Source organism: Camellia sinensis, chromosome 11, assembly GCF_055761805.1.
Source record: "Camellia sinensis isolate YWXY chromosome 11, ASM5576180v1, whole genome shotgun sequence".
In the NCBI taxonomy this organism is placed as follows: Eukaryota; Viridiplantae; Streptophyta; class Magnoliopsida; order Ericales; family Theaceae; genus Camellia; species Camellia sinensis.
In genome coordinates this window covers 8,849,175-8,921,263 of record NC_138971.1, presented here as the reverse complement: position 1 = coordinate 8,921,263, position 72,089 = coordinate 8,849,175, and the positions used below count along the sequence as shown (strand labels likewise).

Genomic DNA, 72,089 nt, shown 5'->3' with positions numbered 1-72,089 from the left:
GCTCTCTACCATTCTCAGTGTGTAAATAGAGGAAGAGAGAACTGAGGAAAATTGAGAGATAGAGCAAACCAAAGAGAGTGAGAGATATGAGGCGAAGAGACCGTCTCTCTCGGTGTGAGCGAGGGAGACGGATGAGTGGGTGAGTGAGGAGAGTGTGAGCTCCTCCTCTGTTGTAATCTTTCTGTAATCTCTCCATTGTTATAGTGATAACTGGCTATTCTCCCGTGGACGTAGCAATTAAGGCCAAACCACGTTAAATATGGTGTTTCCTTGAGTGTGGGTGTGTTTTTCTGCTTGGTATAATTTCTACAAGGTCTTGGGCGGGATCCCCGATCCCAACATGAAGCCACTTCCAACTTACGAATTGCACCATCCATCAAAACACCATTCCAGTCTGGCAACAACACGGCGATGGTCGCCTTACTAGATCCAGGGGTCATAATAACATCACAATTAGCTTTAAAACACCTTGGAGGAGGAGTCCAAGCTGCAATAGAAGAAACAGTTAGAGAAGATGGTCTATTCATCAACAACATGTTGGCAGCAATACCTTCAAACTCCTCTCTCTCTTTCCTGGCCTTAAACATGGTTGACATAGCCTAGGATCTACCGGAATGTGATTAAAAATCAAATTATTCTTAGATTTCCATATGTGCCAGGCAGTCCACAAAACTTGGCTAAAGAAGTCCACCCGATCTGAGCGCTTAGCAAAGATTTGGAACTGATCATAGGTCCACTTTATAATAACAGAAGGAACTTCATTATGTTCGAATTTAAGACCAAGAGCTCCAAACCACACAGCCTTTGTCGACCTGCATCTAAAGAGCAAGTGTTCGACCATCTCAAATTCAATTTGGCAAACATGACACACTTCCTCGCTAGCACATCTGCGCTGGACCGAATTTTGTGAAAAAGCCAAATAGTTGTTGCAAACCCGCCACCAGAACTGACGGATTTTGGGAGGAATAGGTAGATGCCAAATCAATTTCCACACCTCCTTAGGAACCCACAGCAACCAGCCTGAAACCCCATCCCTCCAACCTCCTTTGGAAGAGTCATTTTGTTCCAAGCAGCACAATGTATCCCTCCGCCATCCGGTTCTCTTTTCCACCAGAAATTGCTCACCAAAGAGTTCAACTTGTCACAAAATTTTTGAGGAAACAAAAAACAAGCCATGGCATAAGAGGGGATGTCTTTAACCACTGATTTAATTAGCATATTTCATAGCTATTAGAACACCTACAAAACATTATGTAAGCCATCTTATGTGGTTCAAATTCGGTGAGTACACATAAACATCTCGAGACAATGAGTATAAATATTGTTATCTGACTTAACATATATAATTATAAACGTGTTAAAAATATTTAATTAATGTATTAAGTTAGCAAATGCATAAAATTACTAAAGGTATACGTAAGATTAACTAGTAAAAAGATAAAATGAAATAACTGTAATATCAATTGAAAAAAAAAATGTTTGACTTGAATACAAAATTTTAAAACATAAAATGTTTAAAGTTTTATTTATTTATTTAATTTTTTTTTTTACTTTATTTATATATTTTTAACTTTTTGTCTTAAAATAGGGTTAAGTTGCCGTAGATCATAAAAAATAAACAACTTTAATAGTGTGAGTGGACCTCCAATTTCTTAAATAGAAAGAATTGAACACTTGGTAGCCACAATCAAACTCCCCTCCTGTCACCCTTAAGTCTTAGAAATAAAAAGTTTAAATCATTATATATATATATATTATATCAAATTAATTTTAATTTTAATTTTTTTAAGTTTACAAGAACCTGTTATGTTGTTGTAATTTTGAGTTTATGTAAAGTAATCTATGCTATACAGTATGGAAAAAAAATACATTTATCTGTTTCAGATTATTGTCAAATATGCCAAAAGACAAGTAAATGTATTGCGGTTCATTGGACATTCTAGTAGTGTTTTCAATTGAAACACCCCCAAATAAATGACATAATGAAGTATAATTAATTCATTCAATCATACTAATCAAGTGGTCAAATCCCTATATTTGTATTCCATTCATGTGAGAGATTTACAAAAGAAATCTACGTACAATACATATTCAAGCTTCTTAAAGAGTGAATTCATAACATGTGCGAGGATTAAAAGCAAAAGAAATAACTCAAAATGAATGTCCCAAATGCTACAAGTTCCTAGGCTTAAGCCTGGTTACACAAAAGATGGTTATTCAACAAATAAAGCCTTGGCTTGTCAAAATATACAACAAAAATAAAAGAGTCTCATGCTCTCAAAACACATTCCTCGCATTTAGTTAGGCAGAATCACCGCATCATTTTCTACACAAATCCACTAGGGGTGAGTAAAAACCTTGTAGGAAGATCTTAACAAAGTATGGCCTTGTTTGGGAAATTGGCTATTTTAGTATGCTATTTTAGTTTTTGGCTATTTTAGTAGGCTAAATTTTTTGTGTTTTGGGAAAATGATTGGATTTTTTGTAATTGGATATGTGATATTTGTGAGAGAAAAAATGAAATGATTATAAGTTTGATGTGACATTTTGTCTTATTGACTATTTTAGCCTATTTTATCTTTGTGGATTTTAACCTAAAAAGTCAAATTTTAACCTTTGCCAAACAAGGCCTATATTTGTTTAAGCAGTCTCACAATATGCATGTTATGCAATGTAATTGTTAATGTATATATGGTATTCCTAGATCTATTAGGTATTGATTTCTTAGATATATTTGGAAATAGCTATAGTTAGGTTTCTTGTAGGATATTTTTTTCTCATAATTAGGTTTATAGTAGAATACTCTTTCTCAACCTATATATATATATATATATATAGGCCTTCTATTGTATAGGTTAAATTGATTAAATACAATACATATTATTTATTGTCTCTTTCTACTATTCTAACATGGTATCAGAGCTATAGTTTAAGCTCTTAATGTTCTTCGCCTTACCGGTAGGCGGCAGCTTGCCTTGGCTACCTGTCGGACCTCAATTTATTCCGTTGTCATATTTTTCAGTCAGTATCGCTTCGTGGTGATCCCTTCCTTTGTTCACTAATTTATTCCTATCCCAAATATCTCTATCAATTTTTTTTTTTACTCGCAATCCATTTTTTTGTGTGTTTTTACTCTACTTTGTCTTTCTCTCTGCTTCAACCTCAAATAGGTTTCTATCTTCAAACCTATTTAAGTTTGAGGGGTGAGTATTATACCTATATCATGGTGAGCATGGTGATATACCATGTGAACCACCTAAGCCCCAAATCGCCTCATTTGGCGCACAACTTAAGCCGCTCCTTGCGCACTATCCAAGCCATCCCTAATGCACTCAGTCTTTTGTTGCTATCATCGTTCAGTACCATGTCATAAGTTATGTGTGTGCCACGCTTGCTGGTTCAACATCCAGTTCTCTACATCGATCCAGCATGACCTCTTTAAACTGTCTCGACATTGATTCCGGTTAGCCAATCTCTACAACGGTCTGACATGACCCCTTTAAACTGTCCCGACATCTTGTTCTTTACATTGGTCAGGCATGACCCCTTTAAACTGTCCGGACATTGATTTCGGTTAGCCTCTAACATCGGTCTGGCACGACCTTAAACTGTCCCGACATTAGTTTCAGTCAGTTCCTACAACGGTCCGGCATGACCAGAAACTATCTCCCGACATTAGCTTTGACTTCTGATATATCTCAAGCACCCTTGCGCTTTCATTCAGACTTTGTAATTTATTTGCCTTTTTATTTTATTTAGTTTTACTTCATGTTTTAGTTTCTCTCTCCAAACTCAAGATGTTTATCCTCCTTGAATTTGAAAGGGGATGTTAATGTATGGTATTCCTAGATATATTAGGTATTGATTTCCTAGATATATTTGGAAGTAGCCATAGTTAGGTTTCTTATAGGATACTCTTTCTCATAGTTAGGTTTCTAGTTATAGCGATCTGGGCTTAGACCCGATCCATTTATTGTTCTTGAATCCGGGAAACCATATTCGTGATGGCCATTCTTTTCTCTTCATATTTGGTTTTGGCGTTGGAGGTCGACACCGCCCTTGTTGGGGTCGACACTGCCCTCTTATTTTTGTTTTGTTAAGCTCCAAGGGTCGACACCAGTGTTGGAAGGGTCGACACCATCTTGTTTCTGGGTTCTTGGAATAGCTGGTGAAATGTAGTGTCGACACCAGCCTTGGAGGTGTCGACACTTGTTTTTTATTGTTGGCCTCAAAGGTCGACACCAGCCTTGTCACGACCCAAACCCGCCCCTATAAGTTTAGCGTCGTAATCGGCCAATAATTCTAGAATTACCAAAGGCCTCTGGCCTCAATATCATAATAATAAAGGGGTTGCAGAAGCAAATATAGAAACATACATAGTCCATAGAGCTGTCAATACAACAAATCGCACCTTTGGCGACCATTTTTGGCTATTAATCAAATTTTAGTCGCCGAAAGTACATTCTTTGGCGACTAAAATTTATATTTGTCGGCGTTGGTTCAAGATATTGCCACTAAAATATTTTAGTCAATAAATATTGCTTATTGGCGACTAAATTTGAATTTAGTCAGTAAAAACTCAAGTTTCAGCGACTAAAAATTTGATTGGTCACTATTAGTCCAAATTTTAGGCCCAAAAAAATTAAATTAATCAGTAATATTGGTTTTTCCTGACTAAAATTAAAATTAGTCGCCAAATAGTACTTTTGGCGACAAATATTTGCATCCCTGTTAAGTAAACCTTTGGCGACAAAAAATTTGGTCGGCAAATATAAAGTTTCTACTTTTAGCGACTAACATTTTAGTCGATGTTAGAGTTGGTTTGGCTACTAAATAATTTAGTCGTTATTACTTCAATTTTTGCTGACAAAATTTTACATTAGTCGCCAAAGGTGCCAAAATTGTGGTGGGAAAATAAAAAGCTATTTGTTGCCCGCCCAGGTATTCTCCTCTATTTAGGAATACAAAACACTTCTCTCTCTTCCACACATTAGTCACCACCACACCTCACCTTACTGCCAGCGCTCACCACCGGGAAGCATTCGATGTCGCACATCGCCACCGGCACCGGCACCACCGCAATACCAGGTTATCTCTCGCTCTCCCTATCGGTCTCGCGCTCTCTCTCACTCTCCTGCTTGTTGTATCCCCAAATTGACGCTTGTTGTATCCCCAAATCGACGAACAACGACGCGATGACGAACAATTCATTGCTGATCTGCTCTGGTTCTCCCTCAATCTCTCCACCGTAGGGTTTTGACTTTATTGCGATCTGATCTGCTCTGGTTTTATTTTAATTTTAATTTGAGCAGGTGGGTATGACAAAGAAGAGAAAGCACTAGGGCTTATGATATGGCTGCACTGAAGCACTGGGGAACATCTACCACTACAAACTTCCCTGTATGCTTTTGTGGTGCACTGAAGATTTTGAGAAAAATCAAATAATAGTTCTAATGTTTTTTACTGTCACATATTAAAATGAATTAATACATTTGAAATTGCAGATCAGTAATTACAAAAAGGAACTTGAGGAGATGAAACACATGACCAGGCAAGAATTTGTAGCCTCAATTAGAAGGTAACTATGAATCATATATAGCTAGTTGTATTTATCCCCCCCCTCTGTACTTGAAGAAGAGTGAGTGAGTGCCATGTATCTTATAATCAATTTTTCTTACCATTTTATTTCACCACATCCATCACAAGCTATGACTATTATTTTATTTTATTATTTTGGTTAAATAATTTCTTCTAAATACGAATCAATCTTCAACAAGATAGATATAAACAAAAAATAGGTGATGAGAATTCAGTGACATAATATTTTTGTTAGCTTTTGCACTAAAAATCTTTACTGTGATACTTTTTATTGGTCAAGCATGGTACTTTGTCAGTGCAGCCATATCGAACTATTTAGTTGACTATACATATCTATATCTACAAATTGTCAAAAAAATTGGTTTATGTATCTTTCAAATTTGAGGTGCTATTGTAAAGAAGTTAGGATATGCATAAGATTAAGTGTTGTATAAGATTAAGGAGTAGTGTTTGAAAATAATCTATTTAAGCATCTTCTTTCCAATTTTTCAGAACTCAAGTAATTAGCATTCTTTTCCTTATCTTGCTGTCCATTTGTTACTCTTGGTGGTGGTTCACATTTTTTATTCCAAGTTTATGTTCATCTTTGTGTCACTAGATTCCTTCTTAATCTTAACATAAGCTTCTTGTTAGTAGCATAATAATTGACTGTGTGAATGAATATTCAGTAATGCTCTTCATTCGTTATGCTTTGAGCCTTTTGGTACATGTTTGGAACATTTATGTTACAAATGGAGACACACATCAATTGGAGTTTTATACTTGTCAATAAGTTTGAAAATTAGGTGGCCAAATACCAAATTTTATACACGCAGATTTGTAGATTCACTAGTAGAATGGTTCTCACGTAAGGAAAATAAGTGTTGTCATGGATGGTTCTCACAAAAGACTTTAGAAAGACTGTACAATGAATGATAATTGATTCATCATGGAAGGTTGCTTCTCACTTATTTTTATTTGTCACTTATTCCCAAATTCATTCATGAAGTTGGGTATTTTTTGGTCCAATTCTAATGTTTTTTTTTGTTTTTGTAGATGACTTTGTTGCGCAGACTTGCAAAGATATTTTGGTGTGTGGAGAAGAAATTGTATTTTTGTATAGAGTAATATAATACTTTTGTCGTCTCCAGCTTTTATGCAGTTAACTATTACTAATACAGAAAACTTTTGGCAGCGAACAGCTAATTCTTGGCATGGTAGATAGATCACCTTTTGACACCATACAGTTATATGATTTTTTGTCGTGATACATAGATGTATTTTTGGCTTGGTACATACATCACCTTTTGTCGTGGTACAGATTACGATGGTAATTTGTACCACGCTAAATGGTCATTTCACATGGTATAGTAAATGTAATTTTTGTATATGGAGGGCTTTACTTTTTGTATGATTCTATATGTTGTATGGAATTATTATTTTAGTTTGGACAATAGTTGGTTTGTATGTACTTGGACAGTTAAACTAATTTATTTTTTGTATACAGATGCAGATTGTGGAATGATTGATAGTTTATGTATCATTTTATGTATATACGTATTACAGGTTGCATGGAATACAGACAGGTTACGAACACATTATAATATTCGCAATAAATGATAATATCATGTTTTTTCCAAATAAACGTTTTGTAGCCAATAAAAAGGAAAAAAAAAACAACAACAACAAACATTTAGCTACTAAAAGTTTTGTAGCCAAAAGAAAATCAAACATTTAGCTACTAAATTTTTTGTAGGCAAAAGAAAAACAACCATTTGGCTACTAAATGTTTAGTAGCCAAAAGAAAATCAAACCTTTGGCTACTAAAAGTTTTGTAGCCAAAAGAAAATCAAACATTTGATGACTAAAATATTTTGTAGCTAAAAACAAAAGTGGAAAAATAAAAACACTTTTGGCGACTAAAAATTTAGTAGCCAAAAATGTGGAAGTTTTGGTGACTAAATTTTTAGTAGCCAAAAGAAATAGTATTTGCCGACTAAAATTTTAGTAGCCAAAACACTAGTATTTCCTTTCGGCGACTAAAAAATTTAGTAGCTAAAAATTTTTCCGCGATTAAATAATTGGCTTTTAGCGACAAAAAAATTGGTTGGCAAAAATGTATTATTTAATTAATTTTCCAACCTATTGGCGACTAAATATTTAGTCGGCAAATGAATACATTTGGCGACTAAATTAAGTTTAGTCTCCAATTAGCTTTCCCGACTACTCTTCGACTACTAATTTTCCGACCAAAAAATTTAGTCGCTAAAGACTATAGGTGACTAAAAAATGACTTTTGGCAACTAAAAATTTAGTCGACAAAAGTGAAAATTCTTGTAGTGTGTGCAGATATACATGGAACAGAAATTCCAAAACTGAAATATATATAGACATAATGACGTCAACCTTCCTTAAGTCTTACACCACTATACAAGTAGTATCATAAGGGACTTAGCCCAACGTACAGATAGACAAGAGCAAAATAACAAAATATCCTTGACATGGATCACAAAATTTGACTTTTTAAATAGGAACCTCCCCGGGAGGCACGGTGGCTAGCTAATCTAAAACTCTCCAAGCAGCAACTTAGGCCTGATCACACGCCTGCTCACCTATATACATAAATAATACAATGTGCTGGAGCCTAATGAATAATAACAGAGTAAAGAGTTTTAATAAATGATGTCCATCACAGAGTCAGAAATCAGAGTTTATGTCGGAAACAGATTCTTATTAGAAACAGAGTCTGATGCATATTTAGGTTACAAATTAGAAACAGATTCATATACATATTCATATTTATATTCATATTCAGATTTTGCATATGATCATACATGGTACATCCATTAGCACTAACAAATCCGATGACCCATAAAGGGACGACCATAAAGGCATTCCGATGACTCATGTGCACTGAGATGTTTTTGTTGGCCCATAAAGGCATTCCGATGACCCATAAAAGGACACATATCATATGATGCTATGGATGCCACGAATATATTTTAGAAACTTGGACAATCATTCATTCATATAAAACATAGCGCTTCAAAAAACTGATCATTTCATATCATCAGAAAATAATTAAAGTCAAACATAACTTTACAGAGTTATTACTCACAGATGGCTCTGGTAGCAAAAGAGAGAAAGCAGGCGATTCAGATAGTCTATGGCGCGTGACCTACACAAACACATAGTAAATACACATTGAAACACACACTCAGAATATATTTAACTCATTATGTTTCGTTCTTAGTGTATTTTTAAGTCTTCTCCTCATTATTATGTCTTAATTAAGGCTTAAGAATGCCTAAGATGCAATGAGGAGGCCAAAATGTGTTTCAAAACACTTAGTCAAATTTGTTGAAAATAGGGTCCTCGCTCGAGTGTAGCTTCCTTCACTCGAGCGGAGGCCTAAAATAAACGTAGTCGCTCGAGCGCAACTTCGGTCGCTTGAGTGGTCTGTAAACTCTGCAAAAGTATTGGTTGTGTGAATTCTCCGCTCGACGACCGCTCGATTGTCATTTCAACGTAAGACTGAGGTCCTCGCTTGGGCGCAACTATTGTTGCTCGAGCGGTCTACAAAAATGGTAAACTTCTGGGAGCATGTATTTTACGCTCGAGCCAACTCTATGTCGCTCGAGCGGAAGTGGAAAATACAGAGTGATCACTCAAGCGCAGGATTTGTTGCTTGAGTAGTGAGGCTAAACTCTGGAATTTCCATGTTGATGTTCTAAGTCCTAAACTCAAATTCAAAGCTGTTAAACACCTCTTTTGGGCCCAAAACTGGAGAAAACATATATAAAACCATAGAACTTTATGAATTAAAAGTTGTTTTGCAAAAATCAAGGCCTAAAGAGCAAGTCAATTGTTGAAATCCAACTTGAAACTCAATGTATAACACATGCATGATAAAACATGATTTCTTCCCTCCCGAACATGATCAATTAAGGTTGAAGGATGTAGAATTTGATGAATTCCCCAAACAAGGTTTGAACAATGGCGTACATGAGAGAATTTCTTAGAAATCAAACTTAACATATGAGAAATGAGCATGAATGCATGATTTAGCCTCTAATTCACCCCTTAAAGGTTAATTCTTGTTCTAATTCCTCTTGAATTCATGTGTTATGTCTCAATTACACAAGTAAAGGCTCAAATCCTTACCTAACTCTTGAATTAGGCTCTAGCTTGCTATATATTTAAGTTTCCAAGACAATTCCCTTCTATTCTCTGGCAAACTCCTTCCAATGCCATGTTTGATCTAAAACCCTCTTGGTCTCTTTTTCCTCTCTCTCACGTTTTTAGCAAGCTCAAATAAGGAAAAGGAGATGATTCAAAAGGATATATAAGCCTTATATAGGCTTGGTTAGGAAAATTAATTAATTGGAGTCAAAGATAACTAAGTGGGTTCATTTTATTCTAATTTATTCGTTCCGAATCGAATTTCAAATGAACTTACCATAGTTCCCCAAAAATTCCAAATAACACATATATCAAGTCAAATTCATGATTGGATGCCGATAAGGCGTTCAATTTGCAGAACAAAACAGAAACACAAACTGATCTTTCTACAATAGATAGATAGAAACACAAATAATGTAACACACATGCAATTAATTCAAAATTTCATCTTAATCACTCATTAGGCATAATTAATCATGGTTTATCGGCTAATCATAGGTCGGGGTTGTTACAATCTTCCCCCCTTAAAGAGTTTGGTCCTCCAAACTCGAATTACCTTCATTTTGGAAGAACATCGGGTCCAAAGGAAACAAAAACAGGGTATTTTTTCATCATATCTTCCTCCATCTCCCAAGTTACATAGGTCCCTCCGTGATTTTACCAATCAATTTTTACTAATGGTATTTCTTTGTCCCTCAATCTTTTGATTCGGCAGTTCACAATCTGAATTAACCTCTCTTCGTATGTATAGTTATCTTTCAAGAGCACATGAATTGGTTCAATCATGTGGAACGGATCTTTCAAATATTTTCACAGCATTGAGACATAAAAAACATTACACGTATGTTCCATGACCGGCGATAAGGCTACCCGATATGTCACCGTGTTAATTTTCTCTAAAATCTCATATGGCCCAACATATCTCGGTAAGGCTACTCCTCCTTAGTTCATCTATTTCTTCATTTTGATCACTATCACTAGGATCATTTTCAAGTTCTTTCTCAGAACCTTGATCCTCTCCTCGGATTCGACAGGGAAACACGTCATCAAAGAAAGAAGGATTCCTTGACTTCATTATAGTATTCTTGTGTATATCTAAAATATTATACTTGTGCACAAGAAACCTATATGCACTATTATTCTATGCATAAACAATGAATACACAATTTATGGTTTCGGACCTATCTTAACCCGCTTGGGTATAGGTACCACTACTTTTGCAAGACACCCCACATTCGTAGAAAATTATAGGAAGGCTTGCTTCCTTTCCATAATGCATATGGAGTCTTGTCCACTTTCTTCTGAGATATTCTATTTATAATGTAATTCGTGGAGAGAATTGCTTCTCTCCACAAGTTTTGTGGCAACCCAGAAATTATTAACATTGCGTTTATCATTTCTTTCAACGTCTTATTTTTCCGCTCAGCAACACCATTTGACTGAGGGCAATAAAGCACTGTAATTTGGTGGAAAATTCCTAACTGAGCATAAATCTCAATAAACTACAATTCATGTTCTCCACCACGTTCACTTCTCAAAGCCTTGATCTTTCAGCTTAGTTGATTTTCAATTTCATTCTTAAAAAGAATAAATATATCAATCGCCTCATCTTTGTTTTTAAGCAAATACAAATTGCAGAATTTAGTGTAATCATCAACAAAGTGATGAAATACTTGTTTCCACCACATGATTGTACGATTTTCAAGTCACACGCATCACTATGCACTAAATCTGAAGGCTCGGTACTTCTTTCAACAAAATGAAATGAAGTTCTTGCCAATTTTGCTTCTACACAAGTTTCACACTTGTGATTTGGATTAATCTTGAAAAATGACATGTGATCTAGCTTGATTAATCTAAGCAAAGAGTCAAAATTCATATGACCAACTTTACTATGCCATAATTCAGGGGACTCAAGCACATGAGCAGAAGAAGAAGCTTTCTTATTCATTTTTGGGATAATAGTCATTACATTAAGCTTAAACATACCGCCCGGCTTGTACCCTTTACCTACATAGACTCCGCTTTTGGTCAACATGACCTTATCGGACTCAAATACCATGCGGAAGCCATGCTTGCTTAAGAGAGACCCTGAGACAAGATTCTTACGAATGTCCAGCACATATAGGACATCGTTTAGAGTTAACTCTTTTCCTGAAGTCATTTTTAGGACAACCTTGCCTTTTCCCTTAACAAATGAGGTCGCAGAATTCTCCATGAACAACTTCTTACCAATTGAAACTGATTCAAAAGTTGTGAACAACTTCTTCTCAGCACAGATATGGCGAGTAACCCCAGTGTCTACTCACCATTCATTCGGGTTGGACCCCACCGTGTTCACTTTAGAGATGACAATTGAAAGGTGCATGTCATCAACATCTTGTGACACATCATCCATTTAAGCCATGTGGGCCCGACTTTTATTCTATGGAGGGTTATTCTTGTAAGACTTTTTCTTCTTGCCGCAGTCAATTGTCCTATGTCCATCAATTCCACAGTTGAAGCATTTTTCATTAAATCTATAAGTAGGTTCCTGTGGCTTATAGACTGTTCTTTTGAAGTCACCACCTCTATCCTTCAATTTCAAGCTTTTGCTGGTTGGTGGCTTCTTCTTTACCCCTGAAGACTGGCCATGCTCAACCATGTTTTGCTTTCACAGTGGAGGTACTCCCCTCTCTCTTCCTATTGTCTTCTTCAATTCAGAGCCTGACAATGAGCTCTTTGACTATCATCTCCTTTCGCTTGTACTTCAAATAGTTCTTGAAGTCTTTCTAGCCGTTAAACAGCTTTTTAATCAAAGCAGCTGCCTGGAATGATTCACTTAGTAACACTTCCTCTACATAAATCTCGTGCAGAATTAGTTGGTAATCTTGAACTTGGCTAATGACGGTTTTTTAGTCCACCATTTTGAAATCCAAAAACCGGCCAACGACAAATTTCTTTGACCTAGCATCCTCGATTTTGTACTTCTTGTCCAAAGCATCCAATAGCTCTTTTGCCAACTTCTTGGCATAAAACACATTGAATAGTGTATCTATTAAGCCGTTCAAAACATAGTTCCAACAAAGGAAGTCTGTCTGTCTCTAAGTATCTAAAGCCATGAGTTTTCACTTGTCTTGCTTATTCTCTTCCGCGACTAGGAGATCATCACTCAAAAACCTCGCAAGGCTGAGAGTAGTCAGGTAGAACATCTTTTGTTGCCACCTCTTGAAATTCACTCTAGTGAACTTCTCCGGGCACTCATGATGGTTGAGCTATCCACTTGGAACAGCAGGAGTAGTGACATGATTGACCATAGAGGTCACAGTAACAGGATTGACCATAGAGGTCACAGTAGGAGTTGGCAAGCCAGTTGACCCAGGGTTTAGATCCTCACCAACATTTGCAGCAACAGCAATATCAGTTACAGTTGCCATTTCTAAAAAATACAACATAATTTTATTATTATGTTTTTCCAGAAACTAAATTTAACACTAGAAAACCCCAAAGTATGAAATTTAATTCAAACCTGATCTCACCACTTATTCTATAATCGAACATGGTTAGGAGAGTTTTCAAGAAGACTAGAGGGGTCACATCGGTCTCACTTAAGACCCAGCTTACCTTAGACAAAACTTTCAAGAGCATGTTGACTTCTAGTTTATGGGAAACAAGTTTAGAATTAAATTTTACAAGGGATAAATTAGGTTAAAACAAACCAAATTTATATAACTTTACAAGCAATCAAAAATTGCTACAACAATTTACAAGCAAATAAAATGCCTCCATGAGTATACAAGCAAACAAACTTGCTTCAAACAAAATTAGGTAATTTAAACCACAACTAGAACACAAGCAAAAATTGCTTCAAATTATAAGAAATGAAACCAATCAAAATAAGGATTCTTATGGTTCAAAAAATTCCTTTCCATGCTTAAGTATTTTTGTTCAACAAAAAATGTTAATAGTCCAAATTTTTGGTTTTCCAGTCCCAAATTCTATTCATTTGGTTTTGCATTTTTATTTTTTCATTTCCTTTCGCATAGGTATTCTTGTAAATAAAGTTAGTAGAAAAACATAACAAAATACAAAACAAATAATTTTAAAAAAAAAACTATAAAATTTGGACATAATAATTTCTAATCATTATGTTAATTATTACACACATCATTCGCAAAAACATCCCTTAGCTTTTCTTTGCTTTTGGCAAAGTAGTGATTGAAGGAGGACAAAAATTTATCCCCTCAGCTTTTCTTTGTTTTTGGCAGAGTAGTAATTGAAAAGAGATGAAAAAGAAGCGCCTTCTAGAAATCTAATTAATAGTGAAAATAAATAAAGAATAAAATGCTAGCTAGGCAAGTTACAAAAACTTAAAACTGCAAAAATTAAATCAAAATTAATAAGCAATGGTTACATATTCTAGAGCAATTACCATGTAAAAGATTCTAGCAATTAACATGCAAATAATTCAAGAAATTAGAAAGCAATTAGCATGCAAATTACACTACAAATCTAGAAAATAATATGCATGTAACATAAACTAAAAACTAGAAAATTCAGAACATGCAAATTATTCTACAAATCTATGATCTAATAAAGATGTGAATTAAATTAGGATCTACAAAATAATGAACATGTATTATACTAAAAAACGTAGAAAATAACTAGCATATCAATTATAACAAACCCTCATGAGTATGCAACTTATATTATAAAACTATAAAATAAAAAAACATATAAAATACAAAGACATGCAAATAATAGTAGGAAATTAGGAATCATACTCACAAAATTATAACCTTATACTGGAACCAAACAGCATGCAAAATATATTAATATGTAGATACATGTGAATTCCTAATCATGAATTTCATGTGTGAAATATATTGATATGTACACATGCATCTTTTTCCAATAAATAAATCTTATTACCATGTACTATTAACAGTGGCCATTCAATTCCCCGAAACATGGCGGTTAGAAAACTTATTTTATTGTTCTAATCCAAACTAGTATGTGGGCTTTCATATATGCTATAGGTGGTTGGATAAGCAAAACAGTATTTAATTTTTTACTAAAATTGGAACCAAATAATGAGTATACAGTTTATGTAAGTAAATCAGAATTGCTTTCATGTACTAGGAAATAATAAACATGTAAACAGTGACATACAGATTATGTCAAAATGATTTAACAGTGCATACATATTGTTGGGAAAAACTACTCACATTACATAATTTCACATTGCATATCGCAAAATTATGAGATGAACAAAACAAACCTTCAATCCCAGGAAAAATAACATGCTGAATAAAATACAGATAAAACATAAAATGGTTAAAGGAAGCAAATCGAAGCCTGTGTGATACCACAGTCTCCTTAAAATAGATTCGCCGCCTCACCGTTGGGTGCTGGAGGTACGCCGGCGTCTACTTCCCAGGATACAACGGTTTTTACCAACTACAACAGAAGCACCTTCTGATTAGCTTAGCGAACGGACAACGGCAGCACTCTCTCTCAGGAAGAAATTATAGGAGAAGTAGACTGACAGTGTATGGATGTCAAGGAAAAATTCTATTTTTTTTTTCAAGGAATAGGGCCTCCTTTTATACACTATGGGGGAGAGGGGAGGAGCCTCTAGCCATCAAGGCTGGCAACTAATGCTAGCAAAACTGCCCAATCAATTTTGTAAAACTAATGAGCCTTAAATGTGTGAGTTATATACACATTTATGAGGCAATTTCTCATTCAACCATTTTTCTCCAACAATCCCCCACATGAATAAAAATTGACCGAATACAGCAAACGCTCAACGTTTATCAACAAAGACTCAGAAAGAGAGAGAGTACACAGACTAACCCTATATCAGAAAAGGTAGCTGTTAGCCTTGAACCTTTCGTAGTGAAAGCCTATCGGATTGACTGGCTGACCAGTGAACGTGATGTCTTGAACTGTTCTGCCGTTTATGTAAACCGAGACAATAGACCTCACACAGGAGTTAGTCCAACCATTGTTCTTGTTCTTACTGGTGTGTCCGGTATGGCCCTGGAACACTAGCCTGGTTCTGTGAGTGTTTTTAAAGAATTCGGCCTTGGCAATTCTTAAAGAAGCGGCCCCACTTCGCACTCACATAGGTGACCTAGATACGGTATTTCATTATACCACATCACTAAGGTCATTAAAAGCATTAGCTTAACCTTCCATCCTCACAGGGCATTACTGTATAAAAGAATGGGCAAGAGGATTTACCTCTTTAGTGACTCACCCGTTACACGAAGTTAGGTTGTCCCTTTGAACCTAGATCTTGGGATCTCCAGTCAACTAGGTTGGGTTTTCCGTTCCGGTAACCTTTACTAAAGGCCTTAACCTCATTCCTCTTAACGACTTTTCTACTAACTCTCGAGTTAACCCTTTGGTTAGCGGATCCGCAATGTTGTCCTTAGACTTGACATAGTCTAGAGAGACAACTCCATTTGAGAGTAGTTGACGTATGGAATTATGTCTACGACGGATATGTCTAGACTTTCCATTATACATATTACTCTGTGCCCGACCAATCGCTGATTGGCTATTGCAATGAATACTGATAGTTGGCACAGGTTTCGGCCAACGTGGAATATCCTCAACAAACTGGCGAAGCCATTCAGCTTCTTCAGTTGCTTTATCTAAAGCAATAAACTCAGATTCCATCGTTGATCTCGAGATACACGTTTGCTTGGCAGATTTCCAAGACACGGCTGCCCCTCTGAGGGTAAACACATAACCACTAGTGGATTTGGAATCTTTTATATCAGATATCCAATTTGCGTCACTATACCCTTCTAGTACCGCTGGGTATCTGGTATAATGCAGCCCATAATCCAGGGTGTAACGGATATACCCCAACACCCGCATAATGCCCTTCCAATGAGTAGCATTAGGATTACTCGTGTATCTACTCAGCCTACTAACAGCGTAGGCGATATCTGGCCTTGTACAACTCATCAGATACATCAAACTCCCAATGACCCGAGAATATTCTAGTTGAGAGACACTCTCACCATTATTCTTGGTCAAATATAGACTTAAGTCTACCGGTTTCGTAAACATACTTGTATCTGACTTTCCAAATTTCTCAAGTATCTTATTAACATAATGAGCTTGAGAAAGTACAATACCACCAGATGTTCTGGTGATCTTAACACCCAGAATGACATCTGCAAGGCCCATATCCTTCATGTCAAACTTAGAGTTTAACAATCTTTTGGTAGCTTTAATCATTTCATCATTGCTACCAACAATGAGTATGTCATCAAGGTATAGACACAAAATGACATAACCTTTGTCAGTGTCTTTAACATATACGCACTTATCACACTCATTGATTTGAAACCCATTTGATAACATAGCATTGTCAAACTTCTCATGCCATTGTTTGGGAGCTTGCTTCAAACCATACAATGACTTGACAAGCTTACAGACTTTCTTACTTTTTCCTGGAGCTGAAAACCCCTCGGGTTGCTCCATGTAGATTTCTTCATCTAAATCTCCATTTAAGAAAGCTATCTTTACATCCATCTGATGTATTTCTAAACTACGTAAAGCTGCTATTGCAATCACCATGCAAATGGATGTAATCCTTGTCACAGGTGAATATGTATCAAAATAATCCAGGCCTTCTCGCTGTCTGTATCCTTTGATAACTAGCCGAGCTTTATATTTGTCAATTGACCCATCCGCTTTCATCTTTCTTCGAAAGATCCACTTACTCCCTAAGGCCTTACTGCCTGGGGGTAGATCAACCAACTCCCAAGTATGGTTCTGTAAGATGGAGTCAATCTCACTCTTAATTGCTTCTTTCCATAAAGGACTTTCAGGTGAAGTCACAGCTTCATGGAACGTTTGAGGTTCTCCCTCTAACATATAAGTCAAGAAGTCTGGACCAAAAGACTTTGTGGTTCTAGCCCTTTTACTCCTTCTTGGCTCATCTACTTCATCGGCTTGATCATCTACTTGATCAGTTATTTGATCAGCTGTTTGATCATCCATGTGATCATCTATGTGATCGTCTTCGTGATCATCTACTATTTCTTTCATGGAACTCGGAACCCTATCTTAGGGACGATACGGAAATACATCTTCAAAGAAAGATGCACTTCTAGATTCCATGATAGTATTTTTGTGTATATCTGAATTATCAAACTTGTGCACAAGAAATTTATATGCACTACTATCTTGTGCATAACCAATGAATATACAGTCCACGGTTTTCGGACCTATCTTAACCCGATTGGGTGTAGGTATCGCCACTTTTGCAAGACACCCCCACATTCGTAGGTATTTATATGAAGGCTTGTGACCTTTCCACAACTCATATGGAGTCTTGTCCACTTTCTTCCGTGGTATTCTATTAAGAATATAATTCGCGGAGAGAATTGTTTCCCCCCATAAGTTCTGTGGCAACCCAGAACTTATCAACATTGCATTCATCATCTCTTTCATCGTCCTGTTCTTCTGCTCAGCAACACCATTTGACTGAGGCGAATAAGGCGCTGTAGTTTGGTGAATAATCCCAAATTGAGCACAAGTCTCGGCAAACGGGGATTCATACTCACCACCACGATCACTTCTCAATGCCTTGATTTTTCGGCTTAATTGATTCTCAACTTCATTCTTAAAAAGAATAAATTTATTAATAGCCTCGTCTTTGCTTTTAAGCAAATACACATAACAGTATTTAGTGCAATCATCAACAAAAGTGATGAAGTACTTGTTGCCACCACGTGATTATATAACTTTCAAGTCACATACATCACTATGCACTAAACCCAAAGGCTGGGTACTTCTTTCAATAGAATGAAAAGAAGACCTTGTCAATTTTGCTTCTACACAAGTTTCACACTTGTGTTGTGGATTAATCTTGAAAGATGGTATATGATCTAACTTGATTAATTTACGTAAAGAGTCAAAATTTACATGACCCAATCTACCATGTCATAAATTAGGGGACTCAAGCTTATAAGCAGAAGAATAAGCTTTCTCATTAATCTTAGGGATAAGTGTCATTACATTCAATTTAGACATACCACCTGACATATATCCCTTCTCCACATAGACCCCGCCCTTGGTCAACTCGATCTTGTCTGATTCAAACACCATGCGGAAGCCATGCTTGCTTAAGAGAGACCCCGAGACAAGGTTCTTACGAATGTCCGGCACATAAAGGACATCGTTCAAAGTCAATTCTTTTCCTGAAGTCATCTTCAGGATCATCTTGCCTTTACCCTCAACAGCTGAGGTTGCAGAGTTTCCCATAAACAACTTCTCCCCGTTTGAAACCAGTTCGAAAGTTGTGAACACTCTCTTCTCTGCACAAATATGGCGAGTGGCCCCAGTGTCTACCCACCACTCCCTCGGGTTTGACCCCACCATGTTCACTTCTGACACGACGGTTGACAGATGCATGTCGTCCACATCGTGTGACAATTCCTCCATTTCAGCCATATGTGCCCGGTTTTTGTGTTGCGGAGGGTTTTTCCTGCAGGGCTTCTTCTTCAGACAATCAACTGCCCGATGCCCGTCACTTCCATAATTAAACTGTTTGCCATTGAACCTAAAAGTAGGCTCCTTTGGCTTGTAGGCTGGCCTTTTGGAGATTCCTCCTCTAGCCCCCAACTTTGAGCTTTTGCCTGTCGGTGGTTTTTTCTCCGCCCCCGAGGACTCGCCATGCTCAACCATGTTGGCTTTGACAGTGGAGGTACTCCCTCATTTCTTCCTGTTGTCCTCTTCAATTCGGAGCCTGACAACGAGCTCTTCGACTGTCATCTCCTTTCGTTTGTGCTTCAAGTAGTTCTTGAAGTCTTTCCAGCCGTTAGGCAGCTTCTCAATCAAAGCAGCTGCCTGGAATGACTCACTTAGGACCATCCCTTCAGCATGTATCTCGTGCAGAATCACTTGGAACTCTTGGACTTGACTTAGGACAGTTTTAGAGTCCACCATCTTGAAGTCCAGGAATTGGCCGACGATAAATTTCTTTACTCCAGCATCCTCGGTCTTGTACTTTTTGTCCAAGGCATCCCACAACTCCTTAGCCGATTTCTTGGCATAAAACACGTTGAAAAGCAGATATGCCAAGCCGTTCAGAATGTAATTCCGGCATAAGAAGTCTGCTTGTTTCCAAGCGTCCAGAGCCATGAGCTTTTGTTTATCTTGCTTATTCTCCTCTACGGTTGGTATATCTTCACTCAGAAATCTCGCAAGGCTTAGAGTAGTCAAATAAAACAGCATCTTCTGTTGCCATCTCTTGAAATTCACTCCCGTGAACTTCTCCGGGCGCTCGTGATGATTGAGCGGTCCTCTCGGAACAGCCGGAGTAACAACAGGAGGATTGACCACAGAGGTCACAGCAGGGGTTGGCAAGCCAGTCGCCTCGGGGTTCGGATCCCCACCAACATTAGCAGCAGCAGTAGCAGCATCAGTGACAGTTGCTATTTCTGAAAAATTACAGCAGAATTTTCACTATTCTGTATTTCCAGATATCAAACTTAACACTAGAAAATCCCATAATTGGAAATTTAATTCAAAACTAGTCTCACCACGCAACCTAGAATCGAACATGGTCAGGAAAGTTTCCAGGAAGACTGGAGAGGTCACACCGGTCCCACTTAAAACCCAGTTAACTTTAGACAAAACTTTCAAGAGCATGCTGACTCCTAGTCCATGGGAAACAACTTTAAGAATTAAATTTCCCAAGGGATGAACTAGGTTAAACACACCAAGTTCCAAACTGTACAAGCAATTATAACAAAATTGCTACAATAATTACAAGCAAATAAAACGTGCTTTACATATTGGTGAATAACTACAAATGAACACTCAAGCAAACAATTGCTTCAAATATTTAGTCCAAATTAATCCTTTTTCCCATTTCCATAGGTATTCCTGCAATAAAGAGTTAGCAGCAAAATACAACAAAACCTCCCTCAGCTTTTCTTTGCTTTTGGCAAAGTAGTGATTGAAGGGGAGGGTACTAGCAAACAAACTAATAAATAACTGTAAGTAAAGATTAAAACCAACCCTTAAGTTACACATCTAGAATTTAAACCAAAAAAACTGTAAAAAATTAATTACATAATAAACATGTAATTAACTATATAAGTTAGAGACCTAAATTAAATATAATTAAACCATATTTTAAATTGGTAAAGGTTACATATGAACTTATGGTACACTAAACATGTAAGGTGCCGTTTAGTAACACTTACGTTTTCAGTTTTCTGTTTATATTTACAAAAATTTAAAAAATTCAAATAAAAACTTGTTTGGTAAAATTTTTGATTTATAAATCAGTGGTCTCAGTTTATAAATTTGGCCAAAAAATGAAAACACAAAAAATGTGTTTCCGTTTTGAGTTTTGAGTTTTTTTTTTTATCACCCAAAACTAGCCACCACCCGCCACCATTTTCCGCCACCGTCTTCCGGCACCACCACCCACCACCCGCCACCACTAGGTACCACCCATCTGCCACCCACTCGCCACCACCACCTACCCCTTGCCATCGTCGCCGCCACCACCACCACCACCACCACCCACTGGCTACCACCTACCACCCGCCACCGTCACCTACCCACCCACTACCACCACCACCCACCACCACCACCACTACCACCACCCCCCGCCATCCGCCACCCACTTGCCACCACTACCGCCACAACCACCCACTTGCTACCACCTGCCACCGTCACCCACCCGCCATCCGCCACCCACCTGCCACCACTACCCACCACCACCACCACCACCACCTATTCGCTACCACCCACCACCCGCCACAGTCACCCACTCACCCACCACCCCCACCCGCCACTGCCACCACCACCACCCACTCACTACCACCCACCACCCGCCACCTACCCGCCACCGTCACCCACCCACCCACCTACCACCACCACCCGCCACCACCACCCACCCGCCACCCACTTGCCACCGCCACCTACTTGCCACCACCACCAACCACCCGTCATCACCACCCACTCGCTACCACCCACCACCTGCCACCGTTACCTACCCACCCACCACCGCCACCCACCTGCTACCACCCCCTACCACCCGCCATCCGCCACCCACCTGCCACCACCACCAACCTCCCGCCGCCACCACCACCACCCACTCGCTACCACCCGCCACCGTCACCCACCCACCCACCACCACCACCACCACCCACCGCCACTAGCTACCCACCACCCACCGTCATCACTTTCCACCACCGTCTTCCGCCGACACTTGCCATTTCTCACTCTTTTTTATATTTTAAATTTTTTTTAAACATTTTGTCAATTACCAAACGCGTTTGTAGTTTATGTTTTTCTAAAAATAAACAAAAAATAAACAAAAATCAGTTTATAAAATTTTTGTAAATATAAACTGAAAACGTAAACGTTACCAAACACACCCTAATTAATTGAGGCAAGTTACAAACATTTTATAACTCCTAAATACTTAAATCACATTACTAGGCAAGAATTGCAAATGACATGATTAACATGCAAATAATTCTAGAGAAATTAACATGAATTTAAATATAGGCAAGTTATAAACTTTACAACTCCACACCTAAATTAAAGATTAATAGGTACAAGTTACACGGAAATTTACTACCTAATAAACATGCTAGAAATGTAAATTACATTAAAAATTAAACCCGAATGAACATGTAATTTATATTGTAAACTAGAAGCATGTGAACTAGAAGCATGTAAATCTAGAAATACAAGGCATGAACCGGTACACCATAAATTAATAAATTAATTAGAAAATACAGTGAATTAACGTTGCACCAATGGAACTCTTCTTCCCTATTGATAACAGTGGCCTATTATATGCAAAATTATTACACACACCTATGAATCTATTAATCTAATTCTATGATAAACGTCGAATCTGTTTTAAGCTTGTTGGGAAAAACTACTCACATTACATAATTTCACATTGCATATCGCAAAATTATGAGATGAACAAAACAAACCTTCAATCCTAGGAAAAATAACATGCTGAATAAAATACAGATAAAATATAAAATGGTTAAAGGAAGCAAACCGAAGCCTGTGTGATACCATAGTCTCCTTAAAATAGATTCGCCGCCTCATCGTTGGGTACTGGAGGTACGCCGGCGTTTACTTCCCAGGATACGACGGTTTTTACCAGCAACAACAGAAGCACCTTCTGATTAGCTTAGCGAACGGACAACGGCAGCACACTCTCTCAGGAAGAAAATTATAGGAGCAGTAGACTGACAGTATATGGATGCCAAGGAAAAATTCTATTTTTTTTTTCAAGGAATATGGCCTCCTTTTATACACCATGGGGAAGAGGGGAGGAGCCTCTAGCCATCAAGGCTGGCAACTAATGCTAACAAAACTGCTCAATCAATTTTGTAAAACTGATGAGCCTTAAATGTGTGAGTTATATACACATTTATGAGACAATTTTTCGTTCAACCATTTTTCTCCAACACATGAGAAATGTATGAAATATGTGTGAATTGAAGTCATGCACAACACAGTTACTACTAATATTTCTTGAAAATTACACAAAGGGTGGTCTTTCGGAAACAGAAACAATTCCTTTTCTTTAATTTTTTATAATACTAGCAGAAGTAGCAACATAACCGTATCGATTATATTGTACTATAGGAAAATTAATCTATTAGATATTACATATGAATTTATTTATCTAATTCTATGAGAAACATATATTATGTTTTAAGATTGCTATACTAATTGCATATTTAAATAAAATAAACAGATTCATATAATTAGATTAAAATTATGGAACAAATACAAAAAAAAAAAAAAATCACCAAATAATATAAGCTATTTTATATAGATTATAAACTGATATACATAAATATATATTAAAATAAAATAGTAAAGAAGCAAACCGAAACCTGTGTGATACCACAGTTTTCTTAAAATAGATTCGCTGTCTCACCGAGGGTGTTGGAGGTATAACAGCGTCTGTTTCTCAAGATATGACGGTTAGAAACTCACTAACACAGAAGCACATTCTTTTTAGCTCCGAAGAACTGACAATGGTAGCACTCTCTCACACAGGAAGAATATACTAGGAGCAAACTGACAGTATAATATGGAAGTCAAAAATTCTATGTAGAAAGCCTGAGGAAGAAAGTCTCTTTTTTAGCACAATAGGAGAGAGATGAGGGTTTTTTTTTTTTTTTATAATCTTCTTCAACAATTGCAAGGCTACTATCCTTACATTTTTTTCTTAACCAACATAACTCCTATTAATAGGATTTCTCTTCATCTCCATCATGGAGCATTCGCTATCACACTCTTCAACCACCATAAAACGGTTTTCATGATTAAACAATTTTTTATTCAATTCTTAAACCAAAAATCCATTTTTTCCCCAACAATTTGTACATAAACGACTCTGGTATCTAAAGATGAAACTTGAGTAATAGTGATATCAATATGGATGAAGATTTCTCATTTTTAAAACCTTTAGATCTCATTACAAAGGATGTCTATGAATTGCGACAAATGATATGTGTGTGTATGAGAGAGAGAGACAGAGATATCAATAGAAAGCTGTTAGGTTTTTATTCTTGGCAATCCCGTTTGACAAAACTCCTTTTAGTTGTACTTATTTTCGCACTTTTTATTTCAGTGAGGCTATGAGTGTTTAGATGCGAATCCAATCCGAATTGTGCCTTGTAGAGAAGTTTGTGATGTTAATGCTTTCAAGATTGCTACTTCGCTGATTATGACGGGGATCGAGTTGCCCGGTCAGCTCGTGGGGTCGAGGGGGTAGCGCCACGGCGGGGTCGAGGGGCAACGCCCCCGAAACAAAATGCAAAATTACATTCAAAGTTGCATGTCCGCCCTTGCTCGCTCAAGCGAAGGAGTTCTCGCTCGAGCGAAGGCTGCGTCCGTATAAAAACCTAAAAGAGATGATTTTACGTTCGAGCACAGGTTGTTTGGCTTGAGCGAAGCCACTTATGGAAAACACGCATTTTTGATTCCTCGCTCGAGCGAGAGAGTCTTTGCTCGAGCGAGGGAGTCTTCGGTCGATCGAGCTTCGCAGTCCCAGATTTCTATAAGTATGGGTTTCTATCAAATTTTAGGATTACTGCTCCAGATCTTCTTTTTGGATATTAAGGTTTATCTTTGGAGATATTTTGCTAGTTTTCTTTGATGTTTTGATTGAGTATTCAACTCATGGTTTTAGAAGTTTACATCAAAGGATTGTTTGTTTAATTCTATACAAAAGAGAGAGTTATTCTTCGGTGGATTTTGAAGAATACGAGCCTGAAGCTTTGGTGGATTCTGGAGTGGCTCATCGTCAAGACAATTCTGAGATGAAGACGGGGTTGGAAGAGACACATAGGGGTTGGTTCAATTCGGGCGTGGATTCGCTGGGTAATTGAGAGTATACCTGTGTAATTCCTTTATATCTTCTTAGTGGATTATTTTGTGGCTGTTGCTCGTGGTTTTTTTATTACAATTGGAGGTGTCCAATTGTGGTTTTTCCACGTAAAATCGTTGTGTCGATTTGTTATGATTGTTTGATTGAGATTGTTATTTATCGCTTAAAATTGATACATAATCACAAATCAACATTTAGGAGATTTCTAGATTTTTCAAAAGCTAATGGTGGATTGTCTGTTTCTGCATGTTGCCACAGGAAGATGAATGGGAGAAAATAACAAGGGGAATAAAAAAAAACTCTTTGGTCATGGTGGAGTCTAGTGGTGCTTGTGTAAGTAGAAAATAAGGAAATGAAGGAAATAAAATACAAAGGAAAGCCAAGAAAATGGAGTGTTAGAAAATGTTTGGCATGTTGTAACGGCATAAAAAAGAAAATTAAAAAAGAGAGATGGTAATAAACGCTTCGTTTGATTTAGTTTTAGAATTATAATTTGAGTGTAGAGTTCTGATTTAAGTGTAAAATTATAAATTCAGTTTTGAAAAGAAAAAAATTTGTTTGGTTATGAGTTTTGAAAAGAGTCTTTGAATTTTGAATTTTGAATTTTGAAAAGAGTTTTGAATTTTATTTTGAGTTTTGAATTGTATTTTGAAATTTTTTGAATTTAATTTTTTAAAATATTTAATAAAATTTTATTTTTTATTTTAAATATTTCATTTATTTTGTAAATATATATATATTTTTTAATATTTTAAACTCAAAACACAATTATGTACTCAAATTATAACCAAACTCTCATAACTCAAAACTCAATTTAAAAACTATTTTCAAAAGTCATAATCAAACACATAACTCAAAACTCACACACTACTTTCAAAACTCCACACTCAAATCATAACCATATACATAACTAAAAAATTAAAATATTTAAAAATATATTTATAAAATAAAATAAAATATTTAAAATAAAAAATATTTAAAATATTTTTTTAATATTTAAAAATATATTAAAAATATTAAAAAAATACAATACACAAATGAATGAAATACAATGTACATTAAAATAAATAAATAAATATTTAAAATATAAAATATTTACCCTAAAAAAATAAAATTAAGAAAAAATTTAAATATTTTAAAAAAAAATCCAAAAAATTTCAAAATACAACTTAAAACTCTTTTCAAAACACATAACTAAACAAATTTTTTTTTTTTTTAAAACTCAACTCAAAACTCATAACTCAAAATACGATTCTACGTTCAAATCATAATTATAAAAATAATTTAAAAAAAAAAAAACAATATTTTTTGAATTTTTTTAAAAATAAAATTTTAAAAATAGTTTTTTGAATTGAGTTTAATATGCTGTTGAATTATTTGTGTGGTTATAAATTTTAAACATCGCATTAATAAACCTCCACGCACATTAAAATTATTAAAAGTTATAAATTAGAATTTCAAAATAATTTTGTAAAATTAATGGGTCTCCTGTCCTGTCGGGCGAACTCCAATTTGTCTAGCCTTTGGAACGGACGGGACGGATTAATATAAACCCGTTTTCCGACCCCTGACCATCCATATTCCCGGTTAATTGTGACCGCGTCGTAAATTTTCGAATTAGGTCTTCGAATTTCTCAGTGTTCTCTCTCTCTCCGACATCTTCGATTCTGTTCGAAATTGCTGCTCTCTCTCTCTCTCCCTCTAAGATGCCGTCAATGGCTCCTGGCGGAGCCAAGAACTCCAACCAGAGCAATAATCAACTGAACAGTAAAGTATCCAATGACGATCGCAGGGCCGAATTCTTCGCCAGGTCTCATTCTTTCTGTTCGTATCCATTTTTTTTTTTTTGGTTTGATGTTTTCTACCTATTTATCTATGTATCTATCTAGGAAGCATAGGATTGCGCAACAGAGAAAATCACTACCAATCGCTTCAGGTATTAGGTTGATGTTTATAGTGCTTATGCACAGTTCATCTGCTTTAGAATTCTTCTTCTTTCCAAGTCCGCAGTTGCTTTCAATCATTGTACTGTTGTTTTGTTATTGTTTTCCATGCAATTGATATGAACCCCTTTTGGGGATTTTTATTTTTGAAACAAGTCTAATGTATGCATATATTTTTGGACAAATTATACCGGTGGTTTCTACAGTTTTAATTGACTCAATTTTGATCATTAATTTTAGATTTGCGCCAATTTAGGCGATATAGAAAATGGTCAGTTAGGTCTTGTTTGGGAATAGATTTTTTTAGTAATATTTTGGCTTTTTGGCTAAAATATGATGTAAAAAAATTAGTACGTTTGGGATGAGTTTTTGGTTTTTTACGAAAGGATAATACAAAAAGTAGAGAGACAAAGGGAATCTTTAATATTTTGATATAATTTGTTGGTTTTTTGATTTTTTTAAGTGATTTTTTGGCTTTTCGATTAAAAAAGTCATTTGCCAAACGAAACCTTAGTTGATTGAGGTTAGGTCAATGAATAGATTAAATTTACAATTTTACCCTTAAAATATAACATATGCTGCCCATGTGCACATTTTTGATAAGAAAAATGCTGATAATTTGACCAATTTGAGACCAAGTAAAAAATTGAGGGTGAAAATTAAGCCAATTGAAATTACAGAGAGCAAAATGACACAAGGGCCAAAGTATAAGAATTAGAGGTGTAATTTGCCCTATATTTTTTCATCCCATGGGGAGGGGTCGGGGGATATGAGTTTAAACGTGTGATAAAAATAGAAGAAGTTAGAGCAAGTCTAAGGTTAACTTTGCAGTTGGCACTGACATTTTTTTTTGGGAAACAGAGGACAGGGTTTTTAATTGTTTATAGTCATTTCTAATATTTGTTAGCAGACTTTTACTTATAAAGGAAAAAAAATTATTGCAAAATTTTTTGATGTTGCTGTACTATTTTTGGCCAGTAGTCATGTCATTGCAGGGGAGTCATTGTTCCTGCTTCATATATGCTGTTGGGTGTTTGTAAATGTTGTTAATAATACTAGGCAACCATATTGACGATTGAAGTTTCATTACGTTGCGGATAATGATAGAAGGCTGGCTCCTAAGATGGCGTATCACCCTACATAAAATCATTAGAAGTGTAAATAACCTTTAGCTTTCATTGTTTCACTTGGATTTAGTGCAACCTCTTTACCTAATGATGAAAGCAGAGATTAAACATGAAAATGCATGATTTCTTGTTGACTAGTTGAGCACTTTTTAGGATGTTGTCTAAGTAAATATTTTTGGTCATCTTGGAGATCAATTACATGGCATCTTGACGTATTTTTGTTTGGTAAATTAAAGGCCTATTCTAAGAAGGATCTCATTTTCTTACAGTTTTATTCAAGACTCTTTTGCTTGTTAATTTAACATGACACTAGTTTATGGAGGTAAATAGTTTATTAATCATTATATCCCATACTCTTCAATTTTTTGTTGACATTGGCAATGAAACCTAGACAGAATTATGAAGGTAAAATTACTTGTGCTTTTATGGAATGGTATTGAGAATTTAAAGTTCAATCATGTCATACATTGAGTTTATTTTTGCATACTCAAAATATGTTCTCTTTTCATATGGTTTCTTAATTTTGGTTTAGCATGCAAGTATTTGTTTCTCATATCATTGATGATTCCCTAGTTGAAAAACGACTTGTGGAGGAGGTCAGGAGTAACAATATATTGATAATTGTTGGTGAAACTGGAAGTGGAAAAACAACACGTAAGTTCTTATCCTTATAAGTTTTTGATTACTGTTTTTTAATTTCCTTTATTATTATGGTGGGTGTGTGTGTGTGTGAAGGAAAGATTCAAGAATGTTAAGTCTAATATGCTTTATGGTGTTCCATTTTATTGCATCATATAAATTGTAGGTTGGTGCTTTTCATATGCCATGACATGTTCTCTTTCGTGTTTTTTTTTTTTTTTTATTTAATATTATATTGCTTCTTCCACTTATCGGGGAAAATATATTTGTGTTACTTATTTCTTCCCATGCTTAAATATGCACTATACTTAAAGTTGTGCATATAAAATAGTTAGTAGTGGAGGAGTGCTTCTGGCATATTATGTGATCAAGGAATACTAACAAAGAAAAATGGCTACCACAAGCTATGGGGCAAAAACCAAGCCATGATATGAAGACAAAAGAAGAATAACAGCGAAAAATCTAGATTTTATTCACCAAAACCTTCACCTGATATACCCCATTATATGTGCATATAGATAGTTATATTAAAACTTGTTCTCTGAGGAAGATGTTAGAATTTACCACTCACCTACTACCTCCACTATCTTTCTCCACACCTACCACCTCCACTATACCACTCACCTACTACCTCCACTATTTTTCTCCACACCTACCACCTCCACTATCACACACTCCACTACCATCTTCTCCTCTATATATAGGAGTTGTAATATACAGAATAATATCAATCTTGTAATCCATCAATCAATAATACATCAATTTATTTTGACATGGTATCAGAGCTATAAGATTTAGGCCTATACTCCTCTCTTTCTGGCGGGCAGCCGGCCGGCAACCTTGCCTTCGCTGCCCGCTGGAGTTTTTCAACACATACCACAAACACATACCAGAAACTCTTTTTTCTTTGTTTCCTCATCTTCAACCTCTTTTTCTTCATTCATATACTATTCCATCGTTTGCCATGGACAAAGAGTACTTTCTCAGTGCTGGTGTGCACTTCGAACCATCGCCGGTGCAAAACTGGCAGTCTCTGTTTTCATCCCAGGAGATGAATTGCTCGCCGGAGCAATCTTTGGATTGTTTCCTCAATCCCACATGGGATAAGTCAACGGACCAGTACGCGAACTTCGAGTCTGCCCTGAGCTCAAAGGTCTCATCTCCCGCGGCTTCCAATTCTGCAGTGCCCTTCCCTTCTCCTCCCTTCCAGTATCCTGTCTTCCCATTTGGGACTAGTTTTCCTCTGTCCTCCGCCAATTTCTCAGGTGGATCTACAACTTATGTGGATTCCCCTTCTGGTGGTAGGTTTTGCTTCCCTGCCGGAAATTCCCAGTTATTAGGCCCTGCTGCTACAGTTTCATCCCAGTATCCAAGGCCATATGTTGTTAGCCTTCCTCCCGATGGTAGCAATAATATTGGTGTTGATAACAGTAGAAAATGGGCTAGGCAGGGTCTCGACCTCAATGTTGGCCCTGTAAGTATAGACATAGAAGGCAGAGAAGAAACATTACCTCTTGCATCGAGGCAACTTTCTGTTGCCAGTTCACAGGTGCTAGCAGAGGAGCAAGCAATGGAAAAGAAAATGGAAAAACGAGAAACCAACACCATCTCCGAAGAAGAACCCACAACGGCCCATGCCATCGCCGATTCATCACCCGCTCGATCTCCCAGTCCCAGTCCTAGTCCTCCTCGGGACCCCACACCATCGTTGCCGTCGGCTCGATCGCGGGCCGAATCATCGGTATCGTCAGATCTGCGTCATCGGACGTCTCTCAGCCATGGATCCTCCCCTAGGGAAAACCCACCGGAAAACGTGAAACCTCCGTCGCCGCAGCAGGTGGTGAACAGATTTGTGAGGGAAAGCAGCGTTAGGGTTAAGAATCTGGGGATTAGTTTTCTGCTTGCTTTCGTTCGCAGTGATGGCCTCAGACAAGAATAAAGTGATGGCCTCAGACAAGAATAAAGGTTGGGCTCTCGATTCCTTCTACCAATACAAAGAGGCCATACACACACCTATTTTAAGCGCCATCTATCCGCACCTCATTATTACGCATTCTCCTATCCTTTTTATGTATTTTCTTGTTTTGTTCCTCTCTGCAAACTCAAGTTGGTTAGTTTCTATCCTCCTTGAGTTTGCGGGGGGCTGTTAGAATTTACCACTCACCTACTACCTCCACTATCTTTCTCCACACCTACCACCTCCACTATACCACTCACCTACTACCTCCACTATTTTTCTCCACACCTACCACCTCCACTATCACACACTCCACTACCATCTTCTCCTCTATATATAGGAGTTGTAATATACAGAATAATATCAATCTTGTAATCCATCAATCAATAATACATCAATTTATTTTGACAGAAGATATCCTAGAAAACTTTTCTCAACTAGTAATAGCTTCAGAACCAAGTGACTTCACCCTCAAGTAACCCTAATATGGTAATTACTTAGACCCTAACTAAAATCCATGGCCATTAGAAACAAATCCAGGGACACTAACCCAATCCTGGACTTGACAAAAATTGATTGGAAACCCTAAAACTTAAATATACTAAATTTAAATAAATCAGATTTTTTTTAAAGCCCAACAAGTCATCCTTTGTGGAAAAAAAAACCACTCCATCTTGAGCACATCATTTTGTGTCCATGGGGCTTCCCTCTCTAACCTTTTATTCTTATATGGGCTTTTGTTTTGCTTCTTTTAGAGTTGCCACAGTTTCTGTTTAATGCGGGGTTATGCCATGATGGGAAAGTCGTTGGTATCACGCAACCTAGACGTGTTGCAGCTGTTAGCGTTGCAAAACGGGTAGCTGAGGAATGTGGTGTTCAATTGGGCCAAAGAGTTGGGTATTCCATTAGATTTGATGATACGACTTCCAGTTCAACAAGGATTAAATACATGACAGATGGATTGCTTTTGAGGTAATAAGTATTCATGACTTAATCGTATTATGTTGATTGTTAAGTCACCAAAATGTTTCTATATTAAGTCTGTTTTAGTTTGATTAGCATTTTCTGGAAAAATATTGCATATTTTTTGTAGCTTGTAGGTAGGTTGGTCCATTTAGATAGTCATGTCTAATGGGCAATAAAAATTATGTCACGGTTTTAAGCCTGAAACTTTTTCTTTGTGGTTAATTATTTGTTCTCTAATATTTTATCCCAGCCGGGAGGGTTAAGTTACATATTATGGGTTCAGTCTTCAGTGTAAGTGCCGAAGGATACCTCAGGCATCCAAGACATAGAGAAGATTTCAAGATGACCTTTTCTTCTCTGGGTTAAATGGATGTGAATACAAGTAGGGCAGCAGGTTTGAGAAAATAAGATAGTGACGGACTGAAGATTTTAGTACTATTGGAGGAATTGATGGATTTGTGGTGTTGAAAAATGGTATAGGAGGTCTGGATTATTTAAACTAATTATAGGGCTATTCACTTGCTGGAACTTTATCATGCTATCTTATTACATGCGAACTAATATGAGGTTAAATATACTTACAGGGAAGCGTTATTGGACCCATATCTCTCTAGATATTCAGTTATTATTGTTGATGAGGCTCACGAGAGAACTGTCCACACTGATGTCTTGCTGGGTTTACTGAAAAGTGTACAGAAAGTAAGGTCAGTACCTATCAATGAATGCCCTAATATTGACCATATGAAGGCTAACAACGGTCTGCTGATGGAGAAAGAAAATGATGCTCAACGTGCTAGTATTCTCAAGCAGTGTAGGGGCATAAAGCTCAGTCCATTGAAGTTAATCATCATGTCTGCTAGTCTGGATGCACGAGTTTTTTCTGAGTATTTTGGTGGTGCTAGAGCTGTTCATGTTCAAGGGCGACAGTTTCCTGTGGATATACTCTACACTCGTCATCCTGAGACAGATTACCTTGACGCCACTTTAATAACTTTATTTCAGGTTGTCAATTGAGCTTCTTTTGGTTGCTTCCAACCTATACACTCCATTAGCCCGTAATTTTTTTTTTCAACTTTTGTGATGTGCAACTGATACTGAGTTTGCTAGAGTCTAATCTTTTGCTCTTTTTCCAAATAGAATTTGGGCTACACAGGTCATTTGTTTTTTTTTTGTGGTGTGCATATCTGTGATTTTTTTGAAGCCTGTTTAGGATACTTTCACCTGGTTACTTGCTATGCAGTTTTCAATGTCTCATGTTTCTTTTTGTGATGGACGGACTGTAGTTTTTCAAGTCCTTTTTTCTTGCTGATCAAAAGGGCTTTCTTGGAACCTAAACATCTCTCAATCTTGACCTAAATCAATTTGAGTCTGCAATTGTTTTATTTGTTATTAGTTGTTGCCTGGCTATCCTTGTTGGCATTCATTCTTACAGTTTCATTAACTCATTTTGTCATCTTGGTAGATACATTTGGAGGAGGGTCCTGGTGATATACTTGTATTCTTGACTGGCCAAGAAGAGATTGAATCTGTTGAGAGGCTTGTCCAAGAAAAACTTCGACAATTGCCAGAAGACAATCAGAAGGTCAAAGTTTTGTCGATATTCTCATCCCTTCCTTCAGAAAAGCAGATGCAGGTCTTTATGCCAGCTCCAACTGGATTTCGCAAGGTAGATTGTTGGTGCATGGTAGATTTCTTTTGGGTAGGGGATGAGCGGATATATATTATTGTCATTATAAATGCCTAATTCAATAACGTTTATTGTAATTTTTAGAGGGAAAACAATTAATGGATCTTTATTCAAGTCTGTCTGAGTGTCATTGTAGTGTGATCTCCGTGGTTGAAGCTGATTCTGTAAATAATGGGATAATCTCACGCTGTAGAGGGCAACTTGTGATAAGAAATGCCACAATATTATTGGCAGTCATGCAATTGAAACTTTTATAGGCAACTATGCTTGTCTGAAGCCCCTATGAGCATGATTAATGAAATATCAATGGGTTGCTAACTTGCTATCAATAATTGGACAAAATTAAGTTATGTGAAGATTGAAAGAAGTCCATATCCTTGATCAGTGATTGCATGCCAAGTGCATTGACAATGATCTTTCCAGCGTAAGGTTTTGGTGAGTGCCTGCAACGTACCTTACTCTTCTGGTTACTCAAATGCTCCTTGAAGCATACAAGGGTGTTAAAAAGTACATCCAAGTGCATCAGGATGGCACTTGCTCAGAGCTAAAAACGGTTACTCTTGTATATTGCACGACTGTCACAGGTGTTGGTAGGACAGTCTGATAGAGTTCTCTGCCTTTTTGAAAGGGTGTCTCTGGTGTATATACTGAATCAGACTCTGCCTTATTGGTAGAGGTTGTCCCTAGTGATGTTTTCATATATTTTAAGATGCTTCTAATCCTCTAAAATACTGGATCATGTATATTGATGTTTAAGATGAAATATATTGTGATAATCCAATTAATGGGCACTCTTTATTTCTTTGATCACTATTGTTTTTTGTTGTTCTTTTGGTATTAATATTTGGATTGGGCATGATTTTCAATGTTGTACATTGTAAGTGCGAGCTATACTTGCATTTTGTGTCATCTATTTTGTTGCTGATGCACTGCTCTTAACAACTAAAGGTGTCTGTGTGTCTAAGCACCAGTTACATGTTCTGTTCAGGTAATACTGGCAACTAATATTGCTGAAACTTCTGTAACAATACCTGGAATCAAGTATGTGATAGATCCTGGATTCGTGAAAGCACGCACCTACTGTGTTCATACAGGGATGGAATCATTGAACATTGTTCCAACCTCAAAAGCACAGGCTCTTCAAAGAAGGTAGGCATACTGGACTATAGCTTACGGAAAAAATCTATTTTATGCTTTTTTTTTTATTATTTTCATTTATTATTTTAAGTATGTTTCTTATTCAGTATATCATATCTTTAAAACATTTAAAAATAATGAGTGAATTTTTGTGAATTCATTCAATAGTCCTTTTGTTTACTTCCACACAATTTTCACTAAGGCTCTGTTTGTTTTGAAGTAAAATATTTTACGCAAAAAATTATTTTTCTTGTAAATTGATTTTACACAAAAATGTTTTTATTTTTGTTTTTTGGCGTTTGGTTGACACTTGAAACAAGCACATTTTATTACCTAAAAGAGAAATTTTGATTTAATAGAAGTGTTGTTTATGAATTTTTAGTGAGCTAAGATACTTATTTAAAAATGCTAAATGTGTTGAAAAGATAGTGAGTGAGAGAGTCAATTTTGTAAAGATGGACTTACGGAATTTTTAAAGGTAAGTCATTTTTGAAAAAATGATGCAAAAATATTTTCCTTAAAAAATGTTTTACTTTTTGTTCTACCAAACAACGGAAAATGAGTAAAATAGTTTTAACAAAAACATTTTACGTCAAAATAAACGGAGCCTAACTGAAGAATAGATGAATGGATTTTAATCCTGTGCCTACTATATTTATTTCAGTGGACGTGCAGGCCGTGAAGGACCTGGAAAATGCTTCCGCCTCTATCCTGAGAGTGAATTTGAGAAACTCAGTGATTCCACAGATCCAGAGATTAGCCGGTGCAACCTTTCAAATGTCATTTTGCAACTCAAGGCTCTTGGTGTTGATGATATTATTGGGTTTGACTTCATGGAAAAACCATCAAGGTGAAAGAAATAATACAATGAGAATGGTTTAACACTTACGCGTTTCGCGATTGGCTGTTTGTGCATGCATTTTTTGATAAAGTTCTGATTATGTCAACTTTACTAGGCCCAATGATGGCTTTTTTGGGTTGATCACCTCATCTTATTTGCTTATGTACTTTGTGTCGTATTTAACTGTCTGTCTGGCCTCTTTTTTTTTTTTTTTTTTTTTTTTATATAACTATTTCAACAAAAGTCCTTCATTCCTTCTCATTTTTCTTGTTGTACTATCCAAACAACTTGATTGGAAGTAAAAAGTATAAAATGTTAGGAATACAACTAAAATGTTGTTAATTAAGCAATGATGTTAAAAAAAGTCAATTAATGTTTTTAGCTTATGAGGTTTGCAAAGCATAATTTGTATCCATCCATCTTATTGTAAAAGCTTGGATTAAAGCATGTTTTTTGGTCGGATTTGCTTTGATTTGTCTAATTATATTGCTCCTTGGTAGTGCAAATTAAGTTTTTTTTTTGGGTGAATAAGTGCAAATTAAGTTTTCATTGCATTTGCAGGAAGGTTTTATTGGGTTAATTATGATGCATATTTATGCCTACAATTTAGTGGAGCAATTTCTATAACCAGATCTAGGTACAAGGAGAGCAAAATAGATAGAATAAGAGAAAATTCTCATTCCCCACTTGAATCCCTTTGGCATCAGTGTGGGGGTAAGCTTGCATTGCACAACCTTCAACTTCTCTAAAACTTGTGTTTTCATATTTAGTAACTTAAAGACTTGGTAGCAAAACTCATAAAAACCTGCCAATGTCTATTAATGAAGACCAAATACCACAAATAACCTAAAATCTTACAGGCATACCAATATTGCAGTCCATGTTGAAAGAAAGTTTAGAAGATTATTAAAAGATCCTTGACTCCAAAAACATAATAACACATCTGAAAAACTGAAATAGAAATGTTTGACTTCAAACATAAAATAAGATTAAATTTGATTTTAAAAGTAAAATACAAGCTCCCAATTTGAAGCCACATAAATAACATGCCAAAGGCTTGGGCCTCGGGAACCTCTGTTCTTGCAGTTTGTACAGTTTGATAATGTACTGTAACTTGTCTCCATTAGTTATATTATTGTCCTCATTCGGTGGTAACTGTAGTTTCTTCAATGCTTTTATTTCTAATTTGATTTGTTTCCTAATTTGCCACTCAGGTATACGTCTATATCCTCGTGGCTGAGCAGTATAATATGTGTTATACAGTTTTTTTAATAATTTACTTGTTAATTGGATTCATATGACAAAAATATTCCTGACAAGCATCCCTATATCAATCGACATCGAGAAAAATTGCCTCTCAAATAATTTTGTTGTTAATTTGATCAACTTGACAAAATATTCCTGACAAGCACCCTTACATTAATTAACCTCATTATGATTCTATAGGAAACATCTACTTACCCTCTCCTTGGATAATTGAAGTGAGATAATGAAACTGGTTGTTTTTGGTCTAGAATGCAACAATATATATAGGCATAACGTTCTATTCATATTGGTAATTGTTCTCTTATTTACTTTAATCCAGTCTTCTTGATTTTCTTTGTTGTCTGTTAATTGTTAATCGTAATTTCTGTAATTATCTGTATATCATCCATCTTGTCTGCTTTCTCAAGGAGCCTACAATATTTACCAGAAAACTGCTGGCTTTTGACATTTGCTGAATGTTCATTCCATTTGCTGAATTTCATTTTTATGTCACAGAATAGTATTATATGGTTAAAGAAAATTTATCCCACTAATTGTCATTTGAACAGTGAAGCTGTTGTCAAATCATTGGAGTTACTGGTCTTGCTAGGTGCTCTAACAGAGGAATATAAATTGTCAGATCCAGTTGGGCATCAAATGGCCCGGCTACCCTTAGAGCCTATTTATTCCAAGGCACTTATCCTGGCTAGTCAGTTCAATTGCTTGGAAGAAATGTTAATAACTGTTGCAATGCTGTCAGTGGAATCTGTATTTTATAACCCTCGTGAGAAGTTAGAGGAGGTATGCTGCATGATCTTTTTCTAATGTATGTTGCTTGTGTTTTTGCAGCTGTTAAGTTTACACGATAAAGTGATTGTAAGTAATTTTATTTGCCAAGATCATCTGCAATAAATTAACCATCACTTAGTTGATAAATATTTGAATCATAATGTTCGAAGTTGGATACTTTATTTCCGCTGAGTTTGGTAGTTGCTTAAATAATTGAAGCAGTATATGGGGTAAGTGGAGGGTGGTTCTGGATTACTGTATCGTTCATGTATACCCATGAAGGTGAAAAAATCTATTAAACCACTATAAGATGAGTCATAGATAGGGACAGAACATGCTCATGAAATGACACTAGGCTGAAATTGTGATTGTTAATATCAACATGGAAAAACCCAAAAAACTAGAACTATGTTCCAACTTCCAGCACATTCATGAGACAGTGGAAGCCAACAGATAGGAGATTAGGAGAGAAAACTTACTAAGTTGGTTCGGTGATGTGCAACGAAGAACCATAACCAGATGAAACTGAGTGAAATGAATGGTGTGCTCTACTTTGAAGGAAATGCTAGAAGGGGTAGACCAATTGATGCAGAGTATAAGAAGGTCAAGGAAGGTTAAATTCAAAAAAGTAAAACTTGTTTGGTTTTGGTTTTCAGAAAACAGTTTTCAGAAAATTCTACTTTTTTATTTTCCTTATTTTAATGTTTTCAATTAATTTTTTTGATATTTTAAGCATTTTTTTAAAAATTTTTAGACACACCTAACATAAATATATTTAAAAAGTATAATATTTGTGAAAAAAAATCTTTAAAAAATCCTCTAAATACCAAAAAATACTAAAAAAATACAAAAATTTAGTACATTTTTTTGTATTCATTAATTTTTTAAAATATTTTTTCACAAATATTTTACCATTTAGATACATCTAAGTAAGGTGCATTTAAAGAAGTATAAAAATTGCTTAAAATTTAAAAAAGATTCACTAAAAACAAAAAACATGAAAAATAAAAAACTCAATTTTCAAAAAATTGAACTCAAAAAATTGAAACCAAACACACTGAAGATAGTTGGACATTGGCATGATTTCAAAAAGAAACTGATAGCAATCTTATATAATTATGTTTTTAGTATTATTAGAGTCTTATTTTATGATTATTTTTATATATTTTAGGATTTTTTAGTTAGGGATATTTTGGTAATTTTCATATTTGATGACGTGGCGTGTAGGGGTCACCCATGGGTCGTTTTGTGGGTAAGTTATTTAATTGGTTTTTATTTATGCTTCTTATTTGGTCTTAAATTGGTTTCAAAAGTCAAAATTTTAATAGTTTTTTATTTTGGAATTCTAGTTGGTTTAGGAAGTCTGTTAGTTCTAGTCATGTAATACTTCTTATTTAATGGAATTGGTATTTTAGAGAATTTCAAAACTTTGAAGCTTTATTACAAATTGTGAGATGCAATCAAACCCTATGTGTGAAGGGGTTCTAGAAGTGATGCTTAGAACTCTCTTCTTTTTCTCTTTTTTTTCTTTCTTAAATTTCAGCGCTTTTACAGCACCAGAACAGCTCCTTTCAATGCTGTACTACACCAATCTTACGTGAAAAAGGTAGTAGAAAGATGTAGCATGTAATTTATGTATTGAACTGTAAGTTGTGGCCTAGATAGAGTGGAAATTACAATAGGATTCATGTAGCCAACTGCAACCCCAAATAGTTGAATTTAGGCATTGTTGACTTGGGTTTGCAATTGGAATTGATGAACTACTATAAATAAAGACAAAGGGCCTTTTGATTCTCAGTCAGCAAGATGATTTAATGTGGAAATAAAAGTAAATCAAATTATGGTGGATAATTTTGAAGGGCCGTAATGGGTTGTCATCTATGTGGTTAATTATAAGGAAAACCTGGAGTAGGACCAATGATTTAGACCATTAATAGGCATGGATAACCTGGATTTTGACACAATTGTTATTGCAGCACAGTTTTGTTGAAGTTGTTATAGTCAATTCTTGTTGCCGTTTCTGCTTGTTTATTAATTGATTTGGGTTTTCTCAGCTCTTTCCACCTAGTTGATTTAGTTGATGTGATGCCTTCCTTTTGTTAATGCCTTTGTGTGTGGCACTCCATGTGTGTGTGTGTGTGTGAGAGAGAGAGAGAGAGAGAGAGAGAGCATTCAATTTGGAAACCGGAACTGTCCCAATTGATTTTCCCCTTGGCCAGGCACGAACTGCAGCGAAGTGCTTCTCAAGTCTAGAGGGAGATCATCCGACTTTGATTGCTGTATATCGAGCTTTTGATGAGTTCTCGGAAAAGAGCAATCTGGGGAACAGTAGAGAAAAAACTGAAAAAAATCTCAGAAAATGGTGCAAGGAAAATTTCATCAATAGCCGTGCCCTAAGGCATGCTCGTGACATTCACAGGCAAGCTACATTCTCCCCCTTGTGTTTAAAACAAAAATGCTTTGAAAACTGATCACTAAATAAAGTTTTTATAATTTATTGTTTACTTTCCTTTTTGAAATGTTTTTCACCTTTTATTTGACTCATGATATTCTCTGATCTCTATGATAGTGCTTCAAGAATTCTCAAGAGTTAATTCATTGTGCTTTCTTGCAGGCAAATTCAGGGAAATATTGAACAAATGGGTCTAGGTATTGCATCTTGTGGAGATGACATGCTTCAATTTCGCCGTTGCCTTGCTGCTGCTTTTTTCCTCAATGCAGCTTTGAAGCAGCCTGATGGTACATACAGGTACTGAAAACACTGTAATGAGTTTTAGTTTTTATCTGGCTGGTTTTCTTAGTTCCACACTATACTACCTTCTAACAAGGATAGCCTTTACTCTTTCATGTAATTCGTAAATATTTAATCATTTTTTTCCAGTTCTTTTAGGAACACTAAACCAATCATGGACAGAATCCTCACATGATACGGTTCTCACCTTTTTGTGGGTCCCACACAAACCTATGTGAGGGGTTGTGTGGTTTTGTGACAAGTTTCTGTGTTCATAGATTTATTCTTTTTATTCATCTTCACTAGCAAATTTCTTATATTGTATCTCATCTTTGTTATTAATCTGGAAACCCTCTTCCATATCTCCTTTTGTATGACCTCTCACAGTTACTTCACAAATGGCAGGGTTTTGTCAAGTGGTCAGGTGGTGCAGATCCATCCTTCTTCTGTATTTTTCCGGACAAAGCCAGACTGCATAATTTTTGATGAGTTTGTCCGAACTACTCATAATTACGTGCGCAATGTTACTAGAATTGATTACTTGTGGTTAGCTGAGCTCGCTCCTCAGTACTATACCTTGCAAGAGCAGGAGCAGGAGTAGAATTCATGGCCTTAATTTTAAGGGTAAGACAGACTTCTTATTATCATTTCTTTTTGCCTAGGTTCTAGCTTGGATAACCGTTCAATTTTCAGACTCCCAACTTGTTATATCTGAATGGAACCTGTGCCTCAAATGGAACGTTCAAACAGAAGCTGACTTCAAGTTACCTGTATAGGAATATATATATTTATTTTATCGACTAAAGTTTACTCATCTTCTATTCTACTTGAAATTTTCCTATCAAAAAGTTTGATGTACTGTTTATGTCTAGCAGCAAGAAAATGAGGGATTGAGGATAGGTATTTCTTTTGCAGATGATAGGTTGCTGTTTGTTTGGAGGGGACTTGTTGAATTGCATTCCGGTACTGGACTCCGATGGACTGCAATCTTGATACATCCATTGGGCTATTGTTGCAAAGAGAGCCTATGAAAGCTTAACTGAGTTTTAAAATGTGTTCAAGCTTGGTTTTATTTGCCTTACGAGCCGATCTCGAAGAAGTTTTTAATGAGCCAAATATAAGTCAAGTTCGAACAGTTTAGTTTGTTTTGCTTATAGCAAACCCGGTCTTGCAGGTAGTTGGTCACATATTTGATACACAATGCCTAATACTAGCTTAGGGTTGGTCACATATTTGATACGCAACGCGTAATACTAGCTTAGGGTTAGGGTTAGTTTTGGTATTGTAATGGGTAGTTTGTTCGATTTTTCGGTGTCCTTATGGGATTGTGATATTTTCCATTTCATATTTGTAATGGAGATGTTTTATTACACCATCTAATGGTGAGTGTAATTATCTTTTTTAATTTAAATTAATTATAAATTTACATTCTTATTTTATAACCATTAGATTTGTAATGAAATTTTTTCATTACATACATGAAATGGAGATGATCAAAGTCTTTCTTTATGTACTCTATTTCTTGTAGATATTGGAGCAAAAATACTGAGGAAGATGACGGTTGGAATTATTTCAAGAACCCAGTCTTCAATTAAATTAACAAAACTCATTTTGATCAAGAAAAAATGAGGAGTTATTCGTACATTTTTTTTTGGAGAAAAAAGAGTGACATTGTTTCAATTTGTTATTTACACCAAGTGAATTGCTAGCTTTATATAATTAAATAGATTACATATATATAGTTCAAAACTGATAGGCTATACAAGGAAATTATTATATAAACTATTAAGTTTTACAAGTGTTTTTTTTTTTTTTTAATCAAAAAATTTATAAATCTGTCATACAGTAATAATTTTTAAACTCATGTAAGTAAGAAAAAATTGTATAACATTAGTGACTATATATAATAGTCTTGTTTGCTATAAAAAAGATGATAGTTTTTATTATTATAATTTTTTAATTATTATTTAAAAAAATTAAAATAAAAGATAAATTTGCTTGGTGCAGTTTTTTATAATCCGTAAAAACAAAATAAAGAAACAAAAATTTGACTTCTGGTTAAATAAGCTATTATATATATATATTTTTTTGAAAGTGGGGTTTGCAGCGGGGTGGGGGTTTTGTAGACTTGTAGTAGAGAGATGATAGAGTATTGTTGAAAAAAATTGGGGAGGTGGTGGTCGGCCAGAATTGCTGAGAAAGGGAGGTGGCGGTGGACTATGTGGTGGTAGTGGAGGGAATAGAGGATGGTTGCCTGAGCTGAAGAACAAAGTAGAAAAGGAAAAAGAAAAAAGAAAAAAGAAAAGGTAAGTTTGTAATATGTTAGGGATTGGCAGTGTATTTTTTGTCAAACTAGTGGGGTTATTTGTATTTATACCAATTGTCAAGGGAGGTCAAAGTAATTTATCTTTGTTTCTATCACTCCATTTTTTCACTGCTGAATCTGCCATTGTTTTTATGTCAATCCATTTTGGATTGTGTCGAAATCTTTGGCTCAATAATTACAAATGTTGACTCTCAAGCTCAACCCCATCCTCATAAATGAAGCTTTAGTGCAGGATGGTTATGCATGGATTTTTTAGCTTCTCTATTGATCTCTTTAACAAGCTCTTTTTCCCCTCTCTGAAGGCTTTTCATAATTCTTAGGATAAATTACATTGACCTCGGGAGAGGTTTGGAGAGAATATAGTAAGGTTCACAAGTGTGGTATAATTATATTAGACTCTTGTAAAATTTTAACACGATACTTAAGACCTATTTTTTCAGTAATTTGTTTGTCGTGTACCAAAATGTGTATTTTATCTTATTTATCCTTCTATCTTCATGCCATCTGCATTAATTCTAGTCCCTTTAATTTGTAATTATATCAAAATTGTGAGACTTATTTTATTTTTTTCAAATCTCAGGAAAAGTTAAAGTAATTTACCAGTATTCTTATATTTGTGAGTCCGAATTCGATGCCTGATTACTCAGGGTTTGTTTCATTGTAGCTGCAGTCAATATACATAGCTCGTAAAGCAGTCTCTATTCCATTCTTGAGGGCTACACTACAGATATATCATCCATAGAGCTGCAATCAGACAATAATGTGCCTAGAGGATGGCAGCGAGATAGTGGTGGAATCATAGCTGTGGAAGCAGTGCATGAGCTTTTTACCGGGGATGGTCGTCATTGTTGGATTCTTCCCATTTTACAAGCACTCGAGTTTTTAAAATAAAAACTAGTATTTAAAATTGGTTTAATTTGTGGTTGTTGCAGGTGTTATGAAGAGATGGCACTTCATGAACTGCAAGTAGAGCAAGAGCAACAAACAATTCAAAACCTTTGTGATACTTTTCGATCTATTCTACGTTTATAGTATTAGTTACTCATGTTTAAGAAAGCTTATATGTAGAAGTTCTAGTAGCCCATCTTGTTCATGCAGTTTTTTTATGTGTAAAACATGTAAAAATTGGACTGCATAAAACAATATTAATTTGAGAAATAAGTTTTAAACTGAAATATGATTCAAAATTGCTCGAGTTTGATTTTAAAAAAAATTCCAAGTTGCCTTACGGCCACTTTTAACAGAAGTGCAATTTTAATTAAAATTGTAATTTTATGTAGCAATTTTTTTTTTTCTGTCATAATGTGCCGAATAATTGCAATATATTTATATTTTGTTATTTTTAAAATGGAAATTGCATATAAATGGTAAGAAAAAAATTGCAAAGATTTGGAGAATAAAAAAATATTACAAAGGACATAGAAGTTTCAAAAAAATTTGGGAGTTTCTATTTAGACAACAAACATATCTCCTCATACTTTTACTTTTATTTATTTTTTGTCATATTTTTATCCTTATCTAAAAGTACTAGAAGCACTCCAGTTCCAAAATTGAAAATACTATTTTCATTACACATGTTCCACAATCTCTTTTGTCTCTCCGCCTGCTACTTTCTCACCATCCCTTTCGAGATTTTCTTTTTCTATTGCACTTACCTCTTTTAAGAAAAATAATTAATTCTTCTTAATCATGCCATTATGAATGGAATTAGAGACTTTAATTAGGAGGATGTAGTATTTCTGGTCTTTTAATTGTCACTTTCTTCTTATAAAAGCGGTCATTTCTTTTGGGCGCACAGAGGTGAGGGTGGTGTAGGAAGGGGGGGAGGGGGGGGACATGGTGGTGGACTATGGGGTGGTAGATTTCGTAAGGAAAGAGAGAGAGAGATGAAAAAGGAAACATAAACCAATATGTTAATAAATTGAAGGGAATGAGAGATGTGGTTTCTTTACCACATGGGTTCTTGATTCATATATGATAATTTTTGAACAATGAGCTAATTGATTGGTCTTTTCCTCCTCTAGGTAGATTAAAGATGAACACGGATGGTAGCTCGAAAGGAGATCTAGGTGATGGTGGCTTTGGGGGCCTCATCTGTGACGCGAGAGGCATCTGGCTTTGTGGTTATTTCGAAAAGCTCACAAATTGTACTTGCATTGAAGCGGAGATTTGGACTCTATATAGGAGTTTGATGATAACTTTCGAGAAAGGCTATAAGAATTTTAGCATCGAGACAGATTCCCAATATGCTATTGATATACTAAAGGGAAACATTGATGTTTTTTCCCCTCTGAGAAGTTTAGTGGAGGATTCCAAGTTTTTCATTCGAAGATGTGGCTTTTCGATTCAACATGTCAAGAGGAGGGCAATATGAGTGTTAATGGTCTTGCTAAAATGGGGGCAAATCAAAATGAAGTGCTAGTTGTGATGGATGATCCTCCTGAAGAAATTCGAGGTCAATTAGTTGCGGATATGGTTGGTCAGAGTTATCTCAGATATCGTTCTGGGGACTCCTAACTCTTCTTTTTTTGTTTGTTTGTTTTGCCTGTTTGTTTTGATTTCCATTTCCGATGTACCAAAAACAAAAAAAAAATTGATAATTTTTGATAAATTTCAAAAGTGGTTTGTGTAAATTACCTTTAGTATTATTATTATTATTTTAATAAAAAATTCTATTCACATATTTACAACAAATTTAAATATAAGTTATTTGTTTTGTTCATATATAAATTTTCAAATAAAAGACAAATGTTCACATAAATTGATCAGCCAAAAATAAATGGTTCAAATATAGATGGAGTAAGAATTGCTGTTTGTTACCCTATTAGAGGTTCGAGAGGGAGGGAGGGAGAGAGAGAGAGAGAGAGGATGAGCATGAGGATTAAGAGTTTGTTACAACCAGTCTACAAAAGAAGTTACAGAGCTCCTCAATCACCTTTGTCCTCAATCACGAGCTCCTCTCTCTCAACCCACCAACAAACCTAAACCCTCACTCTCCCTTTTCTTCTTCTTCTTCTAGTTGTTACTGTAACCATCACGCTTTCCATGTGGGTTTTTCTATTCCTTCAAAACCCACCACCACTACTACTACGCCGCCTCAAGATATTGATGATCAAAATCAGGAAACCCTACTTGACCGTAAGTTCATTTCTTTCCTGTTATTGTCGCCGATTAATTATTCTTGCGTGTTTAATTTTATGCATTTCTGTGTATATATACATATATACACTGTTCAAGAACCGTGGATTGAGTTTGTTTTGATTGATTAATATTTTCTGGTTTTCTCTCCCTACGGTATGTCGTCCAAGTGTTTGATTAAAGTCCTAGTAACCCAGTTTTTGGGAAAGCATTTTTTTCGATATTGCTTTTGACACAAAATTGTTGTTTTTTTTCCCTCTCTCCCCACTTTGGGAAGCAAATGCTGTCCGAAGGGAGCCTGTACTCTAGCGGTCTGTTTGGATGGTGGGAGAAAAGAAAATAAATGATTCTGGTGTCATCTATTTTGAGAAAAGAAAATTCATCTAGGTGAGAATACAAAAGAAATGTTTCACTATCATCTTTGGACGTGTAGGAAAACAAAGTATGTAATTATTAATATAAGTACATGGGTGATTTTTTTATACTTTTTTTTTTATTTAGTAAATTTTAATAGACAATCTTGGTATTATAAAAAGTACAGAACCAATAAATTCATATTCCACCAATTTTCACCTTTTGGTGAGAAATGAAACCTATTAACTATTTCTCATAATTTCTTACCTAACTTGTAAACCAAACATGAGAAAAGAGTTATCTTTTTCTTCATTTCTCACCAAATCACTCAATCCAAACAAGTTCTCTTTTCATGTGCATGTTGATGGCAAAAAAACCCATTGGGAAGTTGTATGGGTTAATATCTGGTGCGTAAGATTGGCTCAATCTTTTACTTCCAACTTTAGTATTATTTTAGTTACACCCATATAAACTTACCAAACCAACTCCCCCAAGCTTTAAATGCTCATCTTCACGAGAAAAATTGTTGCCTCCCATACTTTTGTGAAAGATAGATGTGTATACTAGTAAGGATTCTGGCCAATTGAGCTAGTAGTACCAACTGATTGGCTTGTTACATTTTAATGAACAATGAAAACATATCTTGAAATCCATAAATGGTTGTGAAAAGAAACGAATGCTTACGGAGATACATTTTCTCAAGTCTGTATGTTATGTTTGCCCTTAATTTACGTTTTCAGGGGCTTGGAGTAGAGTAAGGAGGCGAATTCGTCCTTCTTTCTCTATTTCTAAGATCACCTTGAAATCGTCTAAAGGTTCTAAGATCACCTTGAAATCATCTAAAGGGCACCATAGTGAAATATTGGCAACTAGAAATAGTTTTGATTTGTTAACTGGCTTATTACTTTCATTGGTAATATCAAGATTGTTAAAATTGGGATCTTACATAGGTTCGGTGAGAGGGTCTCGTGGATAGGATTGAGGATCGTAAGATTCTAATTTCTAATAAAAATAAGGTAAAAATACAAATCAGGATGTTACATGTTAAAAATAAGGTGAAAAATGATAATCCAACAATCCTACGATCCCATATGATCGTACTTGTGATCCTACTATAATATCAATCATGCAATGATTTGGATGGTTTTGACAATTTAGGACCATAGGATTGTACTATCCTACGTTCTGGATCACAATTTTGATAACCATGGGTAATATCAGAGTTAGAGAGAAAAGTGAATTACTCATCTTCAGGCATTGATTTAGCTATTTTCTTGGATGATAGTAGTTCTTTCAATATTGATTTTGTTAGTGATGGCTTGTGTACTGTTAAAAATAAAATTAATTTGTAATATAAACTGTCAAGTTGCAATCACAAGTTGCCAAGTTGTTATCTCAATTTCATGTATGTGTGAGATTTTGGAAGATCGTTGTTAGCAACTTGTAAATACTTGGCTTATTTCTATTGGTTGAAAGGGTTGACAACAATGCCCATATAAAGGCATGTTATTTCACTTGTAAAACACAACAACAACAAACAGAGCAATAAGAATACAAAGCAGAGCTCTTGCTTTCTCTCTCCTTATCTCTCGACGCTTTCTCTAAATTTATCTCTAGGTTTTTTTAATTTCTCTCTCTAGAATTTTGGTCTAATGAAAATTTATATTTACACTATGCACCCAACATATTTTTGGTATCAGAACCAAACCCTTTTTTTATGGTTCATACTATTTACTCTAAACCTTGTCTATGTACCTTAACTATACTTCATATCAAATACCCCTATTTGATGGGAAAAATTATGGTTATTGGAGTATTCAAATAAAGGCCCTCTTTATTTCTCACGATCAATGGGTGATAGTGGGTGAAGGTTTCCTTGTTCCAGCCTCCAGGAGATCAGGAAACATTAGCATCATGGACACAAGGCAAACAAGAGGAGTACAAAGAGAATAAGAAAAAAAGATGCAAATGCGTCACTCAACATACAATAGGGGGTAAGCAAATCTATTTTTCCTAGAATAATTGGTGCAAAATATTCTAGAAATGTTTGGAAAATTTTAAAACAGAAATTCCAAGGTTCTGAAGAAGTTATCTCCATTAAATTTCAGTCTTTGTGGTGTGATTTTGATAATCTAGCCATGAAAAAAAATGAGGCCGTCCAATCTTTTTCCAAATGAGTTGCATAAATTGTAAAACAAATCAGAAGTTATGGAGATACTATCCAAGAGAGAAAAATTGTTGAAAAAATATTAAGAAGTTTGCTACAAAAATTTGAACATGTTGTTCCTGCAATTAAGGAATCAAAAGACTTGTCTCAATTCGCTTTTCATGAGCTTATGGGTTCTCTTGAAGCCCATGAAAAAAGAATAGCTAGATTCACCGGACCAAGTGCAGGAGCAAATATTGAACAAGCTTTCTAATCAAAGCCCAATATCACAGAAATAAGACTTCCAAAAAACAAAAGTCGTGGAATAGCTCAACCACAACAATGAACGGGATATAAGAATTTTGATAACCATAACCGAGGAAGAGGGAGAAGAAATTTCCACCAAGAAACAAATCGAGCTGGTAACACAAAATTTGGCTCTAGCTGTCATGTGTGTAGTAAATCTAATCATCAATCTAAGGGCTGTAATTTTAGACGCACCAAGTGCAAAACCATTCACAAGACTACTAGTATCAGAAAAAAGAAGAAAAAAAGTGAAGCAAAATTTTCAAATGACCTAGCTCAAGTGCTCTTCTCTTGCATGAGCACACAACATGATGCACTCAATACATGGTACTTGGACAGTGGATGTTGCAACAACATGATAGGGAACCAGAAGTGCGTTGTCCAAATGGACAACCAAATCTCCTCCAAGTCAAATTGGGAGACGGAAAGCAAAAACCAGTCTCAAAGGCAAATAAACTAGTATGGTACAAACCAAGGGAGGTAAAACAAAACTCATTGATGATGTTTTATATGTCCTTGATTTGGCTCAAAATTGACTGAGTGTTATTGGTCAATTGATTAAAAAATGATACCTAGTAAATTTTATTGGAGATGAGCGCAAAATAAAAGACAAACAAGATTCACTAGTGGCAACTGTCAAAATGGCACCAAACAAATTGTTTCCACTTACAATGCCACTAGGTGAAAATTTTGCGTTGAAAGTTGACAAAATCAATAATTCCATACTATGGCATTTTAGATATGGTCATTTAAACTACAAAGGATTGGAACAATTGATACAAAAGGGCATGGTAATTGGGCTTCCAAAGATTGAACAAAATGACAAAACATGTGAATGATGCATATTTAGAAAAATGCACCGATTACCTTTTCCTAAGATTGCTTGGTGAGCAAAAGTTTCACTTGTCTAATACCAAAAATATGTTGGGTGCAAAGTGTAAATATGAATTTTAGTGGGACCAAATATTCTAGAGAGAGAAATTTAGAGAGAGAGAGAGTGCTTTGCTTTGTATTGCTATTACTCTGTTGTTTGTGTGTTTTACAAGTGAAAGAATATGCTTTTATATAGGCATTGTTGCCACCCCTTTCAACCAATAAAAATAAGTCAAGTATCTACAAGTTGCTAACAAAGATCTTTCAAAATCTCACACATAAATGAACTTGAGATGTCAACTTGGCAATTTGTATTACAAATTAATTTTATTTTTAAAAGTATGCAAGTCATCATGCTTTCATTTCATCAATGTGCACGTCCCTTGAAGTCACCAATTTGTTGGTTTTTGGATCAAAAAGTCGATAACCTTTTAATTCGTCGCAATAGCCGATGAAGATTAATTTTTCTCTTCTTTGGTCAAATTTCTCCCTATATTAAGAAGGAATGAGGGAATATGCAATGCATCCAAAAACTTTGAAAAAATTTATCATCAACTTGCGGTTGTGCCAAGCTTCAAGGGAGTTTTGTTGGAGATTGGTTCAGGATGAAAACAATAGTGTTGACTATTTCCAAAAAAATTGTTGGGAAGACCTTTTGCCTTGAGCATACTCCTTGCTATCTCGACAATGGTGTTGTTATTTCTTCCTGCCACTCCATTTTGCCGAGTGTGGCGAATGGTGCCTGATTCTTTCATTTTTGTGGTAACTTGTGAATTCTTTAGACAAGAATTCTCCACCACGATCTGTTTTAAGTGAAGCTTGAGTAACCAGCTTAGGGTTTGATAGAATATCATCCCCTATTTATAAATGAAGATTAGGGTTTACAAGATGAGACAATTACAAGTCGAGCCCTGAGGGCATAGAATAATTACAAACCAAATGAAGCTCAGATAATAATATAATATGCTAACGCTCCCCCTCAAGCTGGTGCGAAGATATCTCTCATGCCCAGTTTGTCTAATATGTCATGAAACGGTTTATTCCCAACCCCCTTGGTGAGAATGTCAGCAAGTTGTTCACCCGACTGGACAAAAGGAGTACAAATGGTACCACTAGTGAGTTTCTCCTTAATGAAGTGACGATCAATCTCAACATGTTTTGTCCTGTCATGTTGAACTGGATTGTGAGCGATGTTGATGGTGGACTTATTATCACAGTATAACCGCATGGAGTTCGTCTGATCAATACCTAGATCACTCAACAATAACTTGATCCATAAAAATTCACACACACCTTGTGCTATAGCTCTAAACTCAGCTTCTGCACTTGACCTGGCAACCACATTCTGTTTCTTACTCCTCCAAGTAACTAGGTTGCCTCCAACAAAGGTGCAATACCCTAAAGTCGATCTCCTATCAGTTATTGATCCAGCCCAGTTAACATCTGTATAGGCTTCCACACGAAGATGATCATACTTTGAAAAATAAAGACCCTTGCCAGGAGCAGACTTCAAGTACCTCAAGATTCTCATGACAGCCTCAAAGTGAATCTGATGAGGAGCATGCATAAACTGACTAACCACACTGACAGCAACAGCAATATCAGGACGGGAGTGAGATAGGTAAATGAGCTTACTCACCAATCGCTGATAGCTCCCCCTGTCAACAGCTTCTCCTTCATCATCCCCCAATTTCTGATTGGGTTCTAGTGGAGTGGCACATGCCTTGCAGCCAAGCATCCCAGTTTTCTTCAATAGGTCAAGCACATATTTTCTCTGTGAGATAAATATCCCATCCTTAAAGCAAACAACTTCAATTTCCAAAAAATACTTCAAGCTTCCCAAGTCTTTGATTTCAAACTCATTAGCTAAATATTTCTTCAACAGAGGTATTTTTCCACTATCATTGCCTGTAAGAACTATGTCATCTACATAAGCAATAAGTCTTGTAGTCCTACCACGTGAGGAATGTTTCACAAATAAGGTGTGATCTGCCTGACTCTATTTGAAGCTATATTTAAACATAGCCTGAGTGAATCTCTCAAATCAAGCCCTTGGAGACTGTGTGAGACCATATAATGACTTCCGAAGCTTACATACTTTGCCTTCTGTCTGATGATTCTCAAAACCAGGAGGAATGTCCATATATACCTCTTCTTCGAGGTCACCATGGAGAAAGGCATTCTTGACATCAAACTGATAAAGTGGCCAATCTAGATTAGCTGCTAGAGAGAGAAGTACTCTGACTGAATTCATCTTAGCCACGGGTGCGAAGGTCTCTTGATAATCAATGCCATATGTTTGAGGGAACCCTTTTGCCACAAGTCTTGCCTTGTAACGCTCAATAGACCCATCTGCTTTGTGTTTCACAGTATATACTCATTTACATCCCATAGGTCGTTTGCTCGTAGGCTAAGTTACACGGACGCGGGTATGGGTGTCGGGTGCCGGTGCGTATCTAAGGGTCGGACACTTCAAAATTAAAAATTAAGGATACGTGGATATGTATCCAAATTTGAATACGGGTACGGGGATACGTTAAATAGCTCTTAAAAAAATATATATTTATTATCACGCAAACACGGGACACGACAATATCTAAAAAATGGGAATACTGATACAACAGGGGACACGTCAAAATTTTTAATTTTTTTATAAATATTTTTATTTTAATATACATTAATTATTTTATTTATTTATTATATTTTTTAAATAATATGTTCCAATTAATTTTTTTATTTTATTTTACATACATATATTTATTTTTTTAATTAATATATATAAGTATATATTATCTTATAAATATATTATATGTTATATAATAATTATTATATAATATATAATAATAATAGTTATTATTATAATAGTTATTATTATTTATTATTCAGTTCCTTTACTATTACTATTATTATATATAAACTATTATTATTATTATGTATAGATAGATACGAAGGAATCAAGAGAGGAACGACAGAGAGAGGGAGAGAAAAGGGAAGCCATAGATCGCGATCGCGAGGGATAGAGAGAAGGCGAGAGAGAGAGAGAGGCCTTTCGAAGTCGTTTGTGGTGGTCGGCTGTTCGATTGACTGACGGAGCTTCGATCTTCGACTAGATCGACCGGATGAAGCTTCGACTGGATCATTCGACCAGGTTATCTCTTATCTCTTACTCTTACCTCTTTCATTTCTGTTGCTGTGAGCCGTGTCCGATAGAGAATAGATGAATCCGACACAGATCCCACACCCGCACCCGTGTCGTGTCGTGTCGTGTCGACACGAGTACTTCGCCCCAAAGTGGCGAGTCCATGTAACACAGCTCGTAGGTAACTCAGTCAATTCCCAAGTGCCATTCTTCCTAAGTACTTTCGTTTCCTCAATCATGGCTAGTTTTCACTCAGAGGTAGCAAGAGCATCCTGAAAATGGTTAGGAATGCTAACAGAGGAAATATTGGACACAAACGCTCTATATGAGGATAACAAATGAGAGTAGGACACAAACTGTGAGATAGGATGTTGAGTATAAGATCTCACACCTTTCCTTTTGGCAATAGGAACATCAAGATCAATGGATTCAAGAGATTCAAAGTTACCTAGACTCTCATCAGAAGCAGGAGATGGCAGTGGAGCAGAAGTGGTCCCTTGTATGCAGTTAACTTGTTGTCTGTCTATTTCCCGGACATAAACATGCCCGTCCTTATCCTTGGTGACATTGGGTTCTATAGTCCCAGTAGAAGAAGGTGGTGCAAGAACAACTGGTTCCACCATAGGAAGCACAAGCACAGTAGAAGAGGGTGGTGCAAGAATAATTGGGTCCACCATAAGAAGCACAGGACTCACTTCACACCAAGGCTCCCCCGGAAATGAGGACGGTGACACCGGAGAGGACAAGAAATAGGACTGGGACTCAAAGAAAGTAACATCCATGGACACAAACCACTTACGAGAAGAAGGGTGGTAACATTTATACCTCTTTTGAGTAGAAGAGTGACCAAGGAAAACACACTTGAGGGAGCGAGGGTCCAACTTACCACGAGAAGGAGAGTGATTATGAACAAAACAGACACAACCAAAAATTTTGGGAGGAATAGAAAACAAGGACTGAGAACCTAGGAGGACGTGAAGAGGAGCTTGTTTTTGCAAGACCTGGGTAGGGAGACGATTAATAAGATGGGTAGCGGTGAGAACAACGTCGCCCCCAATAGGGCCGAGGCACACTCATAGAAAAACACAGGCACCGAGCCATGTCAAGAAGATGCTGATTCTTACGTTTTGCCACCCTATTTTGTTGAGGGGTATTGGTGCAAGAGGTCTGATGGATAATGCCATGAGAAGAGAAATATTGTCCTAACCCAGAATCTATGTATTCTCCGCCATTATCAGAACGAAATAGTTTGACAATGGCCCCAAACTGAGTACAAATCATCTTATGAAAATTGCGAAACATAGAGAAAACCTCACTCTTGTCTTTCATGAGATACACCCAAGTAGCACGAGAAAAATCATCAATAAATGTAACAAACCATCGATGACCTTTCACAGACATGATACGAGAGGGACCCCAAACATCAGAATGTATTAATAAAAAAGAACTAAACTTTTATTCAAACTGGGAGCAAAAGAAGCTGTGTTGTTTTTCAAGTTGACAAGACTCACAAAGAAAGTCAGGCACATGATGATTTGCGAAACCAGATGGAAATAAATGCTTAAGCAAATAAAAAGAAGGATGCCCAAGACGCCGATGCCACAACCATAAATCAGCGGGGGTAGTAGAAGACATGATGAAAGAATAAGCAAGTTTGTTCGGTTGATCCAGGAAGTAGAGACCATTTTCTACACTACCATTGCCAATCGTCCTCGTGACAAGGTCCTGAAAAAGACAATGATCAGGGAAAAACGCCACACTACAATTCAAATCCTGGGTAAGACAACTCAAGGATAACAGATTAACAGAAAAATTGGGAACATGGAGAACAGAAGATAGATGTATGGTAGGAGTGACTTGGACTAAACCTTTTCTAGAAATGGAAGAAATAGTACCATCTGCAATCCTAACTTTGTCCTAACCTGAAGAGGGCTTATAGACAGAGAAAAGATTAGAGGAGCCAGACATATGATCGGAGGCACTAGAATCAATAATCCAAGGCAAAGACTTATGACACAGGAAAACACAAGGAGAAGAGGCTAAGTTACCTGAGCGGGCAAAGGACGAGGAAGCTGTACTGAAAGTAGTAGAAGACCGGCGGTCCAACAATTGGCGCAAAGCATCCTCCAGCTCAGTATCAGAAGCTTGGCCTACAGAAGCAGAATTAGAATCAAATGTATCAACTGCACTAGACTGATGAGCCTGGGAATAGGAACCACGTCCTCTAGACTGGCCTGACCGACCTCCTCGAGAACCAGACCGATCACCTCGACCCCCGGATGGAGTCCCATGAAGCTTCCAACACGTCTCACAAGTATGCCGCGGCTTCTTGCAATAATCACAGAATACAGACTCCTTAGCAGCAGATGGAGGGATGGGAGTCAGGCTGAGGCCATCTCGAGGAGTAGACAGTAATGCTGAGCGGTCAGTAGAGAGAGGGGACATCATAGTAGACTGGCGACTCTCTTCATTCTATATATAGGCAAATGCCTCCTGAAGTAAAGGAAGAGTGTCCATACCCAGAATTCGACCCCTAACTGGATCATACTCCACATTTAGGCCTGCCAGAAATTTAAAGACCTGTTCCCGTGCGATGAACTTCTTGTACCCGACAGAATCAGCAGGGCAAATGGGCTTATAGTCTTCCAGGTGGTCAAGGCGTTTCCAGCCGTTGGTGAGGAAAGTGAAATACTGAAGAATAGTCTGCTCCCCCTGAAGTGAGCTCTCAATAGAGCGGCACAACTCAATGCCTGTGAGAAATTCCCTTTGCGGGAATAGGTGGCAGCCACAGCATCCCAAACATCCTGGGCAGTCTTCATAGACAAGTAGCCCTCACCAATTTCAGGAACCATCGAATGAATAAGCCAACCCATAATCAAAGAGTTGGTAATTTCCCATCGGTCATAACCCGAGTCAGTGGTACTAGGTGCCTGTATCCTGCCATCAACATACCTCATCTTCCCTCGGCTCTTCAGAAATATAGTCAAACTTTGAGACCATGCTAGGTAGTTCTGACCGTTAAATAGAGAGGTGGTGCTTTTCAGACTAGGGTTGGGGTTCTCAGTTATGGTAGTAGGTATAATGAGACTCTCACTCCTCGGTGTTTGAGAAGGAGGGGACACACTGGTGGAATCTGCCATGCATACTATACTACCGAACCCGTAACAAAACTAGTGGCAATCACAAATCCGGAAGGTGGTGATGAAAGAACATGCACAATGACCACAATAAAAGCATAACAAAATTAAGAAACCATTTGTTTTTTTTTAGTTATTCATTTATATATGTATTGGTACGGTCTATATACACGACATAAGTATACCAAACAGTGATGAGAGTATACCAGAGAGAGATCGACGAAGGCTCGAAGATCGATTGGCGGAGGAGATCGACTGAGGAGGTTGACGGGCTGAGACTGAGGAGGTCGACGAGCTGAGGAGATCGACGGAGGGAGGCGGCTACGTGACGATCGCGACAGAGGAAGGCGGCTGAGTGACGATCGATTGAGAGATGGCTGAGTGGCGATCGACGGAGGAAGGCGACTGAGTGATGACGGCGACTGAGTGAGGAAGACGAAGCAGAGATCGATGAGAGGAAGGCGATTGAGTGACGACGGCGAGCTGAAGATCGCAGCAGATGATCAACTTAGGTAAGTTTCGAACCCTAGAGTCGTTGGTGCAAAGGTCGACCAACAAGGGTGAGCCGAAACCCTAGAGGTTCTACTTAGAAAATATGAGGAAGAAGAACTCCTAACTTAGAAAATATGAGGAAGAAGAAATATATTTCTGTTATATTCAAAACTTCTTATTTTACAAGACCAAATGACACTCCTTATATAGGAGATATTACAAACATCATTATAACCCATTATATGCCACTTACATATTATATATTACCACTATCTACCACTATCATATTATATACATGCCACTATCTACCACCAACACCACTATCATATTCTATACATGCCACTATCTACCACTAACACCACTATCATATTCTATACATGCCACTATCTACCACCAACACCACTATCATATTCTATACATGCCACTATCTACCACCAACACCACTATCATATTATATGTATTAACACAAATTTCCAGCACTCCCCCTCAAGCTGGTTTGAAGATATCTTCCATAGCCAGCTTGCTAGTCAGCTTATCAAATTGCTTCTTGTGTAGTCCCTTCGTTAGTACATCAGCTAATTGTTCACCTGTTGGAAGGTAGATCATACAGATTATGCCAGCATTGATTTTCTCCTTGATGAAATGTTTATCCACTTCTATATGTTTTGTGCGATCATGTAGAACTGGATTATGAGCTATAGATGCTTTGTTGTCACAATAGACCTTCATAGGTGTCGGGTGAGAGAGTTTTAATTCTTCAAGAATTCTTTTAATCCACATTACTTCACAGATTCCATGGGCAACAGCTCTGAACTCTGCTTCTGCACTACTTCTAGCTACCACATTCTGTTTTTTACTCCGCCATGTAACTAGGTTCCCACCTACAAAGGAGCAGTATCCGGATGTTGATCTCCTGTCTGTAACACTTCCTGCCCAGTCTGCATCTGTGTATACTTCAACTTGAAGATGTCCATGTTTCTTGAACAGTAAGCCTCTCCCTGGAGTTCCTTTCAAATATCTTAAGATCTTATAAACGGCCTCAAAGTGCTCTGCCCCTGGTGAGTGCATGAACTGACTTACCATGCTGACTGCAAAGGCAATATCAGGCCGCGTATGAGACAAGTAAATCAATTTCCCGACAAGTCGCTGATATTGTTCCCTCTCTTTGACTTCTTCAGCCTTAGCAGCTTGTAACTTCAAGTTAGGCTCGATCGGAGTCTCCACCATCTTACAACCAAGCATACCTGTTTCTCCAAGGAGATCAAGAACATATTTTCTCTGATTAACGAATATACCTTCCTTGGATCTTGCAAATTCCATTCCGAGGAAATACTTGAGAGCTCCCAGATCCTTAATGTGAAATTCTTTTGCGAGTTTCTCTTTGAGGGCTGCTAACTCTGCTTCATCATTACCAGTTAAAATGATGTCATCAACATAAACAATCAAAATTGCAATTTTACTGTTTTTTGAATGTTTATAAAATATTGTGTGATCTGCTTGACTCTGCGAGAAGCCACAACTGATAACTGCCTTCCCAAAGCGTTCAAACCACGCTCTTGGTGATTGTTTGAGTCCGTATAATGACTTGTTCAATCTGCATACTCTGTCGCTTCCAAGTCTCAGCTCAAATCCCGGCGGTAGGCTCATGAACACCTCCTCTTCAAGATCACCATTGAGAAATGCATTCTTAATGTCAAGTTGATGTAGAGGCCAATCTGAATTTACTGCAAGAGATAACAGTACTCTGATGGAATTTATTTTAGCAACAGGAGCAAACGTCTCCTGATAGTCGATCCCATAAGTTTGAGTGAAGCCTTTAGCCACCAGTCTCGCCTTGTATCTCTCAACGCTTCCATCTGCGTTACATTTTATCGTAAACACCCATTTACACCCAACTGTTTTCTTGTCTTTGGGTAGATCAACTATCTCCCAAGTACCACTTCTCCTTAAAGCATTCATCTCCTCCATGACTGCTAATTTCCAATTCGGATCATCCAATGCTTCCTGTATATTTCTTGGAACAAACAAGTGTGAAATCCTAGATGTGAAAGCTCTATGGTTTTTAGACAGTCTTTGATAGGAGAGGTAATTTGCAATAGGATGTTTAATGCAATTTCGGACACCTTTCCTAATTGCTATAGGAACATCAAGGTCGGAAATAGAAGGAATAGGATTACCTAAAATTTCGATGCCAGAACTCGGGTGGACATTCGGGTCATTAGGATGGACATTCAGGTCATTATTCTTCAGATGAAATCGCTTCCTAGTATAAACCTGAAGCTCAGGATTTAGATCATTTTGTAGTACTTCTCCCCCTAAACAAGAATCTTCTTGACTAGGCACCATAGAACTTGGTTCTCCTAAGTGATCATTATCAGACAGATGTGGTTTTTGTGTAGGATAAATGACATTGGGGAGCGGGATAGAAATATCTCAAAAACGGTCTTCTACTCCACTTGTCTCCCCCTGAAGAGAAGTGTTGGGGAAATAGGATTTTGTTTCCACAAATGACACATCCATACTCACATGAAATTTCTTGGTTTGAGGATCGAAACACTTATACCCCTTTTTGTTTGAGGAATAACCCAAAAAAACACATTTTATAGCACGGGGGTCAAGTTTTGAACGAAATTGACTAGGAACATGAACATAGGCAGTACATCCAAAAACTTTGGCGGGTAAATCAGAAAACAACCTTGTGTCAGGAAAAAAAGCTTTGAGACAATCGAAAGGTGTTTTGTATGTTAACACCTTTGTAGGCATCCTGTTTATCAAATAAGAGGCTGTTAAAATTGCTTCACCCCATAAATATTTAGGAACATGCATGTAAAACATTATAGCACGTGCAACTTCAAGTAGATGTTTATTTTTTCGTTCTGCAATGCCATTTTGTTGAGGGGTATCCCGACATGTAGATTGATGAAAAATTCCCTTTTTTTCCAAAAACTCACCCAACTGCTCATTGAAATATTCTGTTCCATTATCAGAATGTAAAATATCAATTTTGGTTTGAAATTGGTTTTCAATCATATTGTAAAAATTTGTGAATAAATTTTTCACGTCAGATTTTTTATTCATCAAATAAATCCAACATAAGCGGGTATGGTCATCAATAAATGTAACAAACCATCTTTTACCAGAAAGAGTAGTGATTTTAGAAGGGCCCCAAACATCACTATGAATCAAATAAAAAGGTTTGGAAGTCTGGTAAGGTTTTGGCAAATAAGTAGAGCGATGAAATTTTGCAAAAATGCAACTTTCACAATGAAAAGAAGAACAATCAATCCCTTGAAATAATTCTGGAAATAAATGTTTCAGATAAAGAAAACTAGGATGTCCTAGCCTATAGTGCCATAGCATTATTTTTTCTCGAACAGAGATTGAACTAGTACTATTAAAGCTCTGAGCTTTTTTATTACTAACAGGTACTTCATCAAAGTAGTAAAGACCTTCAAGCATCCTAGCACGCCCAATCATCATCCCCGAGTTCTGGTCCTGAAATTCACAATGGGATTCAAAAAATGTAACACGACAATTAGAATCCTTAGATAGTTTACTGACAGACAAAAGGTTACAGGCTAAGTTGGGGACGTGAAGAACAGCATTGAGATTAATTTTCTCAGTTAGTTTAATAAATCCTTTTCCTGCAATAGGTGAAAAACTACCATCGGCTATTCTGATTTTGTCATGACCAGAACAAGGGAAATAGGTATTAAATAAATGGGAAAAACTAGTCATGTGATCGGAGGCACCGGAATCTATGATCCACGGAGAGAAGTTTAGGCAAGAGAAGGCTTTAGGATTTCTACCTGTTTGTGCCAACAAAACACTAGGAGTACCGGATGAGGAGTTGGATTTTATCAGCTTTAAGAGTTGATCAATCTGCTCTTTGTTGAAGGGACCTGAATCGGCTTCATTAGCAGTAGGAAAGCCACGATTCTTCTCTCCTTGTTTGCTGCTTTTCCAGTTGACAGGTTTGCCATGGATCTTCCAACACGTTTCGCGTGTATGGCGAGGCTTGTTGCAAAAATCACACCAGACCCGTGGCTTATCATCAAACCTGCGCTGGTAATTTGCAGCCTTGTTGGCCGCAGCATCGCTAATTAAAGCAGAAATTTCAATTGATTCACCAGTACCTTTTTTCTTAAGCATGACGCTCCTTCGGCTCTCTTCCCTTCTGACTTCGGCAAATACTTCGCCAATGGATGGGAGAGGAGGTCTGCCAATAATTCTTCCTCGCACTTCATCGAACTCAATGTTGAGGCCGGCAAGAAACTTGTAAATACGGCTGTCTTCCACAGTTTTCTTGTGGTGGTTGCAGTCGTCAACCGATTTCCATTCGTATGTGTTGAAGATGTCAAGATCCTGCCACAACCTTTTCAACGAATTGAAATATTTGGTGACGGAATCATCTCCTTGACGAATCTCTCCCAACTTCAAAGTTAATTCGAAAACTTGAGATTGATTTCCTAGGTCAGAATACATCTGACTAACATTATCCCACAATTCTTGTGCAGTAGGATAGCACATGTAATTAGAGCTTATATCCTCCTCCATAGAATTGACCAACCATGTCATAACCATGGAGTTTTCAGCGTCCCAACTGTCGAACAGCGGATCATTAACAGCAGGAGCCTTCTTGTCACCAGTGATGTAACCGATCTTTCCTTGCCCACGGATATACATCCGGACAGATTGTGACCAGCGGAGAAAATTATCACCATTTAGGCGGATGGTGGTGATTTGGACAGAGTGAGAGTTGGACGTTTTCACCGGAATGGCAGCGGCAGGGGTTGAAGTGGTTTCGGACGTGACTTCCGACATGGCTATGACGGTTTTAGGGCTGCTGCGTTTTTTGTTGCTCTGATACCAACTTAGAAAATATGAGGAAGAAGAACTCCTAACTTAGAAAATATGAGGAAGAAGAAATATATTTCTGTTATATTCAAAACTTCTTATTTTACAAGACCAAATGACACTCCTTATATAGGAGATATTACAAACATCATTATAACCCATTATATGCCACTTACATATTATATATTACCACTATCTACCACTATCATATTCTATACATGCCACTATCTACCACCAACACCACTATCATATTCTATACATGCCACTATCTACCACCAACACCACTATCATATTATATGTATTAACACAAATTTCCAGCAGTTCTGCTTTGATACCATGAAGCTTGAGTAACCAGCTTAGGGTTTGATAGAATATCATTCCCTATTTATAAATGAAGATTAGGATTTACAAGATGAGACAATTACAAGTCGAGCCCTGAGGGCATAGAATAATTACAAACCAAATGAAGATTAGATAATAATATAATGAAGCTCAGATAATAATATAATATGCTAACACTAAGCACCTTCAAACAATGGCCACTTTGTTTTTCTACCATTATCGACTTTGTGCAGAAGCAGTCAACAATACTGTTTTCATCCTAAACTGGTCTCTAACAAAAGCTCTTGTCAACAAAACTCTCTATAAAACTTGGCACAACCACAAGACGATGGTAAATTTTTTCAAAAGTTTTGGATGCATTTTATATTCCTACGTTCCTTCTCAACATAGGGAAAATTTTGACCAAAGGAGAGACAAATTCATCTTCATTGGTTATTGCGAGGAATCAAAAGGTTATCGGCTTTTTGATCCAAAAACCAACAAATTGGTGACTTCAAGGGATGTGCATTTTGATGAAATGAAAGGATGGGATTGGGAAAATTCCCACGAGATAGAAAAATTCATACATCCAGACCAAGGCGAGCTAAGTTCTTCCTATTCAAATTCACTAGTTCCACAACAAAGACCTTTTGAAGAAAGTGACTCAAACACTAATTCAGAATCGCCTATTAGAAAGGTATGGCCATTAAGAGAAATTTATGATTCATGCAATTTTGCATTTTTTTCTTGTGAGCCACAAAATTTTGAAGAAGTAGCTCAAAATCAAATTTGGCAAAAAGCAATGGATGAAAAGATGTTCACAATTTTCAAAAATCACACTTGGGAGCTTGTGGATCATCCTAAACAAAAAGATGTGGTCGGGTTAATATGGACCTACAAAACCAAACTAAATGAAAACAACTTAGTTCAAAAGTACAAAGCTCATCTTGTTGCAAAAGGCTACTGACAACAACCTAGAGTAGATTTCAATGAGACCTTTGCACCAGTTGTTCGAATGGAGACAATCAGAACAGTCCTAGGCCTGGTAGCTGGAATTGCCGGTCCACCAGTTGGATGTAAAGTCAGCATTTTTAAATGAAGATCTAGAAGAAGTAGATGTGGAGCAACCACAAGGCTATGTGGTGGAAGGAAAAGAAGATATGGTCTATTTGGTAAGAAAAGCACTCTATGGCCTAAAATAGGCCTCACATGCTAGGAACAATAAGATAGACAAATACTTCCTTCATAGTGGTTTTCAAGAAGTCTTAGTGAGCCATAACTGTATGTGAAAAAGGAAGGTACCAAAGATTTTCGTATCGTCTGCCTTTATGTTGATGATTTAATTTTCACAGGCACTAATTCTGTGATGCTAGATGATTTCGAAAAGGCTATAATGAAAGAATATGAAATGACAGATCTTGACCTTATGAAATATTTTCTTGGCATTCAATTGCGACAGGCAAAAGGAGAAATTGTTATTTCTTAAGACAATTACACAAAAGACTTGCTGAACGGATTCAAGATGTCAACATGCAAGCCAATTTCAACAACCATGGAGTGCTAAAAGTCAACCCAACACTGTATCGCAGCCTGGTTGGCTCACTTATGTATCTCACCAACACTAGGCCAGATATTGTCTATCTAGTCAGCATAATTTCCAGATTCATGACTGAACCCAGTCAAATCCATTTTTCCCGCAGTCAAGCGACTACTACAGTCGTTGCAAGGCACAGAAAAATTTGTGATAAAGTATGTGAAGAAAACAACAGTTTTGCTGGATGGTGATTGGGCAGGTTCCAATGACGATGGAAAAAAAAATCTGGATATGTGTTTTGCATGGGTTCAAAAGTAATCTGCTGGTCTTCCAAAAAGTGAAAGACAGTGTCTCTCTCATCAGCTGAAGCAGAATAGATTATAGCCACTGATGCTGTTTGTGAAGCTGTATGGCTTAGAAGAATTCTTGCAAATCTACATCAAAAGCAAATGGATCCCACAACAATTTATTGCAACATACCTGTCATTGCCATGACAAAAAAATCTAGTTTTTCATGCTCGAACAAAGCACATTGAATTACGTCATCACTTTATCAGGCATTTGGTTGGTAAAGAAGAAATTCAGTTGGAGTTCGTCAATAATAATGAACAGCTTGTAGACATTTTTACCTAGGCAATGTCATCACAAAAATTGGAGCAATGAGCTGGTACCAATTGATTGGCTTGTAACTTTTCAATGAACAATAAAACATATTTTGAAATTCATAAATGGTTGTGAAAAAAGAAAGGAATGCTTATGGAGATCCATTTTCTCAAGATTGTATGTTATGCTTGCCCTTGATTTATGTTTTTAGGGGTTTTGAGCAGAGTAAGGAGACGAAGTTGTCTTTCTTTCTCTATCCCTAAGATCACCTTGAAATCATCTAAAGGGCATCACAGTGAAATACTGAAATATTAGACATCTGTTTCCATCCTCAATTGACTTAATCAGTGTCTTCCAAAAAAAAAAATAAGGAAGTGCTATATTGGCAACTAGAAATAGTTTTGATTTGTTAACTGACTTATTACCTTCATTGGTAATATCAGAGTTAGAAACAAACGTGAATTACTCATCTTCAGGCATTGGTTTAGCTATTTTTTTGAATGATTGTAGTGCTTTCAATTATGATTTTGTTAGTGATGACTTGCTTACATCCACATTTTTAGGAAAGGCACTGGACTAGTGGCTTTCGACAAATTCAACCCAGAATCGTTGCTTTCCCGTTAATGAACACATCAAATAAGAAGTGGTTAGGAGTCTGATTCATGACATTGTAAACTATGATCCAGACGACATCAGTGAACTCGCTTCATCTCTACGATTTTAAATTGTTGAAACTTGTCTTTCTTTCCCTTCTTGATGTTTAGATAATGTAAACTGGCCACTTAGTATCTGTTGTAGCAGCAGCTGCAATTATGTCATTCTTTAAGTTATAATGAACTGTAGAGTAGGACCTTGTATATTTAATTTTTTCTCTTAGATATGGAGCTGGAAATTAACAACTAGGTCTTATATGATGAAGTTCTTTCTTATTTGACATTTTACAGTATTGATGTTAATTTATTGGTTTGTTGTTGTAAATAGTTTGATATTAGTTGGATGTTTGCTTTACTTGAGTTTGTTGAGATTTTCAGATGAACTGGATGATGAGGTAGAACCCATTGATTTGTGGGAAGAAGAAGACGATGCTGAGCCTGAGGTATGCTGTTTTGGGATAGTTACTTTGGCTGCTCAATTTAACCTTAGCCATCTCCAGTTCCATTTTAGTTGATATTAGTCATTTGAAAAAGTTTAGATTGGCGATGGAGGGGATGGTGGTGGAGTTGTCCTGCAAAATTGCCCTTGGGGTGAACGTGCTCTATCAATAGCCCATGAAATCCTGCTGCAGTTTGGTGATGATATGAAACTCTATGCTTTTAAGACTACGCCTCGGGGATACATTTATGTGAGACTAGACAAACTTTCAAATGAGTAAGCTTTCTATGCTCCCATGGATACTTGCATCTTTGTTGCATTACAGTTTTACATACTAGATATTGAATTCCCGGAGATTATTCATTTTGTAAATAAAAATAAAGGAAAATTTCCACTTTCCTCTCAAAATTTCCCCTACCCAATTTTGGTGTAGTTTCCTAGCCTCTCACCAGTAGGAATGGCTATGGAGACCCTACCTAGTGGTTACCCATGGAGACTTGACCCAAAATAGACGAGTTTAGTGGCATGATTTAAAACTCCATTGGGATGGGTGCTCACCCATTTCTCCATACGTCTTGACACCACTTCTACCACCAATTCTAAATTTTTTTAAATAAGTTTATTTTTTAAATAATTTTTTTTTTTTTTAAAAAAAAATAAATTGTTTTTTTAAAAATAAAAAAAATATTAAAAAATTCGGGTTGGGGAAAATCCAAATCTGTTATGGGATGGGAAGGGTAATCCCATGGTGGATGGGGAAAAATTATAATAGGGGAATGGGGACGGAGAATGAATATCTGTCCCATTGCCCACCATTGCCATCCCTACTCATAAGAGCCCCAATCAACTTTTTCTCCTATTCGAGAAGAATAGAAACCATGGGTAGTCAATCATATTTTTGTATGATCTGCTCTATGCAGCATAAGATTGTGGGACTGTTATCTGACAAATCCTATTTCAAATGTTACGCATATAAAAATTCATCAAAACGTATATCTTAATCATTATTGTCATGAATTTCCTCAAGAATGTGGAGTAACAACATTAAGCATTCATGCAACCATGGCATTTTGTAAGTACTCCACCCATTAAATTAGATTGAACCTTGTTGCTTGGTGATGTCAATTGGAAGAACCTATTATTACTAATAATTCGACGCTAAAATTCCATGATTTTATTAGTTAATTTTCATTTCATGAAATATTGTAGTCATCCTGAAGCATCACAGTTGCAATATTATTTCTCTTTTGGCTTTCGTTTCATTTTGTTTGAAGCACCACCATCTTTCATCAGATATGGTTGTCCCGGTGTGGAGGAAATTGAGAGTTACAGCCAGCAATACAAAAAAAGATTAGACGAAGTTGGGGCATTGGGACAAATACCTGATGATTTGGCTCTTGAGGTAAAACTTGTTTTAAGGTTCTCATTGCTTCTTCAATATTGGAGGGTAGTATTGCAAACGAACTGATCTGCTCATGAAGAGCTCAGCTGATTTGAGCTTGGCGCGTTTACTAAATGAATGAGTTCAAACTCGATTTTTAGGCTCGTGAATACAAGGAATACGAATTAATATTTATTTTTAATAATTTATTAAATATATTTTATTTCTCTCTGTATGTTTGATGATTGTGTAAATTTACATATTTGATTGATGGAATTTATTGTTAATATGAACATTCTTTTTATATTTTACTCATAATTTTCCCCCCTTTTCTCTTAATATGCAATTTAATTTAAGTTTGATTTTTCCTTTGAGTTCAAGTTTGGCTTGCTTATGTAATTGAGTCCAAGCTCGAGTTTCTCAAATACTTGACGTGCCAAGGTCTACACTCCCTAGAGCTTGTGCAATGACAGAGAGAGTGCGTGCATACATATGTGAAAATACTTTGCCATGCCCCTTTCTTGCTCTCTGTTGCAGCAAACCGAAAACCGACAGTAAAAACTAGTCAACAACCTTCTAGAGCTTTGTACAGCATTCCGGGATCAATTGCAAACAAAGGCGAATCGGGGCATAACGAGGAATTTCCCGACGAGGCGGCTCGAGCATGCATGCATCTGTCATCATTCGGAACAGAGCTGAGGCAGTCCATAGATCTACATATTAGTTTATTTCGTTTCTTAGTTAATTTGTTAATTAATTAGGGTTTTGTAATATTTAATTAGCTAGAGTAGTTAATTATTTATTCGGTCTGTATTATTTATTCGGACCCTCTAAGGGAGGGCAATGTTGTAAATAAGTGTGCGTGTGTGTAATGTATGTCTTCCAACCCCACGTCTTTCTCTCTTTTATTTACTAGCTTATGATGGTTAGTTTAGGGCATGTTTCAATTAGCATCTATATGTTCGCATGTCTGCATTCATTCATCTGTATTGCATGCACCGGGCTCGGCGCATCATGCTAACTGCATTGTATTTCAATTCCAAGTTGAATACATGTATCGGTTGTTGCATCTCATATGCCATCTTAGAATAGTCGAGCCTATTGTAGTTGCATTTTTGCATGTGTTGCATTAGGCATTCTTAACATAGTTAGGATTCATGCATGATTTCTAATTAGCTTCTTTCTTTGGCTTGGAGTACTCGGTAAGTGTTTATGAGATTGAGCTTGATTTTTTAAGCTCGACTTTAGCCCAAGTTCTACTAATTTTTAACAAACCAAGCTCAAACACTCCAATGCTCTGCTTGACTCATTTGTGGTCCTAATTGCTGGGATACATGCACATTCCTATTATTATACAAGTGATATAAAGAAATCTTCCATGAAGCACTTAGATATTTAAAGAAAAAATATTTATTTATTTATTTATTTTGAAGGTGTCATCTCCCAGTGCAGAGCGGTTACTGAAAGTTCCAGATGACATGAATCGATTCAAAGACATGCCTATGAGAGTAAGCTATGTAGAAGATCTAGAATCTAAATGTCCGGAAAAAAATGGAGTATTTTACTTGGACTCGATTAAAACTGAAGCAGGGAGCTGCGTATGGAGGCTGGCAGGTGTGAAGGAAAACAGAGACCCGTCAGCAAAAGGAAGACCGTTAAGCCGTAAACAGAAGGATTGGAGATTAGAACTGCCATATGCTATGTTTAAAAAAGCTCTGTTTCTTGATTACTGATTCGTATTTTATGTTTCAGAACTGTCATGCATGGCCTCAAGAGCCAACTGATACATTTTTGACTTTTGGAATATAGTAGTTGAAAAGGGTTGAAATTAGAAATTAATATTTGGTTAGAAAATGATGAATGAGCATTATCGGAGTGACAACTTAGTCTTTTGTACTCTTTGTTTCTAAATTTTTTTTTGTTGACTTTTTAACATTGTAACCACGCAATGACACCTAAAGTCACTCTTACCTTTATCGGTGCCTGTCAATCAAGTACCGAAAGGGTTGGGTTGGGTTGGGTTGGATGTAGGGGCTAACCTATATTTGCAACAGAGAAGCTACCCTCGAACATGCATTCTAACAGAGGGTGATATTGAAGTTTTTCATATGATTGACATTCCTTCCTGCAAGTGGTCCCTCCATAGCTGGTGGCATGTGGAAATTGTTTATAAATTTATTTTATCAGCAGGATAGGCTCCATTATGTAAGAGTGTTGTTTCAGGAAACCCATACTGTTTTATAATATTCCATTAGGTCCATTTTATACAAAAAGACCAAAAAAGCCCTAAAAAAACACGCGCCCCTCTCTCTCTCTCTTTGAATCTAATAACCGTTTCTCTTCCCCTCTCTATTCTTGCGCAAGAAATCACGCACAGTATCTCTACAGTCCAGAAATCCAAACCATATTCCACATCGCCTCGACGCCCCGAAAACTGTATTCCTTCCATCGTTGCATCGTCGCATCGTCTCATCATCTTCTCCCCATCCCTACGCCGAGAAGCCTGTCTTCGTTCGATCGTCACATCGTCTCATCATCTTCTTCGCCGTTCGTACGCCTAGAAAACTGTATACGTTTCTTCGTCGAATCGTCCCTTCGTCTCAACATCTTTGTCGTCGAAATGGGCAAAAAACGTAAGCATTCATTTATTCTGAACCCCTCAATCGTAATCCCTAAATTTTTTCATTTTTACACTCAAAAACATTACGCTTGCCATTACATTGTGTTCACAACTGTCAACAATCGAAAATGTTCTAGTTGTAGTTGTTGTTATTGAAAAATGTGAACATTCACATTGATTGGAAATGGTTTGATGATCAAATTATTCCAGATGTTACCCCGTTGTTGTTCAATGCTGTTACCATTCACATGGTTTCAAAATTTTTTTGGCCAGTTCTTTTTTTGTTGCTGTTGGTAACAGATATGAACATTCACATTGAATTAAAATGTTTGCGTAATCAGTTATTAATGGTGTTGTTGTTGTATGCTGTGAAAATTCACAGGCATTGACACACTTTGGCCAATTCTGTTGTTGTTCTTGTTGGTGGAAGATGTGAACATTCACATTGCCTGGACATTGTAGGACAATCAGATATTATTGGTTTATGTTGTTATAGGCTGTGAACATTCGCATTGCCTGAAAATTTTTGGACAGTCAGATATTTTTGGTGTTGTTGTTCTATGCTGTCAACATTCACATTTCCTTGAAATTTTAGGAGAGTCAGATGTCGGTGGTGTTAATGTTCTACGATGTGAACATTCACATTGCCTGAAAGTTTCAATTCAATCAGATATTATTGGTGCTTTTGGGCTAGTCTGTGAACTTTCACATTGTCTGGAAAATTTGCCTGAAAATTTAGGACATTCAGATATTATTGGTGTTCTTGTTCTATGCTGTCAACATTCACATTTGCTGGAAATTTTAGGAGAGTCAGATGTTGGTGGTGTTAATGTTCTACGAGGTGAACTTTCACATTGCCTGAAAGTTTTAGTTCAATCAGATATTTTTGATGCTTTTTGTCTAGGCTGTGAACATTCACATTGTCTGAAAATTTGGCTGAAAAATTTAGGACATTCAGATCGTATTCGTGTTGTTGTTCTATGCTGTCAACATTCACATTTCCTTGAAATTTTAGGAGAGTCAGATGTCGGTGGTGTTAATGATCTACGATGTGAACATTCACATTGCCTGAAGGTTTTAATTCGACCAGATATTATTTGTGCTTTTGTTCTACTGTGAACATTCACATTGTCTGTAAAATTTGCCTGAAAATTTTAACAATTCAGATATTATTGGTGTTGTTGTTCTATGCTATCAACATTCACATTTGCTGGAAATTTTAGGAGAGTCAGATGTCGGCGGTGTTAATGTTCTACCATGCGAACATTCACATTGCCTGAAAGTTTTAGTTCAATCAGATATTATTGGTGCTTTTGGGCTACGCTGTGAACATTAACATTGTCTGTAAAATTTGCCTGAACATGTAGGACAGTCATATATTATTGGTGTTGCTGTCAACATTCACATTTCCTGGAAATTTTAGGAGAGTCAGATGTTGGTGGTGTTAATGTCTTACGATATGAACATTCACATTGCATGAAAGTGTTACTTCAATCAGATATTATTGGTGCTTTTGCTGTAGGATGTGAACATTCACATTGTCTGAAAAATTTTAGTTGAGTCAGATATTATTGGTGCTATTGTGCTATGCTGTGAACATTCAAATTGCTTGAAAATTTTAAGAGAGTCAGCTTTTATTTGTGCTGTTGGTCTATGCTGTGAACATTCACATTCCCTGACGATTTTAGGACAATCAGCTATTATTGGTGCTGCTCTTATATGCTGTGAACATTCCCATTGCCTGAAAATTTTATACATGCTCTTCAACGATGTTCATGGTTGTATAAAAATGCATTGTTTACCACACACTGACACGATATGTTCATTGTGTTTGTCGTGACACAGTCGAAATACACATTCATGTACCAATGTGAATGTTCACAACCACACACAAACTCTGGTGATTCACACCCACGCACACAATTGTGAACATGCACATCAGTGGAAATGCTGTGAATGTTCACATCTGTTCCACTATGCTAATCACATGAGCCTTCACTTAATTTTTTTTAAATGCTCCATTTTTGCAGACGTCGCACACAAGAAAACCGGAAAGAGAAAAAGAGATGAGTCGCATGTGAAGGAAGAAACCCCAAAAACAAATACTTGCACCAATGTTGACAAGCGCCATGTGAACTACAGATCTAATATGACCGGACTGGTCAAATTAATGAAAACCACCAAGTTCACAGAAGCACAGCTTCGGTGCCTTCGACAAACCCCTTTTTGGAATTTGTTTGATGCATTGAGAAACAATCAAATCGACCTGGATAAATGCATGAAGTATGATGATGTTGTTGTGCATGTACTACAAATGTACCAAGCTTCAGAAGATGCCTTCTACATTGGGCAGAAGAAGATGAAAATACACAACAGCGACATCAAGCTGATTTTCGGTGTGGACTGTGGCAGCAAGCCAATGGACATAACATACGGTGCGAAACCAAAGACTGGCATTGTAAACAGAAGATGCAAAAACGTCAGCCGGTTGACTTCAAAATGGATACAAACCCTTTTGAACGAGGCATTGAAAGGAAAAAAGAAAGATGACAACGAAGAAGTTGCCCGACTAGTGTGCATGTATGCTTGCCAGAAGCTTTTTTTCTCAACAAGCGGAGAGACAATAGGATGGGGCTACTACGCACATATGGTCCCACTGGAAAGCATGCAAGAATATGACTGGGCCAAGCAAATTAGGACAATGTTGACATCGTCTATTTCCCAAAATGACAAAAATCCAGCAAAAGTCACCGGCTGTGTCATGTTATTGATGGTAAGTACCCATGTTTTCCAATAATAACATTGAAATGTCCTCCAGTGTTTTTCATCTAAACCAACTGTCAACATTGGCATCTGCACCTCTGATGTGAATGTCCGTAGGCAATTATATTTCACAGATGTGAATGTTCACATCTGAACCACTGATGTGACCGATCACATCCAGTCATAACATACTACTGTGCATGTTCACAACAGTGCCACAGCACTTATGTTTCTGTCATCATTCACATTAGTGATTCAAATGTGAACAGTGTGAATGTTCACATTCAATGATAATGTACCACTCTGAATGTTTACCACACTGCTCTGTAGGCAATTATGTTTTCACTACTGTGAATGTTCACATCTGAAGCAGTGAATGTGACTGATCACATTGACTCATAACATAATTCTGTGAATGTTCACAACAGTGCCACATCGCTCACGATTCGCAGATGTGAATGTTCACATTCAATGAGAATGTACTACTGGGATGTTCACAACAATGCCACTGTGATTAATGTTCACATAGGTTGCCATTACTCTGCAAATGCTAAATAACAATATGCGTTTCTTGTTTTATTGAAGTACTGGTTGTGTGAGCACACAACCGTCCTCCAACCTCACAGACCCAATGCTTTTCCTCGCTGTGTGAAGTGGGATCTGACTGCTTTGCAGAAGAAGATGAAAACCATCTCCTTAGCAGATTTGGGTTTTAATGAGGTAGGGCCTTCAACTAGTGATCAAAACATTCACATTATAACACCACCCAAATATATGCGTTAA

The 72,089-nt window shown here is 36.7% G+C and overlaps 3 protein-coding genes across 9 annotated transcripts; all 3 read left to right on the top strand.

Moving 5' to 3' along the window:
* Nucleotides 1-26,581: 26,581 nt before the first annotated feature.
* On the top strand, nucleotides 26,582-41,663 carry LOC145788814 (pre-mRNA-splicing factor ATP-dependent RNA helicase DEAH10-like). Of its 2 annotated transcripts, XM_082893544.1 has the most exons (13): nucleotides 26,582-26,972; nucleotides 27,052-27,098; nucleotides 28,806-28,886; nucleotides 31,584-31,800; nucleotides 32,379-32,796; nucleotides 33,257-33,460; nucleotides 34,470-34,630; nucleotides 35,283-35,468; nucleotides 37,274-37,505; nucleotides 39,713-39,912; nucleotides 40,108-40,242; nucleotides 40,630-40,848; nucleotides 41,140-41,663. In XM_082893544.1, exons 1-12 carry the CDS (start codon nucleotides 26,869-26,871, stop codon nucleotides 40,823-40,825), a joined length of 2,181 nt encoding a protein of 726 aa, XP_082749670.1. In that variant the 5' UTR covers nucleotides 26,582-26,868; the 3' UTR covers nucleotides 40,826-40,848; nucleotides 41,140-41,663. The 2 variants fall into 2 exon arrangements, with proteins under 2 accessions (XP_082749670.1, XP_082749671.1); XM_082893545.1 differs by lacking the exon at nucleotides 27,052-27,098 and having other exon boundaries at nucleotides 26,627-26,972.
* On the top strand, nucleotides 29,428-30,942 carry LOC145801842 (uncharacterized). Its single transcript, XM_082893546.1, has one exon. The coding sequence runs from the start codon at nucleotides 29,836-29,838 to the stop codon at nucleotides 30,808-30,810; it is 975 nt and encodes a 324-aa protein (XP_082749672.1). The 5' UTR covers nucleotides 29,428-29,835; the 3' UTR covers nucleotides 30,811-30,942.
* A 3,705-nt stretch (nucleotides 41,664-45,368) lies between the features above and the next one.
* Nucleotides 45,369-67,815, top strand: LOC145801843 (uncharacterized). 6 transcript variants are annotated; one of them, XM_082893547.1, is made up of 5 exons: nucleotides 45,369-45,688; nucleotides 64,482-64,546; nucleotides 64,643-64,818; nucleotides 65,836-65,944; nucleotides 67,357-67,815. In XM_082893547.1, exons 3-5 carry the CDS (start codon nucleotides 64,748-64,750, stop codon nucleotides 67,654-67,656), a joined length of 480 nt encoding a protein of 159 aa, XP_082749673.1. In that variant the 5' UTR covers nucleotides 45,369-45,688; nucleotides 64,482-64,546; nucleotides 64,643-64,747; the 3' UTR covers nucleotides 67,657-67,815. The 6 variants fall into 6 exon arrangements, with proteins under 6 accessions (XP_082749673.1, XP_082749674.1, XP_082749678.1 ...); XM_082893548.1 differs by having other exon boundaries at nucleotides 45,369-46,075; XM_082893552.1 differs by having other exon boundaries at nucleotides 45,369-46,075; nucleotides 65,817-65,944.
* Nucleotides 67,816-72,089: the final 4,274 nt, after the last annotated feature.

Bases quoted from the DNA above. Each gene is read 5' to 3' on its own strand.
- LOC145788814 (XM_082893544.1), top strand. From the start codon at position 26,869: ATGCCGTCAATGGCTCCTGGCGGAGCCAAGAACTCCAACCAGAGCAAT. The intron at 27,099-28,805 runs GTATTAGGTTGA...ATGATTCCCTAG, and splicing joins ATCACTACCAATCGCTTCAG to TTGAAAAACGACTTGTGGAG. The intron at 31,801-32,378 runs GTAATAAGTATT...ATATACTTACAG, and splicing joins ACAGATGGATTGCTTTTGAG to GGAAGCGTTATTGGACCCAT.
- LOC145801842 (XM_082893546.1), top strand. From the start codon at position 29,836: ATGGACAAAGAGTACTTTCTCAGTGCTGGTGTGCACTTCGAACCATCG.
- LOC145801843 (XM_082893547.1), top strand. From the start codon at position 64,748: ATGAAACTCTATGCTTTTAAGACTACGCCTCGGGGATACATTTATGTG. The intron at 64,819-65,835 runs GTAAGCTTTCTA...ATCTTTCATCAG, and splicing joins CTAGACAAACTTTCAAATGA to ATATGGTTGTCCCGGTGTGG. The intron at 65,945-67,356 runs GTAAAACTTGTT...TTTATTTTGAAG, and splicing joins CTGATGATTTGGCTCTTGAG to GTGTCATCTCCCAGTGCAGA.